The sequence below is a fragment of the Lepisma saccharinum genome, chromosome 4 (genome assembly GCF_977018435.1).
Source record: "Lepisma saccharinum chromosome 4, izLepSacc3.1, whole genome shotgun sequence".
Taxonomy (NCBI): domain Eukaryota; kingdom Metazoa; phylum Arthropoda; class Insecta; order Zygentoma; family Lepismatidae; genus Lepisma; species Lepisma saccharinum.
Window position 1 is genome coordinate 11,434,968 of NC_139232.1, and position 65,532 is coordinate 11,500,499.

Here is a 65,532-nt window from a genome sequence, read left to right on the forward strand (position 1 = left end):
CACGGCAAGTGTGGTTCAGAGGTTCGTGTGACCCTCCCTGGTCTTTTCGACGGAAAAAACACAAATAGAATTTTGAAGTTTCTTTCGCCGAACAGTCTTTAAAGACAAACAGTGTGGTATTTCCAGGATAAAGAATTCCAGTAACACTCTGAAGCATCGGGATATTATATAAGTTCTATACATTTGCACCCACCTCAACCAGTGCCATGAAATAACAACCAGGAGGCGGATGCAAAAACCAGAGGAGGAATCCCCTCCACCCCATTCAAATATCACATTGTGCACATGTGTGCAATAGGAAAATGCATTGTGAGCGTCAGAAACAAATTTGAGAAGCTTTGGGTCAAAGTACTAAAAGCTATGGTGACTGGTTTGTGTTCGTCTGAATTTGAGCAACGTCTTTTTTCATGTTCATTTGATTCACCCAGCATTTATTAGTTACAACATGGCAATTTTCCTTCTAACAAACTATATCTTCTTAACTATCACAATAGTAGTAATATTTTAAAATTAAGCTTCTTGTTTTTCAGAAAATAACATTAGCTAGCTCTCTTTTCTTTTCTTTGCTCCAGAGAACGTATTTAATGGATTTCATGAAATTCACACTTAAAATTGTGTTTCTCAGAAACTAGGATCAACACATGTACGTATCGAAAGGGGGGGGGGCTTAAGGGGCTCGAGCATTCCGAAAGTTTTCGGTTTACACTAGATAAAATAAGGTTTTTAGTTTCTTGTGGTGTGAAATTAAATACAGAGAATGTTCTGTATCCTTGTTGTTGTTAATTGCGCGTATCGAAGGTTGGTAATCAGGGGACTCGAGACGCTCCCCCCCCCACACACACACCTTCAGGAAATTTTTCAGTTTACAATAGATAAAATTAGGATTTCGCCTTTTATAATAATGTGACGATAATTTAAGGAGTGAAACACTTATCAAGGCAAGACGGAGAATGTTCTATAACCCTGTTGTTGATAATATTGCACGTGAACTTTCTTGAGCTTTCAGTGCTGTCGCAGCAAACTTGAGCACTATGTAGAGACTTGTATGCATTTGGAAGCTGCACAGTAAAGGTGTCGCCAGGTGTAGAGCGATTCGTTGTAAGTTTTAGTCTCTGGAAGGCGCGAGAGGGAACGTTCTTGAATAAGAGGAGTCGATCTACTGGCAATATTTATGAATCGTTTATCTGCACAACGTTCTAGGATATAATGAGGATATAAATACGTGTTAATTAGAACCATTCCTAAATAGAAATTCTTTGACCGAACCTTGGATCCAATGAGAAAAATAGCGTTGTCTCTGACATCGTTTCCTTTTAAGGGTTCAATTCAAGGACTTGTTCATGATTTATTTGATTGTGTACAAGGCGCTTTACTTCAGTCTCCAATAGGAAATAATAAAAACTTCTTCCGAGTTGATTTTTAAAAATGTGTTCGGAAGGGAGAATGGTTACGCATACTATTTTTGGTGGTCAGTCCTCATTTTGCCATCTTTTCCTGGGTCAAGTGGGGTTATGACCTCACCAACCCTCTCTTGGGCACGTCAATGGAGATAAATGAGTAAGTATTTGATCATATTCGGAGAAGAAACATCAAATGTGTTGGGATGGGAACAGAAGGGTGCTTTAATTGTTTCGCGATTCAGTTGTATTCGAGAAGACTTCCATTGTTTCGTGCCAATGTATGACAAAGACTGCGGAAGCTGTGACAGACAATTTTGAATACTTGCGAGTGCTTAGGCCTGATTATGAACAATTTGGTGGGTTTCGGCTTTTAAAAGAACTGCAAACATGGCAGGACAAGATACATTAGTGGTGTTCAGGTTCGAATCAGAGATAAATATTCGAGAACTGTCTGCATCCAGTTCGCAGCCCACAATTTGAATCTCGCGTTGTCGAATCGATTGTCCATCCCGTGCATGTGCAACAGCTTCGTAAAAACACTCAAAGACACCTTAGATGTTTTGATGCCTGATGAGAAGAAATGGACGAACACACATACTAAGATGTTTCCGGCCATGGTCTTCCGGAAGGGAGGTGTAAGGGAGGGCCGTGGTCCCCATGGAAAATGAAAGCAACCTAAAATTATGTATTTTACACAAAATTTCATTTTATCCACAATAATATGTGTTGATTATTGCATGAACACCATAAATTCAAATTTAAGCAATGTTTTATTAGGGAACAACACTATTTTGGGGGAAAATGTGACTTGTTTGCCCCCCCCCCCCTGGAAAAACATACCTTCCTTGCCCCTTTCTTGAGAAAATCCTGCGGACGTCCATGGTTCCGGCACACAAAGTTCACCTTCATCCTTCCTCTTCTTGGTTGTCTTGGGATCTACAATTAGTTTGGAATTGCTTCATTGGATTGAGTTGTCAGTTCGTTTGAGTCTGTGCCTTTTTTCCCACAGGATTTGCATTTGTTCCATTGGATCATATAAACAACTAACGGTTGTGGTTTTCTGATATGCATCATGGTCTTCCTGCAACGCTGCTACGACAGCGAGAAGGGGTGAAAACCTTCACCGGAGGTACTAAACGGACGGACGGTCCAAACTCCGAGACGATGCTTGATTCACGAAGTACCATTGATCCAATGCAAACGTCCAGCTATTCCACCAAACACCGACGTCGCAATTCCTATGAGGGATTACCTCAACGACAACGATCTCGATCACCATCTGGAAGTGGCGCCCAAGAGAAGCGTTCCCATGAAAAAGAACGTAGGACAAGAGACTCTCAACGATCACTTGTGACAGATAGATCTCGATCCAGGTCCCCAACTAAGATAGTGGCAACAGAAACCAAATAACCCAGCCATGAGAAGACTTCCACTCAATACTATGAAAACCAAGCCAATCCGATACACAACTTTATACTCACCAATTACGATCCTAAATTTTCCAATCCAAAACAAGTCCTAAACCAGCTCTTAAAAGTATCTGCCACGAGCCATGATTGAACAGATAGTGTTCAGCAGGAACGGAATTATCATAAAATCCCCTGATGCAGCCCTCATGACGACCATAAGGAAGAAGGTCAGTTACGAAATATTCGGCCCTAAGGCCACCTTTTTTCAACTCAAGCAGGCTACACAAAAACAAACTCTCCCACCAAAACGGACACCAATGTTGTCGGTAGTCAATCGAGGAGTCGACCCATCCCTTACCGATGAAGAAGTAACTGAAGAACTGAAACTTGAAGGACATACTATAGCTCGCTGCCTGCGAATCCACAGTAACCACGGTCCTACTACAGCGCCTTGAATAACGTAGTGTGGAAAACGACCCAAGAAACTGGTTCCCCGAGACGATGACAAGTAGATGGCAGTGCGATCGACCCAGGTGCTAATTTTGTTATGAAAGTAGTGTTGCCCACGATACGAGACGAGACGAGACTTTGGTCTGTCCCGTCCCGTCTCGTGAAAATGCTGTCTCGTCTCGTGTCTCGTCTCGAAAATATTCGTTTGTCCCGTCTCGTGTCCCGTCTCGAAGGGTTCTGTCCCGTCTCGTCTCGTCCCGTCTCGTTTTGTCCCGTCTCGTCTCGTAAAAGTGATCCGGGATATCATGCCAACAAAAGTCAAAAGTAACAGAAACACAATATTTTTCCGGAAAGTGGGATAAAGCTCCAAATATTTTACCCATTGCGTGGTGAGAATAAATAAAGTTCGTTAATCATGAGGACATTACTGTTAGAAATGCAGTTTCTTGGTTACTGATTGCTAGGTATCTTATGAAATCTACCTTGTGTTTTTTCTGGCTTCCATACAAGAGTGCTCTTTTCATTACTGCTATACCTTCTGGAAGTTTTGAAATGTTTTCCACTAGACCTTCTTTCTTTCTGAATGTCGAACTTCCGTGCAATATGAAAATGTATATTTCTTCTTTAAATTCTAAGCTTGGTGCTCGGGAGCAACAAAAAGTTTTTAAATGTGTAGTACGAACACAAAAGACTATTTAAAATTTCAATACTTAGTATATTACAAATAGAAAGCATTTATTGTTTTTAATATTGTTAAACATCTTCTATGACATAAGTTTCAAAAAGTGTTTCTTTGCGATATTGTGCTGTTTCTTATGCTCAGCTTATGACGCACATACTTCTTTGTTTTCCCTTTAGCCTCTAAGTCAGATACCACCACCGCTTGATCTAATTTATCCTTCGGCAGGCACACATCTAGAAATATATGTCGGGGGAGGGTGTCAGAGCCAAGTGTTTCAGAAAAATGATAATAATAACATTAACGACAATAATTAAGCAAATGTTTAAATTAATACATTAATATAATTCATAGGTCTATTCACTTGAATATGTAAATTAATCATTTCTATTATTTTTATTACATGAAATGTTACAAAGATTGTAGAAGAATAGTAATATAACAGCACGAGTATTAGCTAATATCTAGCTTACGTGTAGTTAAGATAGCCTACATTTGCATAAAAACAACTGTCCTGGCAAGAAGTTTAATGTCAAAAAAGGTGATGAATTGAATATTTGCTAAATAACAAAAAAGGATGTTAAGTCCACTTGACGAAAAATAAAATTCCAGATTAATATTTTATTCTCATTATTATAAGTAGTAGTGTACATAAATCTTCATTGATACTGTAATTCAAAGCCGTATGATCGCAATAAAATCCTTGTTCGGCAGGAAAAAGTAACCCTCGATTATGCTAAACATATATATTTTTGTTTACTTAGAGCAAGGCCCTAGGAGGATGCAAGAAGCCGTTCCTGCAAAAGTGTATGTTGTACGAAGCGAAGAAACGTGACAAAACCACCACGTATGGAAGGCAAACCTGTATATATTTTATATCGCACTATTACAGAGCCGTGCCTCCTGAAGTTATAAAAATCCCAACTTTAATGATTCTTTTAGACATGCTATAGTTGAAAAAAATATGTTTGGATGCACCAAAAGTGAATCATTATCAGATTATATATATAACGTGTTATTGGAATCAACGTATTTGTGTAAATTGTGTGCCTCCCCGATTACGTAGTAATAACGTCGTGGTCTTGTAATCAAGGGTCCCCACGTTCGATACCCAATGGACGCACAAAGTGGATCGGATCGCACTTTAAACTGTAGGTCGGTTCGCGATTTACCCTATTTGTGAATCAAGTGGACTTGAAACCCAAAATCAACCTTAAGAATATTAGAACCCACTAATTCACCCGCAGCTAAGTCAAATTTCACATATCCCCCCTCTTCATCCTTGTTCATAGACTTCCTGCAATACTCTTGTGCATGTGGGTTGCATCCCACCAGGTGCGAGAAATGTGAAAAGTTATTCTTTCCCTGTACTGCGTTATTTCTTTTCATAAGAGTAAGGCTAAATTCTCGTTTTATCTGAACTTTTAAAAAATGTGCAAATTACGTCTCTACCTTTAAACAACCACCCTTTCTCATGTATGTGTAAAATAATCCCACTCTGTCTCAGAAAACCTCTTCCTACGATCAAATGAAGGAAACAACTCTCAAGTCTCAACAATTATAAATTTTTGCTTAAATTTCCTATAATTTATACAAACAGTAGCACACATCACGTCCTTTGGTGCAACACTGTCAACAGCTAATGTTACTTTCCTCGTCCTAATAAATTTACTTCCAACCAGTGACGGTGCCAGGGAAATGTGACTGGGGGGGCGGAAGGCTGGCAACAAAATATTGTAAGGGGGCAGTCACATTAAAACGCCCGAAAACACTACACACATATATACATATATAATAATACTTATAATAATAATTATTATTATAATTATAATAATAATAATAATTATTATTATTATATTCATGTATGGTGTTTTGTGTTTGTCCCTTGCTTAGAGTGGACGTTTACTGCTTAAATTTATTTCTTGATTACGAGTTTATCTCCACATGATTCGTTTTAATAAAGACATTAATTCTTTTTTATTGATAAGTTGCGTTGTCTCTAGTGGCCTATTTCAGTATTGGAAGACATTCATAATTTTATAATTCATCGTCTTTCTTGAGATGAAACTACTGATATAAATATTTTAGTTATAAGATAATAATATAAATGACGAAAGAATGCTTCGAAGAGTTTAATTTTCTTGCAAAATAAACGTGACGTTGGAAGAAATGAATCTTCTTAAGTATTAGAAACAATGTGACGCACTTCTCCTGTAGGAGAATTCTGCTCTATGTGCTTTGGAGAACACATTGCCCACCTTTGGTACGTCCAGGACTTGACATTTCTTCTCAATGGCAAGAACAGCCAAATGAGGCAGTTTGCATCCAGCATCCTGTTTCGAGCAAGCCTTTTCAAAGATTTTAAGGACAACCATCTTCGTAATGCTGAAGAGTTTTGGGCAATATTTGTGTTTCACCTTTCAGGGAAATGTTATCACAGGATAAAAAAAATTAGACAAAGGTTACAGTTATCTCATAATTCAATAAATATTCTGACCCTGGAATTACTTACTCTTACTCTACCACTCCAACGTACGTCTGTGCTACACAATTACAGGCACCTATGGAGTTCGTGGGAAGTTGTTCTTCGATTTTGATATGTACGAGAAAGAGCGAACCTGCATCCAATGATTGAAGAGTGGCAAATCCTAATAAACGTTCTTTTACCTGCCCGCGATATGTTTTGAATCGAATTTTAAGTGTAATTTGCATTTTAAGGTTCACGTTCAATACATTTCCAAATAATATCCCCTCATTAACTTCAAGAGTATCGAAGAAATTCCCTTTGTTACGATTTCCTCAGACTCATCATCTCGAAATTCAAGTCCGTGAATAGTAAGAAACCGCGATGAATCCACAGCAACTGACATGTAGTGTCGGGTTTTCTTCGATCACCTTTGGTCCTGGGTTCAATACCCAGTGGAGGCACTTTAAACTATTAGTCCAATCCCGATTGGCTTTTCTGTGCATAAAGTGGACTTAAAACATTAAATCAACCAACCAACCAAATCTTGAATCAACTTTGAATGTCTTTTAATAATTAGCGTTGTCACTAACGACCACGATTAGAATAATTTGCCCGTACTACAGATGATGTCTTGTGGTCCTGAAAATATTCGTGATGTTTTAAAACCATCCACATTCAACACTTTTTCCCATTTCTTAAGACTGGTTAAACTGGTTAAAACTTAGGTTAATCTCGGCTATTACAGGACATAAATGAATGAGAAATCACTCATGCCCAGGTCGGCGCTCGAATCTTGAACGAAAGTCACATACACATGGCTATATATATACTAAACAAATTAATATTTGTTAATCAAGTTGGTATTATAAGCAGGAAAGTGATATCATGCAGAATACACCACTTTGAAAAGGTGAAAATCGTCATACTCTTATAAATGAACTCTCTTATTATTCGATAATTAATTAACTTCAGTTGGAGGGCCCGAGGGGGGGGGGTTGCGAAGTGTCTGACATGGGGCGTCCCCCTGCCTCCTCTGGCGTCGTCACTGCTTCCAACCCTCTAATAACTTCGCTGCTGACAGCCTCACCTTCGAAATGGAAGCTTTTGTGTCGGCGAATAATACAAAGCACTTGTGTTCACTGTCTCCCTTTCATTCAAAGTCTGCCGTTTTCCTTTTCAGCTTTTCCTGCAAAACGTCCTGTCAGCAAGCAAAGCAAATTACAGAATTTCTATTGGCCCTCCCTTGCATCAACCTTCATTCCTACTTTAGGCCTGGATTTATGGCACTTACCCGCTATTGCAGGTCAACCTCGCCCCTATGTTTGGTGTTTACCCCCTGAAGCAACGGTGTCCATTGTTCAAAGCGAAACCTCTGTCAGTGAGGAACGGCGAAAAATAGTCTCGGAATACACCCTGGCCGTAAACAGGTTCCCGCCACCCTGACATTGGTGTCAGCTTCCCTCTGAAGTTTGATAAAACTACTTTGTGAAATTTGTTTAGTAACGATTGAAAATGTAGACAGTAGATACTAAATGTATTTTGCTCATAAACTTGAAGGCTAAATTCACAGAATAAAAAGAACAGCTACAACATTCCTTCATCTGATTTACAGAAAGGCTAATCGGGACTGGACCCACACTTTAAAGTGGGATTCAAATAACTATGTTCCTTCACCGGGTATCGAACCCGGCACCCCTTGATTACAAGGTGACGACGCTACCACTGTACCGTCGGGGAGTCCACATAGAACAACGTTTCCTTCTACGACGATTATACAGAACTTAGTGTACTTCCTTCATTTGAAATCTATTCTATATCAGGCTCAGTATTTCGTTATTACAATCCAAGGAATAGTATTCTCCCTAAATAAGAAATAAAGAAATAAAAAAACATTGGAAATAATCTTCAAACGGTCGTAAAAAAATCGAATCCAACCACCTGTAGAATGCCTGAGGGAAACAACAAGAATTTTCTCAACAAAGACATTTCCGAAATGTCCATAACATTCTAAAAATTTCGCAACCCGTGCAAATAATCATGTGGTAAAATCTTGTCATGGTTCCCTGTAAACACTAAAATCACCAAATTACTTCTTTCCATAATACTCGTATTTTCTCCTCCTCTTTAGCTCTCAGCTGTTCGGAGTGGGATAAGATTATTTGTCCCTAATTTTCTCTTTCCTTAGTCTTGCTAATATCCTGGACTCCTTAATAACTTTCCCAACAACTCCTTATCAATTTGTACTGCCATGTTTCCCACAATGTTTTTCCTACTTCCTAATAACATTCACTTCTGTACACGCTTTGATGTAAAAATTAAATAATAATAATAAACCCTATCCGTCGGTCCGTTTATCTTTCCAACCTATAGAGCTGAGACTATGTTTACAAGATAAATCTCGGACTCAGATACTCCACGATCTTCTGGCCCCTCCTTCCACCTTCTCTACCTGCCCTTTTACTTGATGTTATTCAGAATTGTATTAGTATCTGGAGTACTATCGTAACATAAAATTATTAACCTGGAATGAATTGAAAAATAAAAATGGGGAGTAACCCTGTGTTTCGAAAGAGTATAGAAAATAAGTTTAGGTATTCATTCATTCATTCGTCTCTGTAGAATAGTCTTCTTTTGACTTAACACGCGCTTATCAACGTTTCTAATTGAAATACCTTTTTCCAAGCAAACAAGTATTTGCAACTGATTAAATATTTTGCTTTTATTTTTTCGAGACATTCGAGACGAGACGAGACTTTTCAAAAGCCGTCCCGTCCCGTCTTGTGTCTCGTCTCGAAAACGAGACGAGAAAGGCATTCCGTCTCGTCCCGTCCCGAATTTCAAAAGGCTTGTCCCGTCTCGTGTCTCGTCTCGAAAACGAGACGAGACACGAGACGAGACGGGACATGTCCCGTCCCGTGAGCAACACTATATGAAAGTAATGCGGCTTAATTAGTTTTTGGAATATATTGTGTAGATTTGTTTCTCTAGAAAGGCGGTAAGTGAATTGATGGAAACAGTTATATTTGTGGAGTGATTTGCAGTCACGAAATGGCATTAATTTGGAAAGAAAAGTAAAATAAAATTAATAAATAAATAGCATGCGTGCGTAACACAAGAAGAAACATCGCAATGTGATTCCGGACGTCAGGTCTTGGACTGTGTATTAGAGTTTATTTTTCTATGTTATTAGAATATAAATAGTATCCTGAGAGATATTTCATACCGAGGCGACAAACCACAAATGTCGCTTGAAAGCGAGCAGTCGGAAATCAATGCAGCCTTTCGAACCGTAGGGACAAAAGCTCTGACTGCACCGTTTCCTCAAGGAGATTTTACACCAAAGCGACACGCGACAAACGATACGAGGATTTCACACCAAAGCGACACGGGTCATTCGGTGCAAGGCAACTTTCATACCGAAGTGACACATGTTGCTTGGAAACGAGCCAATCAAGAGCAACATTTCACATCGTAGCGGCATGACGGGAAGCACAGGCCAGTGTTCGGTTGGTGAAATCCTCAAGCGATAAGTGTCGCGTGCCGCTTGTCGCTTTGGTGCGCAATCTCACTAAAGGTAGACACTCATTGCATCGCGTATGCGCGAACAACAAACCACGGCAACATGTTGCAAGCTATTGAGGAAATGGCTCAGTTTGAGCGACGCAGAAGCGACAAAGCGACACGTGTGGCTTATCGTGTCGCATAGGTCAGTTGTTGTAATGTGCGGTTTATCGTGTCGCCTATCTGTTGTTCGCAAGCAACGCTTGCTAATAGACTGAAGGCACCATGTCGCTTGTCACTTAGTTGGGAACTCCCCCTGTAGCACGTCGCTTCGGTCTGAGCACCCTTCCTTTAAGGGGCTTTCCGACCGAAGTAACAAGTAGCACGCGAATACGCCATATGAACGTGTCGTTTGCTGTTTGGACCCTCATGTGCAATGAATGCTATTTTACAGTCTGGAAGTGTGTGTCACTAGTGTGACAGTGTGAACATGCCGTGTCGCTTGTCCCATTGGTTTGAAAGTTGCCTTACACTCATGTCGATGGCACTAAGAAAGTTTTGTGGGGTTCCCCTTGTCGTTTCATGCAATCATCATTATCATCATCGCCGCGATTAGTTTAAAGCGGAAGAAAAGAGACAGTAAATATCAAAATACAAATGCTTCAGTGTGTATATCTTTAAAAGAAATGATGATAATATTAATAATAATGAACTAATTCATACACAAAAATTTAGTTGCCAAGAACATTCCACGCGTATTTTTTCTCCCGTATTATTAACGAAAGTATGACGATAACAGGACGTGTAACTGTCTAGAATGTTCGTTAATATCTTCGCTTGTAAGCTCACCTTGACATTTTAACCAGTAAAGCCAAAATAATACTAAACCTAATGAAACGAGTGTGTGGGACAACCTGGGGCTTGAAGGCTGATCTGGTTATTATTACATACAAAGCTATGCTCCGTCCAATTCTTACCTATGGTTTCATAGCCTGGATATCTGCAGCACCATCCTTCTACGAGAAACTTCAAATACTAGAAAGACATGCTCTTCGCACTGCCTATAGGATATCCTTACCCAGCCCCACCAGATTATTGTATTCCAGGATGACTTTTCCACACATCCTGTTTCATCTAGAAACACTTCGCATCCGCTACATAACCTCACGGGTCGCACAGGAACATCCATTACTGCAGAATACGGCCTATTATGATGCTCTTCACGACACTCCACCCCGTTATTACCATACCCCGTTATCACTGCTCCTCGCGCTCTATATTAATACCTTACCTCCAAATCATCCTGATAGAGACCGCTTCGAGATACATAATGTTAATGCACCTCTTCCGCATATATACCCCACACTCGCCTAATATTCCATACGACCCTGTCTTCAAACCTGACAGGCTTAATATTTTTCCTAACTCAAATATATAAAATTACACATTAACTTACGATGCACAGTTTTATTTATTTCTTACTCAACCACGTTTTATTCAAAATACACATAAACCAATAATCGTATTTTCAAACACAAAATCGCTAAATATCACTTCCCTTACAGAGGGCGTAACCCTCTGCTAGCTAGCCTGGCTAGCAAGGAAAAAAAAAGAACTAAACATCTCGAGGCTGGGACCTCTTCACAGAATCTCTAACCTTGCTTTGCCAATTCGACGTGCAACGCGACGAACTATGTAGCATACGCACAGGGAACACAGCACGTCCATAGCCATTCAGGGGCGAACATACTGGAGGAGATTCAGCTCTTTCCCATTTTTTTGCTGATTAGCAGTCAATCTTTTACTCGTTGGCTCTGGTTTCTGTTCTCTTTTCTCACTGGTTGTTTGGTTCCAAAATCTTTCTTTGGTAAGTGTCTGTTCCAAGACTTTGACTCTGACTCTCCTTCACGTGAAAAGTGCAGTTTCCACACTCGCCGATTGCAAAGAAGTGTAAGCGAAACGATGCATAAAGGGCTCCCCCAACAAGTTGGGGGTTCTGTCCCTAGAGCTGTCAGAGCCCGAGGCCGGAACCAGATTGAAAACCCAAATCCCCGAAGCTCTTCCATAGATTCCCAATATCGGTCTAGGTCACCACTGGCCAACAACAACAACAACAACAACAACAACAACAACAACAACAAAACGCAGAAACTCCCAGAGCGAAGAGACTCCAGACAACAAAAGACCGCCGTAAACACACAGAAACCAGTGCATTACAATTTCCTTCTTTCCAACTACGACACCAAATACAAGACGCTAAAACATATCATAAATGAAATCCTAAAATATCTGCCAAGAGCTTCAGTTAATGAAATAGTCTTCACCAGAAACGGAATACTTATAAAATCTACTGACCCACACTTCTCCACCATTATCAGAGACAAGGCCTTCTACCAAATGTTTGGTACAAATGCCAATATGAAGCCACTCACCTTTACACTTACGAGGGATATTTTTTTTTCAAGCTCCGATCTGTCGCGAAATAAAAACCACAGTGAAATCAAAAATGTTTTTATTTGCAACATTTAGCTACACCTTCCAGCTACTTCTCTACATAGTCGCCGCCCAGATTTAGACATTTGTCGTAGCTTGGTAGCAACTTTCCAATACCCTCGTCATAGAAGGCAGCCGCCTGTGCTTTCAGCCAATTTTCTACGCTGGTCTGCAGCTCGTTGTCTGTGCCAAAATGCTGTCCTCCTAGCCAGCGTTTCATGTGTGTAAAGAGATGAAAATCTGAGGGAGCCAAGTCCAGGCTGTAAGGTGGGTGACCAAACACCTCCCATCGAAAACGCTGCAGGAGCGTCTGTGTTGCAGATGCAGTGTGCGGCCGAGCATTGCCATGAAGAAGGACAATGCCTGATGACAACATTCCTCTTAGCTTGTTCTGAATTGCCCTTCGTAGACGTTGAAGCGTCACGCTCTATGAGGCTGCAGTGATGGTCGTGCCACGTTCCATGAATTCCACCATCAACACTCCTTTTCTGTCCCAGAACATAGTAGCCATACACTTTCTGCCTTCCGAGAGTATGTTGTAAGAAGAAATCCTGAAGCGATACGACATCATAGACAACTCCTCCGCACGGTACAAAACTATATCATTGCATATAAAAGAAGGAATTGGATAAAAACGTGCAATACATTGGCCGAAACATCCCACCCATCCAAATACTGGCAGCAATTTAACAAACTCACAGGAAGAAAGTCAAGAACTACATATCCCATTATAGTCGATGGTAAATCCGTAGACGACGACCAAGAGAAAGCCAATACATTTGCACACAACTTCCAAGATATCTTCACACTACAAACTGACCCATTACACAAAACAACCCAATCACGTACAGTAAAACGTGTCTCAAACCCACATAACCGAGCTCTCAAACCTAACAATAACCATATTATGGATGAAAAGGAACCTCTAACTTCCCCTATAACACCAGAAGATATCGCATGCGCCATAACTCGCAAAAGGAACACTGCCCCAGGCTTCGACTCGGTAACTTACCGACTCGTCAAAGAGGCTCCAAGAACCTTTCTCCTAATCCTAGCCACCATATGTACACCTATATACTACGAACAGGCTACTTCCCGACAGAAGGGAAAGTATCTAAAATGCTGCTCTTCGCCAAACCCGGGAAACCTGTTAACGAAGTATCCTCTTACAGACCAATACAGCTGACATCGACACTCAGCAAAATCTTTGAGAAAGTGCTTGTACGTAGATTGCACCAACACATTTCATCCAAGAATCTCCTTCCTGCACATCAAGCAGGCTTTCGACTATCCATCAGTCTCAACGACCAACTTCTGAGATTGATAACAACTATAACAAACCACTATAACAAGTCCTTGCCATCGTGCCTTCTTTTATTCGATCTGGAAAAGGCGTTTGACAAAGTATGGCATTCGAGATTAATATATAAACTCCACAAATTTCAACATCCTCAATGCTACATTCGCCTTATCCATTCCTTCCTGGCAGGCCGCATGGCATACATCTCTCTGAATTCGGCAACATCCTATCCAATCTTCTTGCACACAGGAGTCCCGCAGGGGTCTGTTTTGTCGCCGTTGTTGTATTTAATGTATGTAACAGATATGCCGACCATGGATAACAACACACACGTATTCCAATTTGCAGATGACACTGCTTTCCTAAATCTTGGAAAAACAGTTTCATCCATTAATAAAACACTCCAAAAGGCCGTAGACTCCTTTATTCGCTGGTGCAATCAATGGAAATTATCAATAAACTCTTCAAAAACTCAGGCAGTAGTTATCCTACCTCCCCATTGTCCCTCTAAAGTACACCGAAACCCCAAACTCTTGGAGATTAAAATAGAGAGGAGACGCATCTTACCTTCAAATCACGTAACATACCTTGGCGTTACCATAGATAAAAAACTGACCTGGCGTCCACACTTAGGCTAGAAAGGATAAATAAGAAGGTTAAGAACCGCCTAAACCTATTATGGAAACTTGTGGGTACATCTTGGGGATTACACCCGAAAACAGTCCTAACCACCTACAAAATGTTCTTGCGCCCAGCCATCACCCACGGGAATATCGCATGGATGGACGCTTCTGCCTCCTTCTACGACCAACTGGAAATTTTTGAACGCCACGCATTCAGATTGGCTTTCCGGATTATAATACCTTATCCCACGACAGAATTTCCTTCCCTACCATACTGCATCACATCGAGAGCCTACATAAACAAAGCCATGATATCCGATAACCCGGTATTCTGGAATACTATTCATCTTGATACCCGACATGATGCAGCACCTATACATATGTACACGCCCTTACAACACCTGCTCACCATGGATTCATATTATCTAGATGATCTAGACCCACAGACACACGAGTATGATATATATCATCCACCGCAGTTATCATGCCATATTTAACCCACCACTGCAGCATAAGCAGTGCTCACAATACTTCGACTTCAAATATCGGAATTCATATTTACTTTCTTCTCAACCACACCCAAAAGTATGTTAACACATACGAATCGCTAATCTTAATAAGAAAAGAACCATGCAATATAATAAAGCACATAGACCCTCCTAAATGATGAAAGACACATCACTTAAATTAAATCACTTACCGAAGTGAGGGCATAACCCTCTCAACGGGATAACACTCGCAAAAACAACAACAAAAAAACGAACTAAAAGGTTTATTATCGGTTATCAAACTTGTTGATTCCACATATTAACCCCACCTTCGCCTAATATTCCACATGAATATTTCAAATCTGACAGGCTTAGTGTTTGCCTGACCAAAATATATAATATTACATGATAACTTATGCTGCACAGTTTTAATACATTTTTCACTCTGCCACGAATTGTTCAAAATGCGCATAGACCAACAATCATATTTTCAAACACACAATCACTGTCACATCCCTAACAGAGGGTGTAACCCTCTAACAGGCAGCTAGCTTGACTAGCAATAGAAAGAAAAATAATAACTTATTGAATTCCCGGACCCCTCGTGGCTCGTCTTTTTTACAATGCTTTTGCATTGCATTTTTTTTTGGAAGAGTGGGGTCAGTGTCGTTCCTGCTCTATTTTAATAACCAGTGTGCGAATTAAGCTTTTTGCTTTTAATGGGGATAGGTTTTTTCTTGGTATGCAAATTTGTATGTTACCAGTTAGTAAACTCTACCATTGCCTGCCAGTTCTAAGTACCTAAGGACATTAAATCTTATGATAACATTTAGACGTAATTTAGAAACAGTACGTATCCTTGCATTCTAAGAAAATCCAAATCCATGCACAAAAAGAGCTATTTACTTGTAACACCGAGAAAACTTGACCAAATACTATCGCGCGTTCAACTCAATGACGGCGTGCGGCGAGAAATGTGATCTACGTACATTGTGATCCATGAGTATTACCGTGAAAATTGTCCATCACCATGTTCGTGCACTTTATTTGACCCAATAAGAGCTTCAAGAATTAAAAGGAAACTCAAAATAAGCTGTTCACAACTTCTGCACCAGCATACATAAAAATCCATCGCTTAAAAACACAGGATGTAAGAGAAAATTAATGAAAATAGTCATGGATAATTTGCACAGTAATACTCATGGATCCCAGTGTACCGCCAACGAATAAGGCTGACGAAATCAACTCTTCTTGCCATGGCGATAGGCAATGGACAGAAAATTTCGGACGCGAAGCAGGATACAATTGTTTTAAAGGCTAATTAACTGTTTTCGCGAATGATTTTTCAGTGGCATGTGTAATTGATAGCATATACATAGTATATGCTATGAAGTACATTTTCTTTGGCGGGGATGATAACATTCCTGGCAGGGATGATTTTTTTTTCTTCTACCGGGGATAAACTGATTTTTTTTCTTCTGCGGGGATAAACATTTTTGTGGGGGGAAATCCCTGGTATCCCTCCCCGTTAATTCGCATACTGTTAATCGCTTAAAAATTTATCTAAACTTCTTTGCAATGCATTTTTTACAGAGTGGTTTCATTGCTGTTCCTCTCATTTATCGAATCAGTTCTTTGCATTTTCCATCCAACTTCCTTTTTTCTTTTAACTTGAATGACAGCATTACATACGAGCTGGTTGCAAATTAAAAGAGGATTCCAAGTATCCCCCCTCCCCCCAATAGACACAAAGTATCCGTGGCATGGTTGATCTTATCTCTGCCACGTTTGTGCCACGTACCCCAGATGTAAACTTTTGGCGAAGTAAACAAATTTTCGTACTGTAAAATATAAAACACTGAAATTATGTACCATTCTTAATTTTCTATCAAGAAACACTGAACAACTTTTTTAAACGTATTTGTTATTATTTGATACAAGAAATGGAAGGCTTCTCGTTTCGTTGATGAACTGTTTTCACAATTGAGCCAGGGTAAATATTCAGTCAATTGAAATATTAGTTCCATGAACACAGTTTGCTTTCTTATACTTATAACGAAATTTCTAGACTAAGGTTTTTCAAAATGCAAGAATGGATGAATAAAGATTCTGTAGAGCCAACCGTGAGAGGGTGATTGTTTGGGATTTTTTCTTCTTCACCCGCCATGTAAAATTTTAATTCGAATACTGCGTTCGCGATCGAAACTACCAAAAACGATTTGTGACTTTTAATCATGAATTACAGCTGAGATAAAAGCACACCTACTATAAGTTCAACCATATGTTTTGTGTTGCGCATAGTTGAAGAATTTCGCTAATCTGAAAAAAAAAAGGTGATAACTAGTGAACGGATTATAAGGTGCAGCACCTTTTCAAAATTATAGCTGTTTTCGTACCTATTATTTGATATATAGTATTTTAGGACATGAAACCAAGTAAAATGATCGCATTTTGTTTCATCTTTTCGTGAGATTAGCACATTTATCCCTCTTTTTACCTTTCTTTGAAGCTTCAGCACCTTTTTCCTTCCTTTCCTTTCATGTTTTTTTTAATTGATTGATTGATTTTTTTATTAATTTGTTAAATTGATGAATGGACACTCACAAACATTCAAGCCCAGGCCAGGATTCGAACCCGGAATCCCTGGCGTCGCAGCGCTATGTGCTAACCACTCCGCCACGGGTGCCGGCTCATGTTTTGTTAAAGAAATTGGAGAGAAAAAAAACTGATTTTCACTCTTCTTGATCAGCTACATAAAATCCTATAGTATGTTTTTGTAGAACAGAACGAGAGCTATAAAATGGTTTAGTTTAGTTTAGTTTATTTGCGTCCAAGGACTACCGGTGTGTACAAATTACAGTACATGGTAATATAGGACATGTCAATACTTACATTACAATACAATACTACATTAATAGATTTTGCTATAAGCGCTAATAGTTCCCAAGATAATGTAGTTTCTCCACATATAAGGATATCCTGAGCTCAAAGTGTTAGCGACTTACATTCGAAAACAAAGAAATGTTGAGCGTAATCCAGTATAACAAGTTGCTTGAAACTCAGGATAGTCCACGCATGCTTCCTAAATATTGGTTACTTTATCAGGGTGGCTAGTCACCGGAAATTCGTTGAATTCCGGGAATTATGCGTGAATTATTGGCTCAGGGAATTATGCGTGAATTCTACTTGAATTTTTCTCCGTATACTTGAAAAATTACAACTTTTTAAATCCAAATCCTATTCACATTTTATGCAAATAAAAATTATTTTTTGTAAAATTTTCTTCACCGCTTCGCTCGCAATTCCTGCTTTTCTTATCTTATCAAGTTTATAACCATAGCCCTGGGCGCCGAACTATCTAAATGAAAAAAGTTTTAAAATTGGTTGATTGATTTGTGGTTTAAAGTCCACTTTATGGACAGAAAGACTAATCGGGACTGGACCTACAGTTTAAAGTGGGATCCGAACTACTGTGCCACGTGTTGAAAAAATAATTGAATTCATTTGGTCGAACACAAATGCTTTAGCAACAACTTCTACCCCCTTTTTGCATAATTTTGAAGGAAAATAACGTCTTTGATACTACTATTACTACTACTACTATTAATAATAATAATAACAACAACAATTTTGGACCCGGCGGGCATGGATGTTTGTGACTGTCCATTCATCAATTTCATCATATCACTCATCCCCATCTTCGCAAATTAGCCAAACGTGGCACAAGAAGCGAAGTAAAATAAAAGAAATCAATAATAATAATAATAATAGTTATAATAATATTATTATTAACACTATTATTATTATTATTACGTTTATCCTGGCACTTGCACCCCCCAGACAAAAACTCATGGTTGCTCCTCTGATTGTAAATAGAAACTCAGCACCTTAAATTAAATATTTTAATTATATTACGTATACCGTTTAATTGAATTATAATTTTTTGATGTTGGAATCACATAAACCCTTTATATTGTTAAGATATTTGTGTGTGGATGTTGAGAGGCGGCAATACGTAAGGTTGAAATAGAGAAAACATCTGCTTGAATTTTTGGAAAGTTCGCCTTGAAAACCGGGAATTATACTTGAATTTTATCATGGTCCTAGAGTAGCCACCCTGTTTATTTAATTATTACTAATTATCTTCTTTGATACAGTGTTGAATAAAGAATGTTAATGCAACTGGTTTAGACCTGAATGAAGGCATTTTATCAGCACCTTTTTATTGCACCTTTTTGAAAACATTTTCAGAATCCTTTCCCTAGTGATAACATTTATCCACACACTACGGTCAAAATCTAATTAAAATTTAGAATATGTATATTATTTTAGATACCCACAGCTCCACGCATTCAGAGATAAATTTTGATTGTAGTTACGTAGAAATAGTCGTTTGAATCACAATGTATTAATTACTACTGCAATGTTGTTGTGTCCAATCTTCTCTACTAAATTAATTCATGATTGGCAATTATTATCAATAGACATAAGCAGGAAACTGATTTATATGCAAATACATATATGCCTCACAGATTTCTCCGTGGCAGTTGGCTTAATTGTTAACATATTAACATTGGAGTGCAAGGTCAAGAGAAAGAAGAAAAGACAAGACAAATCGCTTTTTATTCAAGAAAAGAATAAGTGGATAAAAATGTCCAAACAAGTTACCGTGAGCTTTTTTCGGGCCCCTTTAGGTTTAGGGCCCCGCCCGCCTCTATGTTAAGCATCTGATTTGACGTATTCATTCAAAGTATAACGTTAAACTAGAATTTAAAGCCAGAAAAGAAACGTTTTAATTTCATAACCCACAAAAATTAGCCTTTTCTATCTATTTTTCTCACTTCTATTTATTACATTTTTCGTATGAACCCCATGGGACGCGAGGCCCCTTCATGCGCGAGGCCCCGGGCGGTCGCCCACTTCGCCCACCCTTGCTACGCCACTGCTTCTGCTTAACGTCATTTGAGAAGATGCCAGTAAGAGCTTTTTTGCAAGGTCAAACCTCATTTGCATGCAGTGGAAGTGTTCCGGGTTTAGTCAAACAAGTGCCCCAACTCAAGATATTTTTCGTCTCTGTCGTGGACATGAAATATTGCAAGATGGTTTTTCAGTCTCGAATGGAATCACTTAGAATATAGCTCCAATAATGGTTTAATGAAACAAATGTTTTTTTATAGAAAGTTGGTTTGGTTTAATCAGTAAAGTACGTACATTTAAAAAAAAAAGAGAGAAACGAGGCAATTTTTGGAACCGGGGGCCAGATTGGTCCAAATTTAGTCACACTTATGAAAATCCGTCCTATTCGTATGGTAAGCAGGGACCCCTGATTACCTCCGGTTGGTTTGATTTATTGATTGATTGCATTTTTATTTTAAGTCCACTTTATGCACAGATAGGCTAATGGGAACTGCTTCTTTAGTTTAAAGTGGGATCCGAAACACTATGTGCCTCCACCGGGTATCAAGCCCAGGCCAGGACCCCTTGGTTACAAGCCTACGAAGTTGTAACTAAGCAATCGAGGAGGCTCTCCCCCCGGTTAAACAATGAGACTTTAACCCCTCCATTAAATAGGCCTAGTCTTAACCCATCATGTTCAACAAAGGCGTCCGTAGGATTTTTTCTAAGGGGGCAGTCTCATAGAAACTTTATTATTATTATTGATATTATTGTTGCTATTTTATTACTACAATTTTCATATTCTGCGTATCTATACATACTTGCCTAACTGTATACTTATATTAATTGATGTAGGCCAAGAAGCTTTTTTATAGTTGGATATTAGACTCAAAGCTTAAATGTAACCCTACTTCAATAATAATAATAATAATTGTTGCTGTTAAATAAAAAAACAATAATTTTTGTTGTAAAATATCTCTACAATTTCACCTTTCGAATTACATTAACTCTTTCCAGAAATCTCAGGGGGGAGACTTGCCCCCCTCACCTAACTTCTCCCTGAGGGCGCCCTTGATGTTCACCTAAATAGCCTGCGTGAGAAACTTTCAGTATAATTTAAAATATAGTAAGAAACCCACACATAGATATAGAGCGGGATAAGGATAAAGAATCATATAAAAAGAAGCGAAGAGAAAGAAAGGAAGAGTGGGAGACAGAAGAAGAAAGGGACAGAGAACAGAAGAAGATCGAAAGAATGAGTGATACAGAAGAAGATAAGGAGAAACGGAGAGAGAGAGAGACAAAGAGATGTTCTGTGTCAATCGCTTCTTTTTTGTTTTCTTTATTGCCCGTCTATTTCTGCCCGTCACACAATACGGGGAAAGCCCCTTTACTGAAATAAAATTGAGAACAGGGTCCTAACAATGAAATAAGCTCTAGCCACGAAAACAGTCCAGTCAAGGTCGGAGCTTCTCCTTGTCTCCTTTTTCCTCCACACCCCTGGCCCTCCAGGTTTGCAACATTTCTTCTAAACTGCTCAGTCGACACTTCGCGCCTTGTACAGTGGGATCCACTATTATTACCCTGCAAATTGTCCATTATTATTGTTGGCCCCCACAATGTACTTGGATCCAACATGGCGGCCAAGACATTTTTCTTTATATTTGCCAAGTAGGTGTTGGCAACACTTGTCTTCGAGTGCGCAGCAAATATAGCTGCAAGACGTAGTTTCGTGTCTACAGTTTTATCTCTTGTCATCTGTGTGACAGGGAATGTGTAATGAATGTAAACATATGTGTGTGTCATTAAACATGTAGTTTACATAAGGTGAGTGTCCTTTACAAATTCACCTACCCAACCACCGAAAGTTTTTGGATACAAACCGGAACGGGGCTCGCTCCCCGACAACTATTTTCATTAATTTTTCTCTTACACCGTATGCGTTTTTAAGCGATGGATTTTTATGTATGCTGGTACAGAAGTTGTGAACAGCTTCTTTTGAGTTTTCTTTTAATTCTTGAAGCTCTTATTGGGTCAAATTAAGTGCACGAACATGGTGATGGACAATTTGCACGATAATACTAGTGGATCCCACTGTACAGTCAACGGCAAAAATAATGGCAGGCAATTGTCCATCACCATTGCCATTACTTTTTTTTCTACATCCTGTGTTGTAGAATGTGTTGCGTGAAATTATGTTGGTTCCAAGCCGGTATCGATCTCTGCGTATTGGCGCCTTTATTTCAATTCATTATCATCACATTGTGTAATACAGACCGAATGAAAATGGTGATGGATAGTTCGTCTACTGTTTCTTTTGCTGTTGGGTGTACGTATGCGGTTGATTTCGTCCGTTGAAATTGTTGCTTATTGGCAACACTGTAGGTGTTTTCGTGGCGAGAGCTATAACTCAGTTTTCAAAACTAATTCATCAATTCATTCATTACATTACAAGAACTAAAACTATAATTTCTCCAAGGATAAAACACATATCCTAAAATCTAAGGCTGTAAAGGGACACTCAGCACCCACAAGAACAACACCACTCCACAGAAGATCCTGGACGTGAATACAGGCGCCAGAGTCTCGTTTCCCGGCAACATTGCAGTTATCGAAGTGAGTTGAGGTGAGGTTAACTTTTTCGTGCCTTACCAGATCTTACCAGAAGGTCAACCCTTACACCCGGCTAGCGTGATCCGAACCACTATGTGGTTCCACAGCGGATCAAAACCAGAACCCCGTGATAACAAGGCAATGACGTTATCGTCAGTGGCAGATCCAGAAGTTATAGTTGGGTAGGGAGAATTCCAGTCGGTACCCCACATCACAGAGAATCAATTCCAATCTACCTGTTGCACCATTCAAAGTCGCGGTAGCTCAGTCGTTAGGGCGTCTGACTACCGTGCGAGAGACCCGGGTTCGATTCCCGGCGGCGGATAACCGGGATTTTTCCAAACTATGCAAGCGGCTCCGGCGCCCACCCAGCGTCGTATAAAGTGGGTACCTGGAGAAAACTGTGGGGGTAAAGGCGGCCAGGCGAATGGTGCTGATCCACACCCCCTATACGCCTTCATGGCGTGGTGCAAAGCACAGGGGAGCACTTTACATAATTTCCCCCATTCCCACTTTAAAATGAACGGTCAAACATGAGAAGTAAAGTGAATAAGCAAATAAACAAAAACCTATTATCTTAAGACGTCTCGTGTTCGAACCACCTTTTGAGGCATACTGCACAGTGGTTCAGATCCAAATTTAAACTGTAAGTCCACTTCGATAAGCCTACCATGAGCATAGGGCTCACGTAAATAAACTTTAAAAAGTATTCTCGAGTCTGTTAAACTTGGTGATAAAAGACGGAGCAGTTTAGTCTTGAAAAATATTACAAAAACCTGGCAGTTAGGAGGGGCGATCGCCCCTATCGCCCTCCCCGTGGATCCGAACCTGGTCACCTTTGTGCCATCGGGAAGACCCAACAAAGAAACGATACTTCATGCCGTGGCAGGGATTATCACTCCTGTCATTACTGGAATAAACGTGACAGATAATAAGTAATAAAAAAATCACACCGTTTGCTCGTGTGTAACCGTGAAAATGAACCAGGTCAAGAGGTGTTCAGGATGTAGTTGTATACTAACTGAAGTTTATCTAATGATTTCTGCAAAGTACAAATTGGTCTATCGTTATTTCGGATTCTGATTAGTGTTATTGAGAAAAATTTGAGAGTAAGTAGTAAGGTACCTGAACTCAATATGGCCTAGTACCCAATATAGCCTATTTGACGTTTCCAAGTAGTTACATGGCTTATTCAACAAATGACGTTAGTATGTCATTTAGACTGTCCGAATGACGTGATTGAACCTGTTGGCAGTAACTTGAAGACAAAGAAGCGAAATAGCTGGACCTCGTGATTGTGTTCTCGTGATCTAATATTGCATATCGAAGTTATTACTTACTACATCTTCCAAGGCATGGATGTTTATATCTCTAGTACATATTATGATAGCTTATAAATTATACTTTACAACAATTTATTTATTTTAAACTTTAATCTAAAGTACTGTTTATAACGAAGGAAAATATAATACTATGTAATGTGTACCCAATATGGCCTACATAGAAATATATCGTGAAAGTCATGCGCAAATGTGATATATGTTACTCTTGTGCTCACGTAGTGTGTGTGTGGAACTCAATAAAGATGATAAAGGACATTTCATTTGCCCAGACTGTGATTTAATCCATGGTATGCTGGTAACGAATTATGACATGTCACTCCCTTGTTTATTGGTTTGTAAACAATGTTATTTCTTTGTGCAATATCATATTCAATATGTAAATACAATGTAAGTGTATCAAAATACTTATCTACCTATAAAAACAACACAGTTGTAATTTCTTTACAATTTCTGTTGCATATTTTGATGTGAGAAAATATGACTAGGCCAGATTGTACCAGTTGTACCAGATTGTACCCAGACATACATGTATGTACCCAATATGGCCTAAACGTGACTTTTTAATAGAATTTTCCGTGCAGCCATGTTATTATTTGAAATTGCTCAAAGTTTTAGTAAACGCCCAGAAATGTTTCCTCTTTCGAATCTTGCCACTGGTTTTATCTTTCTGACATCGTACACCACTCGAAACAATCGCAAACCTTAGGTAGGCCGTATTGGTTTCGGGTACTTTTATATTCGAACAGATTTGGAAATGTGAAGTGCATTTAGAATTGGCAGTGATTGTTGTTAGGGGGACGCTTCTAATTCTGGTAATGGAACACAACACAGTCTGCCTTCACAGAAAACAGTTGTGTCGCCCCTGTCAACACATACTTTTTCAAGCACAGAACTATTCAATCTGTATTGTATTAATCTATGTTGGAATCTTTTCTTTAAAAAATGTGTTATTGTTAATGTTACAATGGTAAATGAATTGTTTAACTTCAATCAGAAAAAATGTTGAAACTATGGAAATATAAAAACAACTATGTAATAACCATGGTAAATTGTAAACAACAATATGATATAAAAGAGCTAGACTTTTGTAAGTCTGCGGGACATTCTCCTGGTTGCCGAAAGGTTGATGGTTCAGGGGACGTTGGGGAATATCTTGCTTCAATCTTCGGATTGGCTGGTGTACTTGTACTCCATTTTGGCAGATATTCTACAAACCCAACTCTGAATAAGGTGTTCTCCTGCATCATCAAAAGACCAGGGTTATAAACTTCGGTATAACTAATAGGTTTAGGCCTACAAGTTATACCGGGTGAATTGTCTGTTTGAAAAAGTGTTTGTATAACATCAGCAGTTTAAATAAATCTTCGAGTAAAAGGTCTTAATGATCTTTAATTTCAAACTTTAATTAAAAATAAATCCTACACCACAGACCTCGCAAGGGCTTGGTCCTATTAACCCTTAGAAGCCTTTGAGAAGTCCGATAAAAGGGTTGTAACCAGACTAACATAAAGCCCTAAAGGCAGAAGGTGCGTGTCAGTGATTTTTGGCGACCGTGACAGGACCATCGAAGCAACCACCTGTGGATCTTCGTGGCCCAGCAGAAGAAGAAGAAGCCTGTTCCAGAAACTGAAGCAGAAGCCTGTTCCAAAAACTGAAGACCAGAGACCTTTGACCAGGCAGCAAAAGGAGAGGCTCGTTTGCTGTACGAATGAAGAAAAGAAGGAGGAAACCTTATTACCATGCTCCGGCTGTAGCAGATACGTTCGTAGACAGTGCGTGGAAAAACAAGTTATGCCAACCCCAACAGGTGATAGTTGGAGGGAAATGATGATCTCCTTTATGACCGATTTTAAGAAAGAGAAACAAGCAGAAAGAGAGCAAAGATTAAAAGAAAAGGAAGAAGAAAGAGAGCAAAAATTAAAAGACAAGGAAGAAGATGATCGTAAATTTGCACGTTTAATCGAGAAGCTAGAAGAACGTGAAGCTGAACAGAGGATGCAAAGACAGATAGAGAAAGAAGCTGAAAAAGAGCAGAGATTAAAAGATAAGGAAGAAGATGATCAGAAATTTGCACGTATAATCGAGAAGCTAGAAGAACGTGAAGTTGAACAGAGGATGCAAAGACAGATAGAGAAAGAAGCTGAAAAAGAGCAAAGAGTAAAGGACAAGGAAGAAAATGACCAAAGGTTCGCACGTTTGATTGAAACTTTTAGTGAAAGGGATGCTGAACAGAAAGCTGAAAGAGAAAGGGAACGAGAAATAAGTAAGAAAATGTTTGAAGATTTTAAAATAAATTTAGGAAACGAAATATCCGAAGCAATAGCTGAAGTCAGAAAAGAGAGAGACGAAAGATATGAAGAGCTAGTGGAAAAAAGAAAAGAAGATCGGCAGATAGATGAAGACCGTTTTAAACAGCTACAAGAAAGCTTGAACCAAGAAATGACCGAGCTGAAGGAAAGTCAAAAGGAAATGTCCGTAAATTTGGAGGGTGAAATAAGAGTGACAAAAGAGGCCCAAACACAACAAGTTGAAATTATAAAAACGTTAACCTCAAAGTTGGAGACCTTACAGCTAGGCAAGGAGAATAGGAATGAAGAGATGGAAACTCTGCCAAAGAAGATATGTGTAAGAACCTCTTGCTCCTCACGTTCTTCCAGTTCCGAATCTCCCGAACATTCTGAACCATGCCAAAGAAAGAAACTAAAAAGGAGTGGCGGAATAAGACGAACTAGAGACTACGCTACGGAAAAAATGGTAGAAGATAATTCCTACTTAAACCATTCATCCAATCGGATTCTCCGAATGTCTGACGTCAATTCCCTCACCAAGTTTAATGGAGAAATCAATTCAGTATCTGCTGAAAGGTACCTGGAGGAGATACATACTTATATGGATTTAATGAAAATGCCCATGATGTATCGACTAAAGGTCCTTCCTTCGCTAATGGTGGGTAAAGCCAAGGCTTGGTTTATGGCAAACGAAATGAGATGGAAAACTTTTGAACATTTCCGCTCTGCATTTAGGAAGCAATACGCATCACCTGAAGCAAAACAAAGGGAAATGAATACCCTGAGGAATAAACATTATAGCAAAGGTGCAGGGTTATCATTGGAAGAATATTGCTGGGAGGTATATGCAGCATACTGCAATCTGACGGAAACCACCAACCAATCAGAAGTGCTGAACTTAATCATTGGCCAGTTAACTTCACGAGTGCGACAACTGGTACTAACTCGAGATCCCGCCAACATAGACCAACTCACGAATTTCCTGGGAAAGTTCGAAGCGTCTGAACAAATGGAAGGATGGAAAGCCGATTACCAACGAACTGATGAACGGAGAAATCCTCAACCTCGAGTCAGGAATCTAGAGCTATCCCGGAGGAATGGAGGAGAAGAAGATAAGAGGCCCACACCGATCAACCAAAGGTTGAATGGAAATCTAAGGTTCCAAAGGAAGGATGCCGATAGAAGGACATTCTGGAATAAGAACCAGAATCAAAGAAACTGGAACCAGTCTCGTAAGAAAGAGTGTGGAATACAGACTGACGAAAGTCCAGAAGACTGTGCTTTGAACCCTAGAGCACCTGTATGGAAAATTCCTTCCACTATTAAAGCACCTTCTTGGGAAATTCCCTCTACCAGTCGAGCAAATTTAAACCAGATGTCGTTGTAGATGAAGCTCTCCCTTCTACAACGCGACACAATCTTGATGTTTGTGAGAGCAAAGAAGACAAACTAATTACCAATGAAAATTTAGATGTTTTATATCTAGAGCTAAATTCTTGTCCAAATTCTAAAGAGGAGAAATTGTTTAATGTTTTCGAAGTAACTGGGAATTGCAGCAAGAAGCCAGAAATTCAAATAGAAGTTTTAGGATTAAAAATAAGATGTACTTTGGATACAGGAAGTGAATGCACAGTCATGAATTATAATGTTTGGGTAAAGCTCCGAGAGAGATTACCAGGCTTGAAACTGCAAAGATGTCCAGGAATAAGGTTAAAGGATTTTGTTGGACACGAGAGGTCTCGTATTGTAGGATGCCGAACCATTCTTTTTGAAATTGCAGGACACACTTTTGAAGATCAAGTCTACGTAGTGATGAATTTAGAGGCAGATCTGTTATTTGGATATCCCTTCTTCAAGAGATATAGAGTCAATTTGGATGCAGGTGCCAATAAATTATATTTAACGGTGAAGGGACAAGTCGTTGAAGAAAGTTTGATTCCAGATAACCAAGAAGATAGTTTTGAAGCAATTAATGGTAAGACTTCGTGTGTTAAACTATCGATGGCTGAATGGGAATCGCATTCAGACAATAGGTCCACTGCCGAGGAAGATATAAGAAAGATGGCTTTCACTCCAGGGTTGCCGAATCAAGAAGATGAGGAGAAACTACACTGCCCATTATTTTCTGACAAAAAGGGACTTGTAAATAATTCAATCTGCAAGATAAGTGCAGAACAACCTGTATTTCCTTTACAAAATCCATCTCCCATACCAAAAGAGGAGAATCTAGAAGAAGACCTAAATGGATGGAAGACCTGGCTAATTGACGTCAAGAAGTTTTACGAAGGAGTGTGTTGAACAAGATGTAAAACCATTTCCTGTTTTCTCCAGAAGCTAAGTGCAGATGAAGAATGAAGTCCAAGAAGACGATCCCAAATGAAACATCGCCTCACATCATGAAGAAGAAGAAAAGGAAAATGAAAATATACAAAAAGGGAGAAAAAGTTATAAAACAAAATTAAATAACGTTCACTTATATTTAATTTTATTTTCTTCTGGGGGAACGCTATGTGTCGCCCCTGTCAACACATACTTTTTCAAGCACAGAACTATTCAATCTGTATTGTATTAATCTATGTTGGAATCTTTTCTTTAAAAAATGTGTTATTGTTAATGTTACAATGGTAAATGAATTGTTTAACTTAAATCAGAAAAAATGTTGAAACTATGGAAATATAAAGACAACTATGTAATAACCATGGTAAATTGTAAACAACAATATGATATAAAAGAGCTAGACTTTTGTAAGTCTACGGGACATTCTCCTGGTTGCCGAAAGGTTGATGGTTCAGGGGACGTTGGGGAATATCTTGCTTCAATCTTCGGATTGGCTGGTGTACTTGTACTCCATTTTGGCAGATATTCTACAAACCCAACTCTGAATAAGGTGTTCTCCTGCATCATCAAAAGACCAGGGTTATAAACTTCGGTATAACTAATAGGTTTAGGCCTACAAGTTATACCGGGTGAATTGTCTGTTTGAAAAAGTGTTTGTATAACATCAGCAGTTTAAATAAATCTTCGAGTAAAAGGTCTTAATGATCTTTAATTTCAAACTTTAATTAAAAATAAATCCTACACCACAGACCTCGCAAGGGCTTGGTCCTATTAACCCTTAGAAGCCTTTGAGAAGTCCGATAAAAGGGTTGTAACCAGACTAACATAAAGCCCTAAAGGCAGAAGGTGCGTGTCACAGTCTATTTATTCTCCCTGTGACAAGAGTTTGGAGCTGTCAGAGAATACTTGTCACTTGACAATTTTGTCTTGGTCCTTGAACCAATCGTAGACCATTTGCTTTTCTTTTGTGCTGCATTTCCAAACTTAACAGTTGCAACGGTGTACCAACAGGCGATGAGTAACGTTATGGTATGTTTCTCGTATACCCGACCTTCTTGGTTCAACTGCGAAGGGCGACCATATGTTGACTGACCGAAGGATGCGCACTGATGTTTCTGGCCCGGAGGGAAATTCTCAGTCGTATTCCTCTCCTTTTCGTTCTCAAAATTCCCTCTTTCACAAACAATATACAGGGGATGGACAAAAATATGGAAACAACTGGTATAAAACAGGTAGCCATTTCAAACACGATTTGCGTCTGAATGGTATGTGGCGCTGTGGTCACTGTCACTCCCTGCGAGGTACACACCCTGGCCAACCTGACAGATGGGCCAGTTACAGTTCGGCGACCGGTCCGTGCAGGTTATCGTGAATCATGTCTGAGCTGACAGAGTTTCAAAGAGGGCAAATTGTGGGTGCGCGTATGGTGGGAGCTTCCGTGACGAAAGTAGCGGAAATGTTTGGTGTATCAAGAGGCACAGTCTCGAAGATCATAACTGCCTACGAGACTTCGGAAAAACCGCATCAGCGAAGCACCATCGTGGACGCAAGTGTGTGTTGCGTGACAGAGACAGACGCACATTGGGTAGGATTGTTACCAAGCAGATCACCACGGCTCCAAAAGTCACTGCTCAGCTGAATACAGTGCTTACAAACACTGTTAGCATCAAAACAGTCAGAAGAGAACTCCACAAGCAGGGTATTCATGGCAGATCTGCAATTCCCAAACCACTCGTGACTGTTGACTATCCTGCTTGACGGAGACAGTGGTGCAACGCCCATAAAAAATTAACAATGGAGCAGTGGAAGACTGTCATCCTTTACATAGTTTCCAACTGCTGGCCGAGTGTACGTGTGGAGAACGCCAACACAAGCGTGCGATACAGACTGACTGTTACCGAGAGTGAAGCATGGCGGTGGTTCAGTGATGATTTGGGCAGCCATCTCCTGGTATTCTGCCGGACCCATCATCACCCTGCATGGGTATGTCACTGCCAGGGACTACGTAACCATTTTTAGTGACCAGCTGCATCCCATGGTGCAAACTTTGTTCCCACAGGGTGATGCCATATTTCATCTGCCATGGCCTCCACAATCGCCAGACCTCAATATTATTGAGTCCCTGTGGTCGGTTTTGGAGACCAAGGTGCGAGCCCGCTACCCACCACCATCGTCTCTACAACAACTTGCAGCTGCTTTGGAGGAAGAATGGTACAACATCCCTTTGACAACCATACGCGACCTGTATTTGTCCATTCCACGTCGACTGCAGGCCATTCTGCGTGCCAATGGTGGTCCTACTCGATATTAATAAAGGTAATGTGCATTTCTGCAGGTGTTTCCATATTTTTGTCCATCCCCTGTATATATATATATATATATTTATATATTGTTTGTATATCCCTAGATTTGGATACAAGAGTGTGTACGAACGATTTTAGGCGTATAAAGGCAAATTCAGCATCAAATTAGGCCTTTGGGAACATTTTTATGGGGGCCTGTAACAAAACAAATATTTACATGTTAATTGGGAGTGGGCAAATCATATTTCTTTCTGTTAGACATTAAGGCGATGTCCTAGTCCGGCGAAAAGTTTGAGTTTCCATGTAAGCTTATGGGGGTAACTTTGGTCACGATTATCCCAAGAACCACAGAAAATTTTCAAATTTTAACTGAACACTAAGAAAGGATGTTTCTAGAGAACCACTGATTAATAGTATTTACATTTTCTGCATCAACGTCCCGAATGATAGTAGTGTCTGAACACACATCCCAAAAGGGAGGCTTTGTAGGCCAATCACGTCCTTTTTACCTCCTATGCATGTAACCTTTGTGATGATATGATGAAATTGATGAAGGAAGACTTACAAAGAACATTCATACCCAGGTGGGTATTAGAACCCGGGACCAGTTTTCTGTTAAGTACACCTTGTGGCGAGATAAGCTAACCGTGACTGGATCTGCAGTTCAAAATAGTACACGAAACATTGCAATGTGCTTTCGCCAGGACCCCTTGATTACAAGATGATGTCAAAAATGACTTACACAAAATTAAATTGATTATGCAACTTCTTCAAACGTATTATGCAGAATTGTATCTGACTATTTATAGGTAAGCCGAACTATATACACGTCAAACAGAAATAATATTGTTAAGAAATTTGCATGCGCGTATTTATTTATTTCGGATTTAGGGTTTGGAACTGGAAGTAACTTTAGGTAAACTATTCGTAAAAACATTGGAATTCTCTTAAAGCCACTGTCACTGATTAATAAAACTTGAAAATTCCCCTTCTTTGTACTTTCCCGACATAAATTATTCGAAACAATGGAAGGTATCCCAATTATCTTGCACATGGATGGAGCAAAGCCATGGATATTGTTGATGTTTTAAAAATCGGTAAAGAGTTTCCATGAAATTAGTGCAGCTATAAATCTAATTAGCACTACACGCATATTTTGCTATTATCAAGAAAAAAACATTAAGAAAAAAATAATAGTGAGTGATATATTCACGAGCGAAAGATATAAAGAAAGTGAAGCTATGGGCAACACGTCAAGTGAAGAACAATCACTGTCAAGTGAGGAGCAATCTCTGTCAAGTATCAAAGAGACCGACATGGATTGAAGCATAAGTGATTAGATTGGGCCGGCAATTGAGACCGAACCTTCTCAAAGCCCACTGAGAAAATCCAAATCCAAATTGATTCCCCTCAAGAGCGGCCGACAGAGAATGCGGCGATTCTATGATGAAGTTGACGAAGAGGACGAAGACGTTCCTCCCAGAGTGGTGAAGTTTGCAGAGGTCGTCGAGCAATACTCAATCAGCGACTGCTCACGATCAATAATATCCGAGCTTCGAGTCCGACTGGAGACCAAAAGCATCAAGTTGATGGAACCCGACGCACATCCCGGAGAGGCCAAGAAGTACTTGAAACGAATGCAGATGTTCTTCTACTACCTTATCCCATGTATCGGCATCGGAGGCGTCTTCAGATTCCCCTACATGTGCTACATTCATCGAGGGGGAGCCTTCCTCGTCCCGTATCTGCTTATGATCCTTCTTTGCGGAATACCCATGTTCCACTTGGAGACAGTTGTGGCGCCGTTCTCCAACAGCGGATACATCAAAATGTTCGGTGCGGCTCCAATCATGCATGGAGCTGGATACGCAACATTGATCCTCAATGTTTTCCTGTGTGCGTGCGCAAGCGTTATCAGTAGTTATTGTCTCTTCTTCATGGTTTATCTCGTGGGCCAACTTATCGACTGGAGTGCATGCAAATACTCTTAGAATGATGGAAACTGTACCGAGGTGAGAAATAGTGGCTTGGCAAGCTTATCGGTTGATCTACAGAGTCAGTCAAAACAGTACCTCAACAAATTCGCCCTGAGAACATCTGCCAGTATTGATCAGCCTGGAGGACTTGTGTGGGAGCTGTTGACATTCCATCTCTTATTGTACGCTTTGATCATCGCTTGTTGCTCCTTTGGCTGGAAAAAATATTCGCATAAGTTTCTATTTCTTGATGCCGCTTGGATGCGTAGGCATGGTAGTGATGATACTCCGTGCAGTCACTCTCCCTGGCGCAACGAATGGGCTTATAGCGTACTTGGTACCTGATATGAAGGAATTTCTTGGCGTCAGAACATGGGTGGACGCTGCAGTGCAAGCGCTATTCACCGTCGGTGCAGGAATAAGGACGGCGGTACATCGAGCTCCGTTCAACTACGTGATCAACGACTGTTCGTGGGAAGTGTTATGCGTCCCTGCTCTAAGCACAGTGGTCAGCATTCTCTTTGGATTCATCCTGTTTTGTGGTTTGGGATATTTGCAGGCGCAGACAGGTATTCCCATGTTCTCTTTGGCAAAGGACGGACCAGCAGCTATGTTCTCAATATATCCTGCAATGATAGCCACCTTCCACTTTCCACAGTTATGGAACGTGATCCTTTTCCTCTCTCTTGGCTTTATTACGCTCTCTTGGATAGTAATACAGCTGGACGCCTTGCAGTGGAGTTTGTTCGACTTATACCCTGTACTGAAGAAGGAAAGAAACTTTCGCATCACAGTGACGACATTCTTACTGCTCATAGGCTCGGCACTGTGCCTTCGAGAGAATGGTATCTATTGGATGAAACTTCTCGATACCCACGCAACGCTAACGATAGTCATTATTTGCCTCATGGAACTGATTGCTTTTGTATTCATATTCGGCATGAAAAACTACGCAAAACTTCTTGATTTTGTTTACGGTGCAAAGACTGTTAATGGATTGTGGTGGTTGTGTTGGATCTTCATAACTCCCGTAACACTAATCACTGTCGTTTGTGCTTGGACTGTAATAGCAGGGTGGATCATATCGTTCCTACCAGCAATTTTCATACCAGGGCACGTTGCATTCAAGGTATTAACCACGGAAGGAACGCTGATGGGAAGGTTGCGAAATCTCGTCCGTACATATACACAATTCGAACCAGAGTGTGAGGCGGATGCGAATTACTGGATCGATTGCTGCAGACTGTATTCGCCTAGCAACAGATTTGTGGTTCGGGTTTTATTGTTATTCTCACTGCGTTCACGTGACGTCGATGTTGAACGTGGGGAAGCGACCTTATAATTTTCTTTCATGTAGTGTACACTTGTAATTTGTTAGAATGTATTCAAAATTTTAAAAATTCAAATACGAAATAAACTTGTGTGAGTAAAAAGTAATTTTCCATGCAAATTTAACATGAAGGTTTGTTTATTCAAATTCTTCTACGATCAACTTCACATTGTAATCCATATCACAGTTTACCTCTTAATCAAGCATGACTGTAGACGCACTAATAACAGAAATCGCAATTCAATATGAGCTGTGGAAGCATCTTTCTCTGTCCATAGTTTTGTCTGTTCAAAGATACCCAGTTCAATCTTCACAGAATATATTCCCCGGATATGTATACCCGAAACCAGTTGGTGTAGCTCTAAGACATCTGGTGAGCTCTCCTGGGGTCTCCCTCCCCTCCTCCCGGCTCATTAGTCGTGAACGAGGTTCCGTGAAGAGCTGACTGGGCTCTGCAGGGTTGCTCTGTCAAGAAAAGTAAAAAAAGAGTATAATGAATTAATTAATTTTCGGTACGTTGATGCAGAAAATAAAAATGTTAATCAGTTGTTCTCTAGAAACCTCTTTTCTCAGTGTTCAGTTAAAATTTGAAATTTTTTTGTCGTCTGGTTTTTGAGATAATCGTGACCAAAATACCCCCCAAACCCCATAAGCTTACATGGTAAATGCTCAAACATTCGCCGGGGTAGGATATCGCCTAGTGTTTAAAATTTGTTTTACCTTCAGTCTTTACTATTAATTATAATTATGAAGTTACTTTTCATTACAATTAATCAGCTGAATTCAGATTGAAATGAATAGACGATATTTCAGGCGCTTATATTGCACTAGAAAAGGACAAATAGACGCAAGTGGGTATCAAAAATAAGTGCATTAATGACGTATAATTTTCCTGTTTCTTGCACACTTTTTGGACGTTTCTTCCTTTTTCCCTAGCCTCCCGAATGGCGTAGTGGTAACGTCGTCGCCTTCTAATCAAGCGGTCCCGGGTTCGATACCCAGTGGAGGCACATTGTGGTTCGGATCCCACTTTAAACTGTAGGTCCAGTCCCGATTAGCCTTCCTGTGCATAAAGTGGGCTTAAAACAACATATCAATCAATCAATCTTCCTTCTTCCCTTTTCTTTAATTTTCGGCACCAAAATTTCTCGTTACTGAGAAAATTCCCTGCTGGTCGAAGGGTGATTTATTGAGGGTAAAGCAACAAAGCGACAACATTGTATCCACGCTTTGACCCCTCCTTCTTTTCGAGCTCGAAAGTCTTCTTTTTTCCCGTGTACTGTAGGAGGGGTTGCATGTTTACATTGGCCAAAGGGCAGTAACACTTTAAGCTCAGCCCTGACCGTGGCACCCCTTATCAATTTGTAACAGGTTTGCGTGATAAAATTTGGTTCAAAGTTAATCTAGGAGAATGAGAATGGTCACGTAATTTTACACGAGCAATTGAAAGATTTGCCCAGCAGCAGTCTAACTGCAAGAAGACATTCTCTTTGTCACGTATTTTGTGTTTTCGGCATAGTTCAAGAAGATACATTATCTGTATAAAGAGATAATCTATACATGGTTTCAACTATCTGATGAAGGGCGTTAACAAACCGCCAAAAAGATAACGCATGCAGCAATTTCATTTGCTTTTATTTCTTTAGAAGCAGCTTTAGGTCACTGTTGCTCGTACAACATCTGAGATTTGTTCATTAAATCAAGTTAAATTGATTTCAAACTGCCTCTTTTTATAAAACTTAGCTGAAATTTTGAACGCAGAAGGTAAGCAGAGATTATTAGCCTAGTTTAATGATTATGATATATTTTAATTATAAGTACATATGCTAAGAATTACAAAATTTCTGCTGTGCTAAACCACTTACATACATTATGTATATACTATAATTATAACTATGCCTCAAGTGGAATAAGCATTTGTGATAAAAGTTCTTGTTATTCTATATTTAGATTTTTTAAGGACGTTGTAAGAGGAAACAGAATGACTAGAATGTTGGCCGTCTTCCTGCCCCACCCCTGACTATCCAACTGATTGTGAAGGTGGCAGTGATGATGACGAACATGTTTTCAAGTATCGTAATTCTTTTCTAAGAATTCTACAGAGGTAGTCTGCAGTGGCGTAGCATGGGCATTTCGAGTGGGAACGCCAAGTCCGAAGGAAGGGTCGGCCCTTTTTTGCTTAATAATTTACTTATGGTATTAGTCGCCTCAGGTATTGTTTATTTGCCTGAAGTCAGCTTGGTTTTCAATAAAACATCATCCATGCATGCTTTAGCTAGAAAATGAGATGCCTCACTTTGCAACAAATGTTTTGAACTCTGGTGTTTTAAACCTTTCGGTATGACGCAAATCATTATAAAACCTACCTGAATCACAAGCGCCTGCACAACAGTAGACGTCATTGTTGTGGGCGATCCAACTACTGATTGATTTGGTTTACTTTACTTCGCTTTTCTACCACTTTTGGTTAATCGCGAATATGAATGAGTGATGATATTGATGAAGGGACACTCACAAAGAACACCCGTGCTCACGCCGGGATTCGAATCAGGGACCTCTGTCGTCTTGGCGCGCTGTGCAAAACACTCTGACACGGAAGTGGGCGGATGATCCAACTATCGTACACTCTACTGACGTAACAGTGACGATTAGTAATTCAGACCACTGTCTGAGAATGTTGATAAACATTTTAAAATAATTTTGTGGAGACACCATTGGATGTTAAGAGTTTTCAAATGAATGCTAAACATTTCTATTGACACAATATTAAGCAGTTAGATAATAACGAAATAATAATAATAATAATTAAAAAAAATAATGGTTTTGCGTGTTAAGCGGTAGAGCAGCCACAGGCTCAACTTCTACCACGAGGACTTTACCAACTTATTTGACAAAAACTGTGTTGATCTTTTAGTTTTTAATACACATCGCTGTTCGTGCGATAAATTATACAATGCAGTGGCCATTAAGAAGTGGTATATTTGAATTTGGTAAAGTTACGTCAGTCAATATTGTGTTTTGTAGCATCACATAGCACGAGTGGCATGAGCGCGAAGAACCGGGTAGGAATTCTACCGCTGTCGTCTGCTTCAGAAGGCAGGAAGGGTCACATGAACCAATCACGTAGCGTAGCCCTCTGCTCCGTACGCTGGCGTACGAGAGAGAATTTGCTCGCGTGCTATAGAGATCCAAGATTTCCCTCCATAAAGGCAGTAAGGCATATAGAGACTTCTACGCCGAACCTTCCCGGCGTCCGGCCAGGAAGGGGATTGAAGAAATGCTAGAGCGAGTGTTGTTAGTGGAGCGTTGCAAGCGGATCGCGATAAATAGCTATTATAATGCCATGAAGGTCAAACATATATGAAATTAGTCAAGTTTTACTTTATATTTACAGCATTTACGCATTTTTGAAATTTTAAATCTTGGAACGCCGGGCGTACGGGCGTACTATAACGCTACGCCACAGATATTCTGTGTAAACCAGGTTTGAAACACATTGAAAATCTATTCAATTGCATGTTCTACGACGATACTAACTGCCGTGATATGTAACTGTTCGTCAAATTACATCAATAATCTCGAGTTCACATAGATATGCATAGAACACTTTCACGATTTGCAATGACAGTTCGTTACATATTATTATCAACAATAATAGTTCGTTACATATCATTATCAGTACACTTTAGCGCAAATCTGATAGTTAAATGTAACCAGAGAGACAAAGAGATTTTAAAAATTACAAAGCCCAGACGCATTAGCTTTAAAGTATAGATTAGATTTAATGTGGGATTGATACAGGTGTTCAACCAACACATCGGAAGCTCTTGGCTTTTCTGATAAATAATAGGGAGACAAACACAGGGTACATAATAGGAGGCTTACAGTACCCCCGCTAGAAGTATCAACCCATAATACCCACTTGTTTCAATTTGTGATATTGATATTCGTTATTTAGCGTCGCTTTTCTGCCACGATGCGACGATGAGTATGAGTGATGATATGGTGAAATTGATGAAGGGACACTCACAAAGAACATCCATGCCCAGGTCGGGATTCGAACCCGGGACCACTAGCGTCGTAGAACGCTGTGTGATAACCAATTCGCCTCTGAAGTCGGCACTAGTGTTGAGCGATATAGTATCTTCCAGACGATATATCGCGATATTGAGAAAAATATCGTCCAGGCGATATCAACTAGACGATATATTGTCATGATATTTGGCGATACATATCGTGCAGGCGATATATCGCCGATATCACGATATATAGCGATATAAAATTTCCAATATCGTCCAGTACTAATTCAAGTATATAGTTGTTGTTTTTTTTTTTAAAATGAAACGCCCCGATAACAAAAATGTATAATTAATTTTATTTTCATACAGATGAAACAACTACAGTTATCGAAAGAACATGGTTCAAAGTTTGTTTACATAACATGTTCTAAGTGTCCATCATGCCTGTTCAACACTACCCGTGTTCAAATGCACATGTTTTCACAAACTCGATTTAGATTTTTACGGGTAACAGTTGCAGCACATTGTTTCACCTTCAATCTCAATTAGCCTAGTGTCCTTGCTCTTTGTTGCTTGTTTAGGGACTCACCATAGAAAGAAGTCGCATGGGTTTAGGTCGGGACTCATGGGCGGCCACTGTAAACCAGCATTGAAGAAATCGAGATAGAAATCGGAGATGACGCAACGCATGATATGACGGTGGGGAAAAGTGAGAGCCTCTTCTCTGTTGTGTGCCCTGGCCCCATCCTGTTGAAACCATTGAAGCAACACGTTTCCGTCGTAAAACTGGCAGAAAAAAATTGGTCAGTATGTCCTGATAATTTTCGGAATTAATATAACCATCAGAGATGAATGGCCAAATACCTCCTCCTCAGTATGTTACGGCACGTTTTGAGGGTGCAAAGATATCTCGATAGTTTCCTGTGAGGTTTCCAAAGCCGAGAAACAAACGTTGTTTGTTAACTTCTATCGAGTGAAAATAAGCTTCGTCCCTGCACCAAAGGCTGTTTAGCATATCGGGTAGCTGTTCGATAAAGTTTGGAAAATTAGTTTACGAAGAGGAAGCTTTTTTGTTTCGCAACGTTTGTCAATGCCTTACGCACCTGTAATTTACAGGGAAACGTGTAAATATTGTCGCAGAATACACCCCACTATGCCACCAACATGCCAGTCTAAACTACTAATCGCCATGAAGGTGGCGTTGTTGCCTTGTAATCAAGGGGTCCCGGGTTCGATACCCGGTGGAGGAACATAGCACAGTGGTTAGGATCCCACTTTAAACTGTAGGTCCAATCCCGATTAGCCTTACTGTGCATAAAGTGGACTTAAAACAACAATTCAATCAATCGCCATGAAGATATTTTGGTTGACTGTTGACGACAGCTTAGACGCACTCCTGGAAAGTGTACTGATTGTTGGTTGCACGCGATATTTAGGGTGACCTTGCACATTGCCAGACTCGTTAAAGTGCTTCACATATCTCCTAATTGTTTTCGTATCTGGTGTCTATGCCAAATTAGTACTCGTGTCGGAACTTTTATTGAGCTGTGAATTGTTGACTTGGACTCAATGAAACAGGTTAACGACATTATTTTTCTGTTCAACAGATAACTTACGGTCCGGCGTTTTTGCTTTTTACTGATGGCGCCAGATCGAAACCTATACTCTGTCCAGACTATCTCTGGAGCAAGGCCTCGCATATCGGTAAAGAAGGGGGGTCGAGTGGGCAGAGCAAAGTAGTACACGCTCCTGCAAAGGCTGGTGAGTGCATTTGCATTCCCCCCTCCACGTAATCCCGTTCCCTCTCACGTGTTCATTGATGGAGCCGTCTCGCGTCACTACTTGCGCAGAGACTTATTCTCGTTTTCTTGCTCCAGAGATAACCGGGACAGAGTATACCAAAAAAAATTTGGAAAAACATTTTTAATGTTATTTAGATAACTGTAGTTGTGACGAAAATAAAATGAATTATGATTTTTTTCGGGATGTTTCATTTGGAATGCCCTGTATAGGGTCACCCCGATGGTGCAGTGTAGCGTCGTCGCCTTGTAATCAAGGGGTCCCGGGCTCGATACCAGGTGGAGGCACAAGTGGTTCGGATCCCATTTTAAACTGTAGCTCCAGTCCCGATTAGCCTTACTGTGCATAAAGTGGACATAAAACAACAAATCAATCAATCAATTAATCAAATGCCCTGTATATGTTCAATATAGTGCCCTCTGTGTAAGAAGTTCCAATATATTGATAAAATTTCCGATGCGAGTTAGGCTATCTGAGCTCATTTGAGAGGTTTATCTATATACTACAACGATTGTTATGGTACATACATAAATCTGATATCTCAAATCAAAAGCATTCCTGCACTATTGAAGAATAGTATCATAATTTTAAAAGTTTGGTGTGTGAGAGATCTGATCCAATTCTACATATTCGTAAACTTACCTAACTCGGATGCCTAAAATAAACAATAAACCTTTAATTAAAATATCGGATGAGTGGTGACAGTTATGAATGATTTCCGACCCCCCACCCGAGCCGCCCATTGAATATCTGAATTATAAGGGCTTTGAAGTCACTGTCAGTTAGCACATCCGGTCTCACTTAAAACTTCCAATGGGACAAGAGCGCGGTTAAATTTCCAGCGCATACTCGTGTGGCTGGCTCTTCCATCCACCTGCTGTGACGTATAGCAAGCACCCCGCTCTAAGAGCCAATCACGAGCAGAGGGTGCGGGCAGTTGAAAGGGAGGTTCCACACTGGAATCTATACTCTGTCCCGGCTCCACCAATGAATACGTGAGAGGAGGAGGGGAAAAGCGACTGCAGTTACCAGCTTTCGCAGCAGCGTCTACCGCTTCGCTCTGCCAACTCGATTCCTCCCCTTCTCTGCCGCTATATGCGGCCTTGCTCCAGAGATAATATACCCGGACCAAGCTAAGAACCAGCCCCCTTTAACAGTGCAGAACGGCTATTGTGACAAAATCCGGTTTCCCTGCTGGCTGCTTCGGAGAGGAGGGGATTTTAATGTTGCCGCTTCTTGCCCAAACAGGAGGGCAGTGGTAGGTCTAATTGGCTGTTTGACCGAAAGTTTCTTTGTAGGTAAACGCGGCAACAGAGGGTCACTGTCAGAAAGGCAGATCCCACGCCGGGAGTTACGGTGTCCTCACATTAGGCGACACAACTTAGTGTTTTTCCATGCATCAAAAACGGCTCTACAAAAAATGCCTTTTCCTTGAGTCAGGGTGCGAATTAACGGAGCAGGAGGAGGGGGGACTGGGGGTGAAGGGGATTTTTCCTATTACTAGTCAAAAGTATCCCTGGCAACACAGGTATTATCATCCTTACCACGGATGATGAATCCCCCCATCTCCGGTAATAGGAGGGTTATTGTTTCGTGCTTTCAAATTTTATTCATGCAATGGACTTTGATCTTAAGAAATACTTAACAGCATTTTAAGTATTTGTGTAGTGGCTATGAAACAGTGATATGTTAAAAAATTTCATGAAGAAGTTCATAAAACAGGACGGAGTTGATAAAGTGGAATATTTACATCATCATTACAACCTTGTAGGATATACGCATCCGGAGCGCGATGTTGATGACGTCAGCTCCGTAAGTGACCGTCCCCAACCCCCACAAAAAAGGCAAATATTTGTGCGTGTAATTAATTAATTTAAAATGGGGCCGAAGTAAGTCGTCAATACGATAGCTTCAATTATAACACCATTAAGCCTTGTTTCCATGATTATGAAAAACTAAATATGCTGACCAAGGCAGTAATTTATTTTATTATAAACATAAACTAAACGTAACGTTTCAACCTTCTAGCAAGGTCTTCATCAGACTCTGTATCAAGTACAAAAGTAACCAGATACACAAAAAGGGCTTTATATATACACAAACATTACTCCCTCCAGACTATTAGAAAGTTGTTTGGAACTTTCTAGCAGGTGGCTTTCACTTGCCAACTGTACTTTCACCTAAAAGGCTAAACATAATTACTTTCATATAGAATGTCGTTGGACTTTTTATCTCACGCTCTTTTTCCTTCATTTTTCTCCCTTCTCCTCTCCTCTTTCTCTCTTGTCCTTTCCACTCTTTCTAACACCTTCTTCCATTCTTTGTTTAACTTCAGTCCCCCATGATAACTTCAACTTGATAAGGAAACTAATCCTGTCTAGAGCATGGCCTCAAAGGGATGTGGAATTACCATGCGAAAATGTTTCCAAGACAATTCTATAAAAAAAAGTATATCTTTGAGAGCACCACTTGACGGGTTGGTTTTTCGAGTACCTTTTTTCCAAGCAAACTATAATTAGAGACCATAAAACACTATTACTGTAAGTTTTTATGAGAGGAAAGAAGTGATAACATATTTTTTGTTTATTTTGCAGACATTGTAATCAGAAGTGAGAAGTTTAAAAAAAAACTTGGAAGTGTGTTATATTTTTTCATTGATTATAAAAACACTAAACCTTTTATTTTATTTCTACTCGTAGAAATCGATGTTTTCGAATTCGAAGCTACAACGGGAATTTTGATACAATCAAATAAGATGTACTAACATTCACAGATTAAGGGAAAGTGGGGCCCCTTAACGTACAGAACTTCAAATAAACCTTACAGTCAGTGGCGGGAATTAGGGAGGCGTAGGGGTCAGTTGCCCCCACTTTTTGCCACTTTTGCCCCCGCACCTTATGCACCAAGGGAAGAAAGTAAACGGTCCTTGGCCCCTCAGTTTTGGCACCTAACCCCCCAGCCCCCCTTAGTGTTGGAACTCAATCGCCGACACTGTTTACAGTTAATACATGGGCAAAATTTAGTATTTAACAGCCCTACTGTTTTAAAAATAGTCGTTAATCTGACAATAGTAACAGTGGCGGCGATTAGGAGGACGAGGGGGACAGTTGCCCCCTCCAACACTTTTTGCCATTTTTGCCCCAGCACTATGCTAAACCTTATGTACCAAGGGAAAGTAAACTGTCCTTGCCCCCCCCCCCCCAGTTTTGGCACTTTGCGCCCTCCCAGTTTCGAAACCCAATCGCCGTCACTGGTTAGTAGCTTTGAAGTAACTCAGATGTGATGAACAGAAACAAAATTCTCTGATAAATTGAATTTGAGTTTTTTCTTTAAGTCCACTTTATCCACAGAAAGGTTAATCCGGACTGGACCTACAGTTTAAAGTGGCACTATGTGCCTCCATTGGGTATCGAACCCGGGAATATAAAATCTTGCTCAGCATTGTACACACAAGGCATTGTCAGCATTGCCACTGTAGGCCTAAGGCAACTCAACTCCTGTAAATACGTAAATTATATATATATATATATATATATTCAGTGGCGGCCGGCGGCAAGTATGATGGGTAGTGTCAACGTGATGAAGAAATCGAAAAAATAAAAACTCCGCAATGCCTCCGCTCCCTCCTTGAGGTTGCCCCACTGGCCAAGATGTTTATCCTCGTTTGGTAACGTGGAAAACAGTGTGGGTTTACGTAATAACACACTAATACGATTCATCTTCACTCACTAACCTATCTTTATACACTACAGGACACTTCACTAAAAACACAATTACAAGAGGAAGGGAAAACAAATCTTCTCACCTTCTCCTCCCCCATGCACACGTATTCCAACTGGATGTTGAAAATATTCTAGACATTTGATGTAAAAAGAAATTGTCGAAATGCCAAGGAAAACTCGCATCACCATAGGATTTTTTACTTTTATATTTTTAAAAAGTCTGGATGGCCCTCTAGGCGCATCTATCTATTACCAAAATGTTCATTTAACTTTGGAAAAATACTAGGTTTGTTTCTCCAAAAGTTGGCGGAAAAGTAGATAGTACCTTTTTCAAGAATTACTTCCCCAACGGGTCTTACAAATCCGTCGTATTTAGCGACTTATCTCTGAAGATGGCAACTGTGTCAACACTGCGAAAGTTCCCTCGCTGTGCCAAAGCGAAAACGGGCACGGGTGGTGTCTTATGGGCTAACCCCATTGGCTAACACCACCCCCTGCCACCTTCTTCCCGGCTCATGGTGGAAATGTTACTCGCTGAGACTTCTCACGTGTTTCAACTTGGTTAGGCCAGCTCTTGGGTGGCGCGGAGTCGCGGACCGCTTCCTCGCCGAGGATACGAAACAGCTGGCGATGCAGTGAGGAGGTTGTTCATATCTAGTCTGTGGTTGGGTAGGTCGTCACGTCAGCTTGACCGATTGCAAGATTCGAATTTCCTTGTCTGTAAACTATCAATGTATTAATTTAACAATACTTGGACTATGTATGCATTTCTTCTGAGGGTAGTGCCATGGCACTCTCCCCCTTGAGCCACCGCTGTATATATTTTTTAAAAAAACATTACATCTCTTTAGGTGTTTTAATGACCACTTTCATCTTCAAGAGTCCAAACAACATAATAGTACATTTGTTTCATTCAATTTGCACTTGCGGTTAATCTCGTGACCAATCGTGTGGTTAGTACCCGTATATAGGATTTCCTATGACGACCATCCAAACAACTTCCTACGTAACTTGACAACTAGAGCGAATTCGAAATTTTCATATCCATATTCGTGTTCAGTAGGTCTAGTATAATGCAATAGATCTGGTAGGTGCTGGTCGGTCTGGTATTAATGGGATAAGGTAAAAGTCCCCCCTCCATGTAGCACCGTGCCATGAAGGAACATTTAGGGGATGTGCGGGTAGCGCCCCACACATTCTCGATCTCGGCCATTTAGGAGGTGATGTGATCAGCACCACTTTCCAGCCGCCTTAACCCCTCAGGGTTGCCCCATTTTCCCATTGATTTGAGGCTGGGTGAGCCTCGGAGCCGCTTTATGCAGGGACAAGGCCGATCTTAATTACCCACCCCGAATCGAACCCGGGTCTTCCGCGTGACAGTCAGACGCCCTACCGTTTTTCTTTTTTAGGATCACCCCTAACAGGCAGATTTCCCCCACACAAACCTCTCATCAATTATTCTCAATTCTTGACTTTATTATTCAAGACAAACAAACACAAACATCCATGTCCAAACCGGGATTCGAACCCAAGACCACTGGCGTCGTAGCGCTCAGCGCCGACCACTCCGTCACGGAGGTCGACAACTGCACCACCGCGGCTTCTTCGTCTCTCTGTTTAGTATTTTTTTATTATTATCATTTATACTTGTGTATGACTGTTTATGCCCTAGTATGCAAGTTTCAACTATTCAGTCTACCTCAGAATGGACGAAGATATTGATATTGCCGTGAAGATGTTCCATTAGTAAGAGTCGCACGTCTCTCCTGATGGGAGGTCCTGAAATGGTCATGTCATTCCCGCATACACAACATGCAAGCACCCGCTGACGACATATCCTGACGACAGGGCGTCACTAAAGCATCGCTTGTATGCAGTCCGTGTCTCCAAGACAACTTACAGCCATATTTCATGTTTCCATAGACATCCGTGAAGGAAGCTTAGATGGCTTGTCATGTCACCTCCCTATTATTCGCACGTGCTTTACGCTATTGTATTCGCATAAATCATGTCAGTGTGCGTGACCTCGCTGACGTATTTGTATTTTTGTAATTTGACGTCACTTTTCTGCCACTCGTGTCTAATCGCGACGATGAGGATGGGTGATGATTAGATGAAATTGACGAAGAGACACTCGCAAAGGACAGTATGTCCAGGCCGGGATTCTAACCCAGGAACTTCAGTGGTGAGATCGAAACTTAAGTGCACTTGGTGACTCTTCAATCAGACACCCAAATGTCAATCTCACTTCCACGTAGTACATCCTTGGTTTGGTTTGAGTTGGTGTTTTAAGTCCACTTTATGCACAGTATGGCTAATCGGGACTGGACCTACAGTTTAAAGTGGGATCCGAACCACTTGTGCCTCCACCGGGTATCGAACCCGGGACCCCTTGCTTACAAGGCAATGACGCTACCACTGCGCCATGGGAGAGGCCCACGTAGTACATCCTGGGTTGCATTTTGCAGACTAGCGAGTCTCTGGCGTCGGGACCTACGGCCACGGAACCGGCTAATACAATAGTTTCCCGCCCTCTCTCTGCTATTTTGTATGCAACCTTTACTATTAATAGTTGACATGTTGTTTTGTAAACTATGCGAGAATCTCAAATTTTACATGGCCATGGTATTTGGAAAATATACGTTCCTGCATGGTTTCATGCAAACCCACTCAAAATGTTCTTAAACTTTTCCATTTAATTTTGCAAGAACATTTAAAAAGTTTTTGGGAAAAAAGCTGTATTTAAATCTCCAGTTCGAAAATATCGTAGTTTAGGTGCTTTGAATGCTTCCCGTGGAATTATTCAACCAGCATATACATGCTTTAGAGCGATTTTACTTTGCCTTTATTTATAGTAACGTATGAATTGCTGTGTGGGTTTTACGCACACAGCTGCAATATGGAAAGCATATGTGTAAAAGTTTGTATCTTTGTAAATGCTCTTGCCTAGGTTACCTTTTGCCCAGTAGCCGGGGAAGCCAACGGTTACTTTCCCTCAACGACTTCCCTGTTTGAAAGGTAACAATAGGACCTTGCCCCGGTGGTTGGGGGCGGGTCGTTTGTCGGAGGTTCCGACTTGTTACGCTCTCATATCTCACAATCCCAGGCTCTCAGATACGTAGGAAGTTGACGGCTCTCGGATGCTCCGATACAAAGCCCGATGGATTGAGGCAGTTTTTATGGATGCATAGACACACACAGAGAGTGAGCGCCGAATGTTTAGGGACCTCTGAGTGATAAACAGCGGGGGCGAGTTAGCAAATAAGATGTACTGCACTGATGAGAGGACGGCGTAGGAACTCTTGCGTGATAAACGGCGAGAGCGGGTTATCGCTATGGTAAATAGTGCGCTCGTAAAGTGAAGTCCTGATAAGTGCATTTCTCTGTGTGATGGGTCAAAAGGGAACTTAGATCATGTGTTATTGGATCTGTAAAGAAAACATGTATATACGGCGAAGGGTAGAAGTGTAAATAAACTGTACATACAAGAGAACTACGTGAGACGTTAATTCTTGTCAACAGAATGTATGTGTGAAATAGTTGAGGAGTGTTAACGAAAACAAATCTCTGCGCAAGTGGTGGCTCGAGAGCGCTTTATAGTCGACGCGCTAGCTACGTTAACGACCGGCTCGCTTTGAAGTCCACGGAGCGCGCCCACCAGCTGCAACATACACTCTCAACCCACAGTGTTGCCACACATCTACTCTACGCCACCTTGTCCCTCCGCGCACAAGCACCTTCCCGGTCTCCACATTGAAGTTGCAAGATACGGCAACAGCATATCCACAGTCATGTGACTGAGACTCCACGTGGAGTAGACGAGTAGAATGACAGCTGCGCCCATTGGCTGAAGGTTGAGTGTGATTGGACGAAAACAACTCGCCCGCTGTTTATCCCCACCCACGTACGTGGCGGCAGCTCTCTTCAGATCTTGGACGTTAACCAAGTAAACTCTTCATCTATACCAATGAACTCGTGAGAGAGAAAGTGGATGAAGCTACCAGTCTTTTGCGTCAGCCGGCACTGATTTGGACCGCCAACTCGCGTTCTCCCCTTCTCTACCGTTATGCTTACTCCACAGATTCCGTAGGTGAGTAGTATGAGGAATTAGTAACACCACAACGTACTTTATGTGCAATGTTTTATTGAAATTCCAAAATTGGAAGTTCATATATATCTTAACGCTTTGGTGTTATTTGTATAGGGTGGTACCAAAATTAGGTAACCGAAAAGCTATTACTTTCGGTTACCTTTTTTTTGGACACCCTGTACTTTAGACTTCAGACTCTTCAAGACTTATTTTGCATTTCATATATGAGGATGAAAGATGAATAGATGAAAGATCAAACCCAAGGGAATAGCCATTCCTGGTTGGAACTTGACCAGAACTTTTGGAACCGATATCGTGAGTCGAACACTCAACGTGCTCGCACACAGACAAAACATCGCGTCAGAAATTCCTTATCTCATCACTAGGCTAGGATTTTTATGACCTAAAAATCTCCAAAATATGCAAGATGAAATATGCTCTTATGACCTAAAATTTTACAAAATATGCAATATAGTTTGAAAAATATGCCCTTATAACTGGACTGTTTCAAACATCAATATCTAAATGCTGAGATATTTTTACATACTTTATGGGCCCTGAGTTGCAATGTACAATGAATACTTTCTCTAAATTTTCAAATAAAAATGAAAAATATTTTGCTACATTCCAAAGGAAAAAAACTCTCGAGTGAACATGGGAGTAAGAACGAATCCACTTCAAAATTGACTATATTTCTTGAAAATGCAAAAATATGCTGAATATGACCGAAAATCCATCAAAATATGCTCTATCACGCAGAAATGGCAAAATATGCCAAAATATGCCCTTAAAAAGCACCTTAATTTTATTAGTTTCTTCATAATATGTTTGGGGAACATATCACCCTTACCAAAAAAAAATATGCTAAGTCATAAAAATCCTGCCCTACTCATCACATTATAGGTTGTTAAAATATTATGAGTACATACTTTCAACGAAAATCATCAATCTACTAAACTAATTAGAACTAACTTTATTATTAATTAATATTTATTAATACCTACAAGTACATACTGTAGTATCTATTTTGTTTTAGGCATTTTTATTGAACAATGCAATGATATTACCATTTGTTTATTTCAGACGGTGACTGTCGTTCTTGAGATTCTATTCAGAGAGTTATTTCAGTGTTCAAAATGGCATCTCAGTTCGAAGACTTCAAAACCAACTTTCCCTCAGTTTGGACAGTGGCTTTTATGTTAGTTATTTTATTTATTACACTCTTCTACAAATACCTTACTAGGCATTTTAGCCACTGGAAATCAAAGGGTGTGTTTTATTTAGAACCGGAGTTGTTCTTCGGAAACATGAAGGAGAGGGCACTTCTGAAAATTTCTTTCCACGAACTTCACCTGAAACTCTACAGGCAGCTCGAAGGCAAGAAGTTTGCTGGGTTGTTCGAAGGAAGGAAACCAGTATTGTTCGTCAGAGATCCAGAACTGATAAAATACATACTAGTGAAGGATTTCAACCATTTCGTCGACAGGATAACGCTAAGACTGAGGCCAGATCCTTACCTGGACAAAATGCTGACTAACATCAAAGGGCAGGACTGGAAGAACGTCAGGCAGATGACCACCCCAACTTTCAGTTCTGCCAAGATGAAGACGATGACGCAACTGGTCAGCAACTGCGCCGATCAGTTGGTCAGCTTCTTGAAAGATTTCGGCACCCACCAAGAACTTGAGATGAAGAAGTTCTTCGGTCGGTACACGTTGGACGTCATAGCCACGTGTGCCTTCGGGGTGCAGTGCAACTCCCTCGCAAATCCTGACGCTGAGTTCGTGAAGATTGCCTCCAGGTTCCCCGAGAGTGGAAAACTCAACAAGGTCCTCATGCTTCTCTTCTCCCTGCTCAACCTGAAGCAGCTGGCAGCCTACTTGCCCATTCGATTGGTGAACCAGGAAGCTTATGAATTCTTGATCGACGTTCTGAAGAAGGCCAAGAGGTTCCGTGAGGAAAACCGTATGGACCGAAAGGATTTCCTTCAGCTGCTGATCGATGCCCAGAAAGGACTTCTGGAAAACAAGGATGTCTTCGCAGGAGACAATGACGTCTTCGATAGAGACAGCCTGCTGCATGAGCCCGTAAAGGGAAAAGCTGATGAAGGTAAGGGTTTATATAACATGTACAGTCACGGACACTTCTGGGTTGTAAGAACTTCATGTAGAGTCAATAGGACCATTACAACCCAGAAGTGTCAGTGACTGTATACTCAAACCAGTGCTTGAAGTGTGCGAGTCGAGGAGGACTTGTTATCACAACGTGCTACGACGGCAGGGGTTTCTGGTTCGAATCTCGGACTGGGTATGTGAACGCCCCTTCATCAATTTAATCGTATCATCACTCATCCTTATGTTCGTGATTAGCCAAAAGTAGCAGAAAGCGAAGTCAAATAAACCAAATCATTCAATCAATTGAAGTAAGTGAGAACGGGGGTGGATGCTAGATCTCTAGTTAAGTAAATTTTCATAAGACTTACCCACAGCTAGGATAATTTTCATAAGCATCCCCCACCTACAGCACTGTCTTCACATTGATCCATGCAAGCGTCCCTCTCGCCTAACCCCAAACTCGACCAATCATCACTCCAGCCAGGAATTTCCACTTCAGCCACTGATTCAAACAGAATTATAAAACGACTCTACGCCAATAAAAGGAAATGTACTAAAAGTTCACTTTCTTGAAAACAGTTTCAAAGGATTTTATGAAATCTCTTCCGGTAATAAAAATTTATAGAAATTATATCATTCCGTTGCTCACTCTTATTTTATTCGTAGGGTGTATAGAAGTAGGTTGGATGGAACTGTGGATATCGAAATTTAAAATGGACAACATAGGGATTCTGATACAGATTTATTGATTTGGCTTATTTTACTTTCCATTTTTACCTTTTTTGGCTAATCGCGAAGATGAGGATAAGAAATAATATAATGAAACTGATCAAGAAACACTCACAAGGAACACTCAAACTCAGACTGGGATTCGAACCCGGGACTCCTGGTATAGTAGGCTGTGATAACCACTTCGCCCCGGAAGCCGGCGGATTCTGATATAGAAAAGATGTTTTGTTATGTAAGAATTCCATAATGACTTTTAGAAATTTACATAAGTTTACAAAAACCATTTTCATATTAATTTTAATAAGTACAAATTGATACTTTAAATTCTTTTTAGAACATAAAGTCTATAATGTTTTGTTACATATAAGAATTTCTTAATGCCACACACGATCAGGTTCTATAAATTGATTAAATAGACAAGGTCATACACATTCATAAATGTTCACATGTGATTTTTCGTTTCAGTCTTATCTGACGACATAGTGTTGGCCCAGGCGCTGCTCTTCCTGGTGGCGGGGTTCGAGACCTCCAGCACCCTCCTCACATTTGCCAGCTACGAACTCGCCTTGAATCCAGACATCCAGGACAGGGTCAGGGAAGAAGTCCACGCTGTCTTGAAAAGGCATAATGGAGCCTTCACTTACGAGGTTATCTCGGAGATGGGTTATATGGAGTGGGTACTATTAGGTAAGTTTAGCACTTGGAAGATTTTGTTGAGGATCCGCAGAGAGAAAAAATGTTTGTTTGGAATAACAAAAAAATTGTTTCTGGCAACTAAATCTTTGTTTAAATAGGCGATAAACAAAATGATTGTTTACCTGAAACAAATTATTTTAGTAATCGTGCACATTTGTTTTAAACAACCAAAAAATTGGGTGAAAATTACCAAATTTAGTAAAGGTTACCAACATTTTTGTTTGCGGTTACCAATTTTTTTTACCAAACGTGTTTTGTTAGTTCAAATAAATCAATTTCTCTTCTGTGCACAGTAGCATATTTCTGTTTCAAGCAATCCGAGCTCGAATCCAATACCTTGCATTACACCATTGCTTTATCTTGTGAGATTTTCACACGAGTTTGCCCACGAGACGGGACGAGACGAGATTTTGGCCTGTCTCGTCTTGTGGAAATGTCAGGGTATGGCTCATCGCACCAAACTCAAACACCTTCTTGGTCAAGCGCTGTATTCATCTTCTGACGTAAGCGCGGAATATTTTCGTGGTTAGATTGGGCTTGTTAGGTTTATATCTCTCAGCAGAAATACACTACATTTAGCCTAGCGTAGCGGCCGCCCCCGCAATGTTCTCTCTCGGTGCTTATGAAATTTTGTATATACCCAGAAATTCAACAGATAGTGTCATGATAATTCGTGGCCTTTAATATTAGTTTTATACGTGATATTTAAAATGTAACTTCCCACCAAATATTTTCAAAGGGGGCCCCAAACCTTGAAATAAGATCTGAGATAAATTTCCCACATTGTCCATACCTGTTACTTTTTTCTTCAAAGGGGCCAAACACTCAGAAGGTGAATCCCAGGGGCAATTATTCCTTTACCCTTAGGTCCAATAGCCCCTATTCCGCCACGCAGGGTAACGGTGTATACAGTGCACGATGTGAAAATCCTAGCTGCGAATCAGCTTCTTCGAGTTAGGGGATAGAGGGAAGAATCCTTTAGTACTGATGATCTATTTACAAAATAGTTCTTGTTTCATGAAAAAGTATTTAAGAAATATCAGTTGTTTATCGAAAAAAATGGTATCTGTAAAATTATGAATGATAATACTGAGGTCCACTAACCCCAAATTTAACCCGTGCCCTTGCGTCAACAACATTTTTTCTTGGTGGGTGGTTGATCAAGTTCTTCCAGTCGGCATTTCATTGAGTGACAAATTTTCGATGAATAAAGTTCTATCTCCGCTTTATTATCTATCTCAAGACGGGAGTTCAATAGTATTTCTTCGTAGCAGATTGCAATTGACCTTGTGATTGTAGGTCACTATCGACAATCTAAGAATCTGGTTCAACCCCCATGATTGAAATGATAAGTTTGGTTGAATATATAATACACTATTAGTATTAGAAGGCTAGTGTGAGCGGGTTTCACGTTAATGGCTTTTGAGGCCGAAGACGCATCCACTTCAAAGTCCAAAAAAGAAGTGTTTACTATCACCAAATAGTATTTTTTTAAAATATATGTGTTTTACACGCAACCTATTTTTTTTTAAAAAAAAATGTTTCGAACCAAAATATACTTGTTCCGTCTCGAAAACGAGACTAGACGGGAAATGTCTCGTCTTGTGGGCAATGCTTTTCCAGAGACGTAACCTGGCGGGGAGTTCGGGGGTTCCGATCCCCTAGCTTAAAACCAACTCTAGCCCGTAAATTTTTGGAATTTCTCATTTCACGTGTGTGTAAGTAATTCGTACATAAAATTCTATCAACTTGACTCCGCCCTCCCGAAATAAAACCTCACCGAAAAAGTAAACTCCTATAAATGTTATTTAGTGTAGTTTTTGTGCCACTTTTGACTAATAGCGACAATGAAGATGAGTGATGATATGTTGAAACTGATGAAGGAACTCCTACAAATAACACTCCGGCCGGGATTCGAACCCGCCACGTCTGGCGTCGTAGCACGCTGTTCTACCACTCTCCCACTGATGGACGGCGTAAACTCCTAAATAGACTGACGTTTTTCTCTAACATCTAATCTGTGCACATGCATGCTGGATCGCTAATCATATGATCATATTCAGTACCGCAGGAGTACAGTTCCCCCTAATTCCTTTCATCCGAATTGTACCCCTTAAATATTTTAACACTCGCAAGATGCTGCCGTTCAAAGAATCTCGTTTTAAATAGCTAAGCGCAAAAAGTTTATTTTGTTTATTGTTCTGGGCACACTAAAAACTTTATGGGGAAGTAGGAACTATTTCAAATGAGCGCAACACAATATAGTGAGGTCCAAAGTTTTATCCGTTTCCAAATTTTTCAAATTTCAAAATGTGTTAACAATTATCTTGAAAATAGTCAAACAATTTTTAAAATATATAAAAAATTAAAAATTATGTTGTTAATTTTGTTTTTATTAATTTCCAGGTTATGCGAATTTTACGTTAAAACATGAAACATGTGTGGTCCATTTTAAAATAGAACACACACGTACACACATACATGTAAATAATATGAGGAGGTTGAATCCCCCCTCACGTTCCTACGCAAATGTTCGTAATCATTAGAAATTCGCTGACCATCTCGCTACTTATGGTTTTGGTTCAAGTCTGGACATGTGTAATAAAATCGACGTATTCTCCGAAATCTCAGCTTTACATGGATACACTGTACGTTAAACATCACAATTTTGTTTCACAAGTACTGACACAATCATTGAAGCTAATCCTTGTGGTGAAAAATCTAATGATATAGAATAGGCCAAAACCACATGATATCAAACGTGCTCAGTTATCTGCTGTTGACGTCACCACTATAATATTGTCCATTGCGTGGAGGAGGAAAAGCGACTGTGGATACCAGCTGTACTGCTTCGCTCCCCGCCCCCTCCCCCATCTCCACTGTCAGGCATTATTTTAAGTGGGTTGTGTGTATATCTTAACTAAGGATTTATTGTAATTAATATAAGCTCTTAATTATTTTCATAAACTCCTGTGTTTTTATTTGTTTTAATACAATTATTTTTTATGGAATATATACGAACCTCAAAACATGACACTAGCCCTTGTAGCTGTGGACAAGTTTGGATTAATTATGGACTATTTACAAAACAAAGAGCAATTAGCACAAAGTGTGTAGGAAACTTCAGTGAATTTTTAAAATGGGTACTTTTCAGGGTCTAATATGTTACAATAATTGTAAACTAACAATATTCTTTGTATTTTAGTTTATAATTTTTATTATTATTTCAGAAACACTTCGTAAGCACCCTCCATTCGCTCGAATCGGTCGGGAGTGTACAAGCGAATACACGATACCTGGGACAACAATTAAACTCGAGAAGGGAACTTGTGTGTGGATCCCGATAATGGGTCTCCATCACGATGAAAAGTATTACCCTGACCCAGAGAAATTCGACCCCGATAGGTTCCATCCAAAAAACAAATCCGAAAGATCTCCGTACGTGTTCTTGCCTTTTGGAAGTGGTCCACGTAATTGTATAGGTAACTTTTTTATTATCATTTATTATTATATTGTAATTGTTATGTTTTCAAGAATAAATATATTAATGAAATATTTTATGTAAAGCATAACTTGCGCACCGTCAACAATTTCACACAGATAATATTCAATTTGTTTTTGATGTGCCAAGAAACTAGTAGTAATTGAGGTTACTGACTTCCTATTTAAGAAAAACTTACGGAGAATTGACACCAACGAGACAATCTACAGGCGACACGGTGTTGCTTGAGTATTTCGCCAAACGAACGCAGATTTGTACAGCCTGTCATGCCGCTATGGTGTGAAATGTTGCTACTGATCGGCTCGTTCCCAAGCGGCATATGTCGTTTCGATGTGAAATCTCCCTTAGAATTGCGTGAATGTGTTATCATGATCATATTAAGAATAAAAATAATTATTCTCCGTGAATATTTCGCCACTTCGTGTGGCTTCTTCAGATGGTTAGGCAAGCTGTTTGTTAAAACGTGTTAACAGGTAGATTGTTAAAAGATTTAAATGGTAGTCAGAAGCAGAGGCGCAACAACGAATTTTGTCTGGGAGGGGCAAGTACCAGGAAAACGTACCAATATTATTATTATTGTTATTTTTTCAACATATTTATTTATTTAAATACATTACGCAATCAATTCATCCATCTCATAACAAACCAACAACAAAAATTACATAAATTGTCTCTGAAATATGCACACACACTCCTTTTCCTCAAAACAATTGTTCATGCATTTAAGACAATTTAAGACTTCTCTCCTGGTAATTTACACTGCATTACAGATAACAATCCTACAATGTGAGCGAAGCGAGCTAGAACATATATTTCGAGAAAATAAACAAACGCAGGTTATGCCATAGATACGAGTAGTACTTCAGAGAAATTTGTCGAACTTGAATCTGGTTTCTGTGCTAATGGTTAGGTCCCAATATGGTGGACTAACTTTTTCTCTTTACTATTATTGGATAATATTGAATAGGAATAAATTGTCCCTAACAATAAATTGAATGTAATACTTATCATAATAAAATTGTCGGAATGTTAATTTAATTTATAATTAAATTTAATTAATTAAAAATTTAATTTAATTTAATTTAATTAAAAATCCAATTAAATTTAATTTACCCTACCTCCTACCTTTTAGTAGGAAATATCGAACAAGAAAGCAGAATTTCAATCCCAAATGCTTTTGGATAACAATTAGGAATGCTGTTATTAGCTGTCGCTCTGACATAAATGTGTGTTTAGGTCTTAGCTTTCTGAACTAACATTTTAAAATGAATTTTCAGGAATGAGGTTTGCGATGATGACTTCAAAGATGGCCCTGGCTTATTTGCTTCGAGAGTACAGACTGGAAAAATGTTCCCAGGCAAAAGTTCCATACGAGTTTGACCGGAAGTCGTTCTTCCTCACTGCAGCAAGTGGTATGTGGCTAAGCTTGGAGAAACTGGACGCAGATTCTTGAAAAATTTCACCAACTCCATTTCCTAACAGTATTCATGCAAGAGTTTACGCTACTCGCTTACGGTGAGATAGAAGGGAGAGGAGGTTCCTTTCAATATGTTGTGAATTTAATTAAGATCAATTAATTGCAGATAAGGAACAGAAGTCGCAAGCAGTGCTCTTGTACTTAAAAGACGTTCTACGTACATAAACTACCAATACGTTTTTGTTGAAGCTTATGTCTATTGCACTGATTTTCCGCCTTTTGCATAAGATGTAATAGGCATATTGTAATATGTAATTGTGTGCCACGGTGGCGTACATATGATTTCATTTCAAAAGGGAGCTAAGGTGTTATCTTTATATGTTTACATTAACTGCCTTCATTAATGCACAGCCCGCAATTGCATCAAAGTTATACCCACAGTCGTGCTTCACAATAGGAGAAATTTAAATGTGTGTATGTGTTTGTTCAAATATTTGGGAGGAAGAGGGCCAAAAGCCAATAGTCTTCTTCAATGCGTCATTGCTGTGCCACCAAATTAAATTCAGTATTACATATGTTCTAGGGCTAGCAGTGACCTTGCAATATCACTCTTAGAATATTCTTGTGCAATCCTAAGATTTAGCTACATGGTGTGCCACGGGAAATAGTACAAAAACAAGTGGCAATCCCGCACAGACGAAAGTGCGGCTGCGCCACAAAGAGCGACACAAAGGTCTGCCATTTATTTCGTCATGTGTCATTGGCCAGTACAGGTGCGTACTCATGCTGTGAATGCCTATGTGCTTGAAAAGAGTGATGTAGCTGTACAGCTTGACCTTAGTCCCCAAGGCTAATGAAGGATCCTAAGCGCAGGCACAGACGCAGAGCATCGGCTGATCGAGAACAATCGGACTTCGAGAATTTCCAAACAGTGGACCCCAGGAAAGCGGCCAAAACTCATCTCGCCCCTCCTGCTGCCCCCACTTTTACAACTCCGAATCCTTTCAGCGTCCTTCAGCAATCGACTGACACAGCAAAAGAATTCAACGAAGACCAAGCTAACTCCTCTGATGAAGACATCATGCAAATTGGCCCATCGAGTGCTACACCATATTCGACGTCCACTCGCATCCCCCAAGTATTCGTTTATAACCAAACACTACGTTTTTTTGTTTTTGCACACTGCAGGAGCCCATCACAAACTGGGACCAATTCCATCTACAAATGCATGAGGCTATTAACCTTCACATGCGAATTTCAACGCTCCAGGAGATTGACTTGGCAATTATGACGTTCACCACCATCCTAGTACACGCATGGAGTTCTTCCACTACCTTTCGCCCGGATCCATACGCCACAACAGCTTCACCACCCATGTTTTTTATCCTCATCATTATCGTCCGGTGGGCCAGAAAGAGATGGCAAGGGACCAGAGCGCAATAACATATAGCAGACTGAGATTGGTACACAAACATCTTCACAACTATCTCCTCCTTGACCGAATATCCCCGTAGGACAACACTCTCCGAAGTCTCACCAAAATGGACTCTTCGTTGTGGTGGCTTGCTAGGGACCTTAACAACAAATACCGCCGAAACGCACCAGCACTGAAGACCGACACCGGACCAGTTCTAGACACAAACGACAAAGTGAACTGATGCCTGATCACTTCGCTCTAACTTTCGAACCCAACAATCATCTGAGCGATACGCACACCGAACAGTTAGTCCATAATGGTCTCCACGACCTGAAGGAACTACCAATGACATTGTCCATTCCACATGTGACACCTAGAGAAGACTCAGCAGCAACAAAACTTATGAAAACAAAATCCGCCCCAGGCATTGACAGAATTCCGACAGCTGCACTCAAAAAAATAACTAGAAAGAGCGTATTTTTTTGGCAAAACTTTACGAGTATAAGATTATGATACTACCCAGGGGATGGAAATTAGCGAATATCATAGCCATTCCAAAACCAGGCAAAAGGCCGCAGGAGACAAACAATTACCGTCCAATTGGCCTAAACAATTACCGTCCAGTAAGCCTCTTTTCCCACTTGGCAAAGTTATTTGAACGTATCTTCTGTCGCCAACTTACGGACCAATGCTCCCAACACCATCTTCTCCCAAATCATCAGTTCGGAATTAGACTGAAGCACGGAACGACCGAACAACTCCTCAGAGTGGTCGTTGTTGATCATATCTCAATGCAGTTAGACTGGAAACGTCAGGTCCTTGGTGTCTTCATGGACGTCCAAAAAGCCTTTGATGTATGACACCAAGGACTCATCAAGATATACAATATAACTTGAAATTCCCAACAAGTTATTGCAAACTTCTCGCCAGTTTCCTGTTCGAACGACCCTTCGTGGTAACATTCAAAGGACGCCGCTCCAGCCCGAGATCTATACAGGTAGGTGTGCCCCAGGGGTCAGTCTTATCACCGATTTTCTACGGTCTTTACACGGCCGATACCTATCAGCGGGATTGTTGCAACGGACGCCGATGATACTGCGATCTTCACCTGGGTAAAACGCATCGTGGTATTAGAACCTCGTATACCAAAGCCAAGATTCATCTGTCCAACAGACCGATACCTAATTCCGCAACCGTGAAATATCTTGGAGTTATATTAGGTCGACACCTGAGGTTTGGTCCTCACACAGCTGGTATCCAACCGAGTGACGCAACGCATAGGCTATCTCTACCCGATTTTATAATCGCCTGTACTCCAACTCGAAGCAAGACTCCACGTCTACTGCATGATGATTAGACAAATGTTTCTGTATGCAGGTCCAGTTTGGGCTCACATGGCCAAAAGTCATCACCAGAAACTCCATGTTCTCCAAAATAAATCACTTCGAATAATAGGCAGCTATCCTCGCTCCACAATAATTGTCCAAATGCACAAAGATCTCAATTTTCCAACAATCCAGACATGTCTACAAGATGCAAAACAACGTCTCTGGACAAAAATCCGTGCGCACACAAACCCTCTCATTAATGAATTACGACAGGCTCGCCCCAGAACTAACATAGTTCCACTTCCCAGACTCTAGTGTTCTGTTCCCCATCTCCGATGCTCCACACCCAGGAGGGAAGGAAACTAGATAACGATTGCACGCCTCAGTGTACCTATGGATTGGATTCGTTAAATTTGCTTGTTGTCTTCAATTTACAAATGTAACTTAACTTCCAATGTTTGTATTTCTATGTTATTGTAGTAGTAAGTAGTTGTTTGTCTTTGGGAACAATTTCGATCTTAGCTCCACTTGATGCTAGGGCAAGGATGCCCTGACAACGATACGATAACAAATACAGTGCAGCTTGAGCTGGCCCGTGGATTACCATTGCTCATTTCCAGACAGAAGAAAGATATCCCGACGGATGAAACAATGGTGTCAAGCGTTTATGGTCACCGATAGGAAGCATGAAGGGCCCAAGACGACCCCCTGAAAATGTCCATAGAGTTGGTGCTACTCTCAAGCAAAATTCGCAACGTTCGTTCACGTCGCGATGCAAGGACATTGCACATTAGCCGTTGGATAACGAGGTGTGATTTACAGTTCCACCCACATAAGTTGCAATTTGTGCAACAGCTACGGCCAGGAGATAATGTTACGCTGATGGTGGTCATTTGCCTGATATTGTTTTCAAAGTATAGATTGGTGCATACATAATGATAATGTGTCTTTGCTGCACAGCCATCAATATATTTTGTACACCTAACCTACATTTTTTAAAAATTTTCGACTTTTTTTGTACTATTTCCAGTAGCCCTCCCTGTAGAAGTGAGGTATTTTCATTCTTGACCAGACTGAACAAGAAATTGAACTGCTGATCATTCAATTTTACTCTAGCCTGAAAACCAAAATGAACATATGATATTGAAGTTTTACTAGAGGTTTTTTTAAAGTGATAACTTGCTATTTGATAAAGCAGTACCAATGAGCAGTACCATCCTCTATCCAAAGAATAGATTGTTTTTCAGACTTGTTTATGTGTTGATATGTCACTGTGGATCTCTGAATATTGAGGACAGAAAGAAGATAGTAATATTTTAGTGCGACGAATTTCTAATTTTGTACTTACATAAACTGCAGATTTTTTTTAAGTTACTTTGTAGAAACATAGATTTTATGTGACCATAATTTTTTTAGTTTCCCTTTCCTTATTAATTCATTTTTCAATACTACAATATCAGGTATTTCTTATTCGTTAAAAAAAAATCTTGTCATATCGAGTGTATTGCACGATGTATGGTATCATATGTATACGTAGCTTGTCACGACGAGTAATGTAAGAGTAAAATGATGTATTATTCGTGCCAAATACCGAAAGTAATTAGATAGACTGGAAAGAATAAGTTCATTAGGAGAAAATTTAGCTATGTTACAGATAATTTAAACTAAGAACATTGTTTAGTTGACCCATACATTCAGTTACTAAATTTTCCCCGGTAACGCTGTTCTTTTTTTTTTTTCTTTTTTTTTTATCAATTGGCCCAGCGATCGATCGCCAGTGAAAGATTTGGATTCTTCGTGTCCCGAATAGCCATCTGAGAATAAAGTGAACTTTGAAAAACTTGGATAAACAACGTGTCGGTTCTTCTCTGAGGAGTGAAATTTTCAATTATCATTGCTGAATCAGAATTAAAGAAGGCCTATTTTTCCATTGTTTGAGCAACTACAAAATTAAAATAACTCGGTGGTACGGAATTTCGAAAATGCGTTTAGTACTATCTAACCAGAACTGTATGACTTTATATGTGTGTGTGTGTATGTGAGAAAGAAAGAATGTAACTTATTTTACACTTGTATATTGCAAGAAAACAAGAAAATAAATACATTTCAAGCATTTTACCAATTTGTCTGTATTTTCATTTGTAGGGAATTTCCAATAATTTTTCATGACAGTGTTTTCTCCTTTGATACTCAACTCTTGTGTGGATTCGTCAATACATATGATAATTGGTTCAAGTTAGAGATAAAAAAAGATAAATCAATACTTGAGTGAACAATCGATGATTCTTTATTTATGAATAACCCTTTTTGCATGCGCACGTAGTAGATTGCAAGCCCGTATAAGCCAAAAATTCACTTGATTGTAAAAGATCGATTAAGGATCAATCGTTCGTCTATGTAGAGAGGTCGTGTAGTGTGTGTGGTGGTGTGAGTTGCGACGTCACAATATGGTGGACTGTGATTGGTTGTTGGAAAAGGTGGGCGTGTTTTATAAACTGCTACATTTTTTCCTGTATAAACACAATGAAATACTAATCGACATGTGTGCGCCGGTCCCTGTGGCGGACTGGTTAGCATATCGCGCAACGATGCCAGGGGTCCCGGGTTTGAATCCCGGCCTTGGCATGGATGTTTGTGAGTGTCGATTCATCAATTTCATCATATCATCATTCACCCCATCTTCGCAAATTAGCCAAAAGTGGTACAAAAAGCGAAGTAAAATAAAGCAAATCAATCAATTTCAAATTATGGGGAAGTAAGCTCTACTGCACAAATTCTTATTCTCCGACCGTGTCGTGCCAACTGGTATCCATTCACAGCGCAGAACTGTTATTTTGACAAAATCCTCTTTTTATGCTGCTGCTTTGGGAGGAGGGATTTTAATGTTGCCGCTTCTTGCCCAAGCAATAGACCTAATTGATTGATTGACCGCGAGTTCCTCCGTAGGTAAACGCAGCAACAGAGGGTCACTGCCATAAAGGCGGTCTCCACACCGGATCCTAGGCCGTCCCGGATATAGGTTGTCGTCGTCTTCTCTCTTTGGCTCACACCGCCTACAAGCGATTTACAGCGAGAGTTTCTAATTTGGAGAAGTTCATTTTTCCTCTTCTTAATTCCGTTTCTCGGATCACGTGTTGATGTCGTTATTTCGTATGTTGATTACGTTACGAGGTTGTGTTTTCGGGCAAAGTTGTACAATATCCACATGATGGACGGAAGTGCGTGGGTCGAAAAGTAGAGTTAACAGGTACAGTCACAAGCAATAAAAAGTGACAATTATACCGGATGTCAGTCAGTGTAGGAACCGAGCACTTCGATGTTTCTCGGAATTTTGAGAGAGCGCCATTTCCACCCCTCGCAGGTCATCAACAGGCAGGATTGGGTACCGCCGTTGCGCCCAAACAATGTTTCCAGCTCAAGTAGTTTGTGACCAGATATAAGAATGACCGCTTGTGCGGTGGTAAACCGTATATGCAAACTGTTACAGGTCCAGAATCAGAGGGCAACACATGCTAAAATAAGTATAATGGTGGCGTGATGCCTATGTAGATTATGGTATCTCAGGGCAAGTAGTATTATTCGCAGCAAATAACTATTCTACTAGAGACAGCCTAAAACACGCAACGTGTTAAAAGTAATTATCTTCACAAACTGTACGATTTCTTGAGTCGCACATTATTTTTCTCGATTTCGTGAAGACCCATTTTGAGAATCCTCCTTAGCAAGCAATGCCTCCGCGATGGCGCAGTGGTAGCGTCATTGTCCTGTAATCAAGGGGTATCGGGTTCGATACCACTTTAAACCATAGATCTAGTCCCGATTAGCCTTACTGTGCATAAAGTGGACTTAAATTCTGTCTCAACTCCTTAACAAACCTTTCGAAGAATCAGAAATGTAAACAACTATATACAGTTTTTTTTTTTTTCATTTTGAGGTAAATTATAATTCTCGGCTATTTTTGGTTCATATGAATCTGCCTCGTCCTCCTCTGTGGCCTTGCGGTCTAAGGCGCTGTGCTTTGGACTTCGACTGCGGGACGGCATGAGTTCGAGTCCCCCTGGGTTCAGTCTCTGGGTTCTCGGCCTGTATATAGGGATGGTGGCAACCCACCATCGTGAGGCAATTGTGGAGCTACGATTGAGTAGCGTAACCCGGTCATAAAAGTCTCCTATATCGGCGGGGGGGTTCGACGTGCTGACCCCACGTCACCCCATTACCGGTTGAATATCTCCACACCTCTAGGCTCTAGGTAGTATTGTTGGAGGGAGACTGGAAGTCTGGAGATAGGCCAAGGCCCTTGAAGGGATGTCGAGCCACGGGAATCTGCCTCGCTCAATAAGTTTACCTTATTGAGTCAAGCACAATAGCCAACTCTTGCAGTGAGTCACTGGAAAGACATACATGTGTGGTTACGCATATATTTAAGCATTATTCTATCAGTATTATTGGAAATAGTGTACCATGCTGAACTTAAGGCACATTGATTGCTTAATGAGACATTTTACTTGCGTTGCAGAGCAGGTTCAGTTTTTGGAGTATTACAATGCTTTACACAGTATTTTAAGAATTTTAAGGATATTTATGTTTTATCAGAGGGACCACCCGGATGTGGATGTTTACAGGTTTCATCGAATTTAAGATGGTAATGTTCCGGTGCAACATTTATGTTGCCACTCAGGCTGGAGAGCCTAATGGCGCTGACAAAGTTCCGATTCATAGGTGGCAACCTACAGGCAGGAAAGACCTTGGCGGGAAGGAACTCTGATTGGCACCATGTTGACAACTGCCTCAAGAAGCCCCGCGACCAACAGAACTCGAAGTGCTCGAATCCTACCTTGACATAAACTTTAGATCCTGAAATACTCGCCTCCCTGGAAGGCGTTGTGTGTGTTACCTTCCGCCGTAGAGTTAGGAAACACACATAACGCCTTACAGGGAAGCGAGTATTTCAAGATCTAGGTGTCCCATTTTCATTGCCGGTGACTGTACATCAGAAATGGGGTATCCACTCATTGTAGCTTTTTATAAAGAGTATTCTGATGTTCTTGCTGAATTGAACATTATAGAAACAAATGTGTGATCGATTCATTGCTTCTCCACGCTGACAGGAAGTTGCAGGCACTGAATACCAACGTGGGTGCATTATGATATGACCTGTACGCATTCTTAAATAAACAAGAGTACTGCTCTGGGTAGATTTAGGTTTTGAAACCAAGTACGTTTGTTTCTAATTTGTGGATGCCACTTATAAGTAGTACTGTATTCGAGCGTCTTAAACGTCCTCCTTTCCTCCAATCGGAGAGGAAATCACAGCCATAAATCTAAGGATGTATTACAGACCGACAAAGAGATGCTAGTTCCAAGTGTCTTGCCCCCTCCCACCCTCCACCAAAACAAGACCGGGAGAGGGTGGCGTCAGTGGATGTTCTTCCCTTGCTCCCTTGATTGATTGATTTGGTGTTTGAAGTCCACTTTATGCACACACAGTAAGGCTAATCGGGACTGGACCTACAGTTTAAAGTGGAATCCGAATCACTATGAGCCTCCACCAGGAATCGAACCCGGGACCCCTTGATTACAAGGCGACGACGCTACCACTACGCCATCGGGGAGGCCCTTGGTCCCTTGAGCAGTGACCAGAGGACAGCTGGCTGCTGATAGAAGAGAAGAGGGAAAAATATGTGGCAACGCTTCCGACTGTCAAACGTGGCACGCGCTGTGGTTTCGGAAGATAGAGAAATAGGGTAAGGACACTTATTCGTGGCACAAGGTATTAGGGAGCGTACTTTTAGGTAAAAGCATATTTTTTCTGTTGCTTCGAAAGTCTGCCAAACTCGACAGGAGTGCCGACTATATGATTGCACTGTAATCTGCGAAGACTTATTTCGCATAAAAATGCATAATTTTACCTTTAGCACATAAAACACATATTTCTCGGTAAAGAACATAACATGTACATATTTTAGACATCCCGATAGCCGATAGCGCAAATACTGGCGCGGCGGTCTACACTTCAATGGATCGCTCTGTAGTTTGAGCATTGTACGGATTACAATATAGGGAAATACCTTTAACTTGTATGCTGTTCGGCCTGTTCGTGATAGCGCTTGAGGTACAGTGGTGGAAAAAAATTCTTCCCCATAAGACTTTAATGGCAGTACATAATGCCGGAAAGGTAGGCAACACACATTGCACCTTTAAGTGATCGGGTGATTCTGTCTGTCTCAAGGAGCAACTCGTATTTTATGCAATAGCCAACAGACACAGGAAATGTAGGAAAGTCACGTGACTTGTCAGGTGGAATGTTGTTCGTCATAAAATCGCCTTTACTCAAGCCAGGTCGCAGAACCGACAAGAGTTATAGCCTATGTCCGAAAATGATTCCCCTAAAACCGTTGAACGAAACGCTAAAATAATTCTTGCCTTAATTACAAAGGCTACTGTACTATATGTGCCGCGGTAGCTCGGTCGTTAGGGAGTTTGATTACCATGCGAGAGATCTGAGTTCGATCCCCGACTGGGGAGAATTGGAATTTTGTCCACCTGTTCAAGTGGCTCCGGCGCCCACCCAGCGTCGTATAAAGTTGGTACCTGTAGGAAACTTGGGGGGGGGGGAGTAAATGCGGTCAGGGGCGTGGTGCTGATCACATTAACTCGTGAAATGGACGATGAGACAAAAAATATATATGCCTCCCCCACGGTTCGAAACTTATTTTTAAAATTTACGCCAAATATGGTTTCACTCGTCTTAATTAGTTTTAGACCAATCATGACAGAGGGAATCGAGAGCATAAAGGAAGGG

At 40.4% G+C, this 65,532-nt stretch overlaps 2 protein-coding genes and 1 non-coding gene across 3 annotated transcripts; 2 read left to right on the plus strand and 1 right to left on the minus strand.

Moving 5' to 3' along the window:
• The first annotated feature begins 32,837 nt into the window (after positions 1–32,837).
• Positions 32,838–33,908, plus strand: LOC145986849 (sodium-dependent noradrenaline transporter-like). The gene has a single exon (XM_083121322.1). It carries the CDS (start codon positions 32,838–32,840, stop codon positions 33,906–33,908), a length of 1,071 nt encoding a protein of 356 aa, XP_082977448.1.
• Positions 33,909–35,544: 1,636 nt separating this feature from the next.
• On the plus strand, positions 35,545–60,460 carry LOC145986376 (cytochrome P450 6k1-like). The gene is made up of 5 exons (XM_083120306.1): positions 35,545–35,660; positions 48,611–49,636; positions 50,836–51,057; positions 54,297–54,548; positions 55,846–60,460. The coding sequence occupies exons 2-5, from the start codon at positions 48,664–48,666 to the stop codon at positions 56,019–56,021; spliced, it is 1,623 nt and encodes a 540-aa protein (XP_082976432.1). The 5' UTR covers positions 35,545–35,660; positions 48,611–48,663; the 3' UTR covers positions 56,022–60,460.
• TRNAT-UGU (transfer RNA threonine (anticodon UGU)) lies at positions 45,799–45,873 on the minus strand. The gene has a single exon. It is a non-coding gene; the product is annotated as a tRNA-Thr (tRNA).
• Positions 60,461–65,532: the final 5,072 nt, after the last annotated feature.

What these genes read in the sequence shown, in the direction of transcription:
- LOC145986849 (XM_083121322.1), top strand. Translation starts at nt 32,838, where the DNA reads ATGGTAGTGATGATACTCCGTGCAGTCACTCTCCCTGGCGCAACGAAT.
- LOC145986376 (XM_083120306.1), top strand. Translation starts at nt 48,664, where the DNA reads ATGGCATCTCAGTTCGAAGACTTCAAAACCAACTTTCCCTCAGTTTGG. An exon ending in TATGGAGTGGGTACTATTAG is followed by an intron (nt 51,058 to 54,296) that starts GTAAGTTTAGCA and finishes TTATTATTTCAG; the next exon opens with AAACACTTCGTAAGCACCCT. An exon ending in TGGTCCACGTAATTGTATAG is followed by an intron (nt 54,549 to 55,845) that starts GTAACTTTTTTA and finishes ATGAATTTTCAG; the next exon opens with GAATGAGGTTTGCGATGATG.